Raw genomic sequence first — 72,089 nt, 5'->3', positions numbered from 1 at the left:
GTTTTGGTGTAATAATCTATATTGTCCAGAAGATGTCGCAGTTACAGAGTCGCGGTAGTGACAGGAATTGTCCTGAGCCACTTTAGTTTCTGAGTGGTACTGGTTAAATACTGAGAAATATGCTTTACTTGACAAATTAAAAGCTATTAAATCAAATCCACACACATGGAGTAAGAAAACCAGAGCTCACGGGCAGGGAACAGAAACCAGAAGCTGCACAAGTTACCACGCAGCAAGGAGCTGAGCCAGGGAAAGCACCGGTCATGTGTGTGCTTGGGCAATTTCCAAGTTGCCACACGCTCCGCTGTGACGGGGATTCTACAAAAACCGCTTAGGTAAAAGCAAACCAAGCAGGCAGGGTTGGGAGACTGTCTGGGCCATGGACCTGCTAGGTCATTAGGCCATCCACCTGGTAGGTGTGGAGTCCAATTGTGGAAGGATATTTAAAAGAAATCCCACGCTAGCTCAGAATTGAGAAGACTCAATTGAGAAGAATTAGGGGTAGACTCACAAATCAGAATCTTCTGTTTGAACAGAGATCAGAAAACGAATCCCACAACTGGAACAGAGAGGCTGGAAAAGAGATCGGAGGCATGCTCTACATCGGCATAGGCGTATATAGTTTAAGATGCCACGCCCCAGTGGGCGGGTAACCACTAGCTGTCAGACTTTCCACAGCAGGAGAATTTCTAGAAATTTCTGATCACATGGATTCCTTTACATCGATATGTTCTTATCGGCTCTTTTTACATTTACTTGTCAATCAGAACCTGGTTCTATCTTTTTTTTTTTTTTTTGAGGTTGCCCAGTCTCAGAAAGAACACGCACGCACGCACACATTCCCTCATATTTGCCTTCTTTGTGAAAGTACTGTAATAGTGACTCTGCCTGTACTGTCGGATATACTGACCATATTACACAGTCCTGTTTGTACCAACCTGAGTGCAGAGACTGTTTCATGTCTAATCTTTCCTTCTCATTGCACACAGTACATAGCAGATACTGAGAATGCTGTGTATATGAAAAAGATTTTCAATATCCCAGGGCTCTTTTGCCAGATGCAGAGCTATCCCAGGGCCATTTCATAAAGCTCACGTTCCTGAGCAGAGTAAGATCACAAGAATCAGATGTTAAAGGAGGGAGGGATTTTAGGGGAACACAGAGGGTGAAAGAGACTCTGGACTATGTCACCTTGAAAGGAAATGATAATCAGTGCCCTTTCTGACAAGGCAGTGAAGAAAAGGTACTACAGTTTCCTGTACCCTCACTTGTTTTCCTATATCTGGGAGATCACAGTGAACCAAGGTAATAAAAAGGACCTCAAAAAAAAAAAAAGTTGGTTATTTATTTAGGGGTAGACTCACAAATCAGAATCCTCTATTTGAATGAATATCAGAAACTGAAATCCACAACCAGAACAGAGAGACGGAAAAAGAGATATATGTATGCTAGGCAAGCACTCTACCACTGAAAGCATCCATAGTTCCTCACTTAATATTTCATGCCCTTTTCATTCTTAGAATAAAACAGTGATTAACTCATTTTGGCCGTACATAGTCACAGCTAATGCATACTAGGTAAACCTCTCACTCTAATCTCCCCCTCACAGTTTGCCCAGTACTCAAACTGTCTTATCTTAATGAATTGCATACCACCTTCCCCTAAGAAATAATACACATGCATTATTATTATGAGGTTTGTGTATGAGTTAGCTGTGATAACTCATTTAAACTTCACATCCTAGTCACGATCTGCTGTAGGATAATGATTGTGCACTGTGAAGATTTGTCACTCATATTCATTGAATAAAAAGCTGATTGGCCAGTGGACAAGCAAGAAATATAGGTGAGACAACCAGATGAGAAGAATTCTGGGAAGAGGAAAGGCAGAGACAAAGTCACCAGACAGATGCAGAGGAAGCAAGAGGAGAATACCTTACTGGGAGAAGGTACAAAGTCACATTGCTAAATGTGTATAAGAATTATGTGTGATTTAAGTTGTAGAGGTAGTTAGAAATAAGCCTGAACAATAGGCCAAACAGTTTATAATTAATATAAGTCTCTGTGTGTTTATTTGGTACTGAATGGTTGTGGAACAGGGCAGGACAGAAACGTCTGTCTACAACCATCTGTTATTATCTATATATTACATTTAATAAAAATCAAGGCACAGTATAATAGAAAACATTACTGGGGTATGGTGATATCTTGTTTGTACAAATAAAGGTTGCCTGAAGATCAGATGGTGGAGCTAGCCACTAGCTAACAAACAGTCAGGAAGTGATATAGATTGGCAGAGAGAGGAAGTGATAAAGAGGGAGGAGACAGGAACTCCATCTTTTTTTGGCTGGGAAGTTGAGAGGTAAAGGGACAGTCATTTGGCTCCCTCATCTCTCTGATCTATCAGCATTTTCCCCAATATCTGTCTCTGGACTTTTATTTTTAAGACTTATAAGAACTAACGCTACACTGGGGACTGAAGAGATGGCTCCATGGTTAAAAGAACATGCTGTTCTTCCATAGCACTAGAGTTTGGCTTCCAGAATCCACCTAATGTAGCTCACAATCACCTGCAGTATTTCTAGGGGAATAAATGCCCTTTTCTGGCTTCCTTTGCAGGCACCTGCACACACTTGACAGACACACTTACACAGATACACACACACACACACACATGTAAGTAAAAACAAAATAAACATTTTAAAAAATAATTTTACCATAGTTTTACTAAATGTAAGTGCTGGAATTAGTATTTAAATATAGACACTGAATTGTGATTCCAAATGGTCACCTTCAAACTCAGAAGGCAAGAGACAGAGACTTCATTCATTACTAGCTTCAGCAACACTTTCTGGAAAAGTGGCCACCGACAGGATTCCCGTGCTCCAGGGTTGGCCCACACCCATGTACACATAAGCATGCCACACCCATACAGATATAAGCAACACTAACTGGATTTACTGCGTTAACCAAAAGAAGAAAATGTGAAGCTGGAAAGTGAACAGGTTGAGGAGGGTGTGGAGAGACTTAGAGGACAAAAATGGGGGGGTGATATAATCATATTTCATTGTACACATGTATGAAATACCCAAGGATAAAGGAAAATATAGTGTAAAAGAATCATGGGGCTGGAAAGATAGCTATATGATTAAAATCACTTGCTTCTCAAGCATGAAGACCTGAGTTTCCATGGCAACATCAATGAAATATTAATAACTTAGCTACCCAAGCAAGGCCAACGTGGGTGAGGGAAATCTCACAGGGTCCCAACCCTAGATGAAAATCTTTAAGCAACTAATGGCATAAGAGAGAAAGAATCTATCCTCTTCATAAATGAATCCCCTAATTTATATACAGCCCCAAGTGGTCAGTCCTATATACATGTACACCTATATACATGTACACATGAGCAACACTGACAAACTCGACAACTTGCATTTATATATTTATTAGGACATATACCAAACAATACTAAATTTTAAAAGACCATGAGGGTAAGGCATGGAGAAACATGGAAGCAATTGTAGGGAGGACTTAATAATGCAAATCAAGTACAAAAATATAAAATTTTAAAAATAAGTTTAAAAATAATGGAGGCAAATTTCCAAGAGTTAACATTGAACAAGACTACAGTATTTTAATTTCCAAAAACCCAGGCATAACTTCATGTAACCCTGCAATCCTGACACAGCAGTGGGACAGTTGTGGGAAGAGGGGAGTTGAGAGGTTTACTGGCTACCAGCCAATCTCCAGACACAGTGAGAGAGCCCTTCTCAAAGAGAATGGCAGAGTAGCATGTCCATGGTCCTCTTCTGGTCATTTCACATGCACAAGGCAAGTACACCCACACATGAGCAACGAGAGAGAGAGAGAGAGAGAGAGAGAGAGAGAGAGAGAGAGAGAGAGAGAGAAGTTCTACTGTAACCTTGAAAGCATTTCCACCTAGGTAATATATAGAACATTTAAGTTTATTTGGCATTTGATTCTCTGAAGGATGATCTAATCTACAAGTTTACTAAAGGGGCAATGCTGCACTATTTGATGTCTTTTCCACATACTCTAATTCTTTTAGTTATTTAGACAGCTTTGTAAAATAATTTATTTTATGTAATTTCATAAATCTAATCCTTAAATGGTGGACTTTTTTGTTCTGTCATCAAATGTACCCCCAAAATCTTTCAATTGCATAAACTTTGACAAATAATTTTACATATTCCATGTTTTTTGCTATACATAAATATTATTAATTCTATGTATACTTACATACAACTTAAATTATAATATAAAATTTAGCTAAATTTAAGCATTACCAACATTTCTTCTAACAAAATTTACAAAGAAGTTAATTTACCTCATTTAAAGGGCCAAATAGACACCATGTGCTATGCAAAATAGACATTTCTGTGCATAGATATTGGGTAGGTGGGTGGGAAGGTGAAAGAGATTTTTTACTCATGTCACTTGACTATAATCTTTGGTAGAAAAATCTAATCACCATTGCAATAATGTTTCCATATTTGAGAGAAATCAAGAGTTATGTAGGACTTCTAATAAAGAAAATGGGGACATATTGTGATATAATGAGAAACTAATTATAAGAACATATTTTTTAATTTAAAAGAAGGAAATGGAATGCCTATGTTTTTGCTAAATAATGAATTGTCTGTGTTACCATTGGAAAGACTATGGTTTAAATCCTAAGTACTATCTATCTGTCATCCAATAAATGATAACAGGAATCATGGTGGTAAGTCAGGAGATCAAATGGTCTTCAAAACACAAGCTGGTAGAGTTAAGGTAAACATCCTCTAAACATTAACATTGCAACATTCTTCTCAAAACTTGGTTCCCAGGAGGATTTTGGAAAACCTTCTACGAATCTCCTTGGTTTTGATGGAATAGATGACAGGATTAAGCATTGGAGGAACAAAGAGATAGATAAGTGACAGGAGTGTGTGTACATAATGTGGCACATGCCTCCCATAACGAGCAAACATAGACACACCTACCTTAGGCACGTAGAATATTAGCACAGCACACAGGTGTGACACACACGTGTTTAGGGTCTTCAGCCTTTCTTCATGGGAGGCAATAGCCAGTACAGAGCGAAGTATGAGCACATAAGAGAGGAGAATGAGAGCAGAATCAAGTCCAAATGTAGAGATGACAATGGACAGACCAAATATGTTATTAATAGAGGTGTCACCACAGGGCAGGCGAATCAGATCTGGATGAAGGCAGTAGGCATGGGAGAGCACATTAGCCTTGCAGAAGGGCAACCTCTTCAGGAGGAAAGGTAATGGGAAAATCATGCAACAACTTCGAAGGAAAACACACATGCCCATCCACACCACCCGGGCATCAGTGAGCACTGTGGAGTAGCGCAGTGGGTTACAGATGGCTACATAACGATCAAAGCTCATGGCCAGCAGGATCCCAGACTCCATGAAAGAGAAGAGATGAATAAAGAACATTTGGGACATGCAAGAGTTAAAACTGATTTCTCTTAAGTGGAAGCAAAACACAGCCAGGACTGTGGGCAGTGTGGAAAAAGACACACCCAGGTCGTTGCCTGACAGCAGAGACAGGAAGTAGTACATGGGCTGGTGCAGACTCTGTTCTTCTTTGATGATGAAAAGTATCAGGGCATTGCCCACTATGGAGATGGTGTAGAGGACGCCCAGGAGCAGAAACAACCAATGCTGAGAGGTCTCCAGCCCTGGCAGTCCTGTCAAGATGAAGGGAGGCAACCCAGAGCTGTTGTGTTCTTCACGTCTCATCCTGGGACCATTTAGATGCTTCGTCCTCTATTCTGTAAAGACAGCAAATACACAATATTATGCTTGACCTGTGGAAAGTAAACTTTTTTCCCTCATAAGCCATTCAACCCCTTATTTTAATTCATTAATCTACTTTTATAATCATCACTCATTCTTATCTCTTACTAAAACAAAGTTCTTGAAGTCTCTAAGCAGCCTTCATGAAGTCATCTGAAACAACCAGTCTCTGCACTCTTCTATACCCATGCCTATTAGTTTTTCCTCCAAAGGATTAACTATTTCCTTTTCAATGTATGAATATAGGGTTGCTTTTCAAGAACTGAGATAAAACTCCTTTGTTCTCTACTTCTTCAGTTATGCTCTCTTCTGAGGCAAGACACATTCATTAGACCACAATCATTTCCCCTCTTTCTATACTTCCGTGCCACTCAGCCTTTAATGTTCTGTTATGATTTTCAATTCCACACCACAACACAGCCTCTTAGGTCTTCCAGTCAATATACACACAAGTAACACTCTGCAGGCTGAGCATGTTGTATTTGTGCACTTAAGGATATTTATATGCACATGCATACACATATATACATGTAACACATGTAATACATACACATATATAACATGAAAAGTAAGGTCATAAATTTGAATGAGAGTAAAGAGGGGTATAAGGGAGAGTTTTGAGGAAATGGGGATATAATATAATTGTATGATAATCTCAAAAAATAAAACTAAAAGAAAAGTTTAATTAAAAACAATCAGGAAAACAGTAAATTACCAGAAAGACATCCATCCAAGCTCGAATCAATCATACCTGTGTTGGCACCTGAGAGCCTGAGGCAGGAGGATTGTGACTTCCAGTCAGCTTTGAATAGGAAACCAAAACTTTTATCAATTAACAAACAAAAATCCTATGGAGATAGACTTTCAGACACTCATCAGACGCCCTGCTCATTCCCTCCTGCCACCTTCTTATTCTTCTGTCCCTTCATCACAGTGCATTGCTTTTCATCCTGAAGAACTTGACTTATGTGACTTCATAAAAATTATTTCAGGATTACATGTACTTGGCTCCTGAAATCAAGGAAATTACTAGTAACTTCTGTAAACTACGGCATTGCTTTCACGTGTGTTCTGTCTTTGAATGACCTCATCATTATGCCTACGGTTATGACTCTACCCCAAATAGTGCCCAGGCATCTCCTTTGCCCTGTAAATTAACCAGTTAACAGCAAATGAAGCTACTGACTTCATTTGCCAAAGTGCTTCTGCGAGTGCCTCCCTCTACCACGTTCAACCTGTAGCCCTTGCTTCCAGGCCCAGGATACCACATCAGTAGTCCACTATAACAGTCTTCTAAACGTCACCTCCCTCTCTAATTTATCAATAATCTAACAGAAGATATTTTAAAAGGCACACGTGAAAAGACACTTTTCTCACTATAAAACTTAAATATTCCCTTATTGAATGACCATATTCAACTTCTTAGCCTAGAACTCAAGACCTCTATAATCAGTTCTTCATGTTTCCAGCATTTTTTCTCAAAAACATCTTTCTTTCCTTTGTCTCCAGTGCATTCTCTCTGTTTTCATTCCAATATTTGCTTTTATCTTTCCAGTTTCTAATGGTTTTTATGACTATATAACTGTAGTCATTCAAATCAGGTTTCAGAGTAAAACATGAAAATAGAAAGATTATATGTTTTTCTGTACATAGAATGACAATCTTTAAAAACCAAGAACTAGCTGAAAGAATAGACTATTATGGAAAAGAAAAGGCAACAAAAAAAGGAACAGGTGATTTAATAAAAGTATACTGAAAACAACATCATACGTGTATGTCAGGAAATGACATAGATTAACCCACCAATCTATAAATCAATATCAATTAACGAAAGTGAAAATTAAGAAAAACCTCATTTTTCAGGGCTGTAACTCATGGTGCCATCTTCCATGAATTCTTGGCATATAATTAATATAAGCAGTAGTAGTTCCCCTCTTACATTTATCATGTTGAGCTAGTGCCTCCTTTTGTAAGTCCGTCTCTCCATGTACTTCTTACCATGAATGGAGCTCTCTGGCCAGCAACAAGGACCCAACCTTGACTCCTTTACAGTTAAGTTCCAGTTGTGTTGTTCTTAACACAAAGTTTTGGCTGGAAGAGGTATGTCACATAATGTTCCTGGATTTTGATTTACGTGTTTTAGCACAGAAATGTTAATAAACTAACCTAATAGGAGAGTTGAAAGTCAAAACTGAACAGATGTGTACATTCTTTATACCAAAGGTTTTGTGAGTATGAATTCCAAGCTTGTTGTATAGCCTACTCTCTCCCCCTCATCCACCCTCACTCCTCTATCTATGCCCAGGACTCCTCACCTTTCTCTTTGGGATGCTTTTTGTCATAAATCCTTTATCAAACCCCCTTTGTTTTTCTTATATGCAAGCTTTTCATACTCATTTTATTTCTCCCTTCATACTATAAAGTCACTCATAAACTGTAATCTTTTAATATTAAGTAGGATTCAAATGAGTGGTTCTAAAAGAGTCAAGGTCTTTGATGAATTTGCTGACTACTAGTTTTTTCTGAGAAAAATATTGAAGGGTGGCATGTCTCTGACCAAAAACAACAGACAGAAAGTGTAGAAACAGGAAGGCAAGAAGAGTCTGCAGGAAAGGCAAAGGCAAGAAAGAATTGGGTTCTTTAGAAGGTAGTATTTAGTGCTGGAATTACTAAGCTGACAAGCAAGTCCTAAGATTTGAATTTGGAGTTTCAAATACTTTAGCTCTCTTGTCTGAAAATCACATGTATGGTCTGTATAAAAAAAGAAAGAGCAGTTCTAGGGAACCTGTATCCCTCTCCTTGATCCCCTGCTGCTTCTTTCAACTCTGCACTGAGAGATATATGATTGTATCTGGAGAGTCCCTTAGGTTATGACCAGCTCAGGTGCTCATGGACTTCTGAGAATACAGAACACCCACAGCAGTCATGCTTCCTGGATTCAGCATCTCATCTCTCATGGGGATATGCCAGAGCATAAACAATCAGAATTGGAGAAGACCTGCAAGAAGACTGGGTCTTATCCCTCATTCACAGAAATGAGTGAAAATGATGCCCTAATTTTTTGTAGCTTGATAATAATGTATTCTTTAAATCGAAATCTTCCATTCAGTTCAGTTTATGGTCAATCCACCAGTCTGTGTTCACACAAGCACACTTAGAGTTAGTATCTACCAAAAATGCTGAATCCTATAAACAGAACTCAAATCCCGCATAAGCTTCAGCATTTAACTTGATCAGGACACATGAAAATCATACCAGATCATGAAAGAAGCTGTTCTGAACCCTGGGGGAAACTCTAGTGCACATGGCTGGTCGGGCACAGAGTATGGATACACATCACATCACAGAAGATGTTTTCTTAGTAAGGTGTTGAGATGCTTCACTGTGTTCTTTTCTTCCCAGACATCTTTGGAATAACTGCTATTGGACAAACATTAGGGTAATAGGGATTCGTAGACAAAATAAAGATGAAGAAATTAGATGGCTTGAACTTTAGTTTATAGTCTACCTTCTGCTCAAGAAAATATCCAACCTCTCCCTGCATAGCTTCATTTTTCATCTATATATAGATAATCATATATCATAGAATTACTGGAATGATTTAAAAAAAGAATATGAGAAAGAATTGAGCCTACTGACTGCCATGTAGCCTCAGTGAGGTTAGTCATGGTGTATATGTTTCTGACATTAAGTTCTAATAGAAAATGAATGCTGACTGAAGAGTACAGGATGACTTAAATGCTCCCCTTTGCAAACACACCTGCAGGTACATATTGAAGGAATAATGTCAAATAACAAAAGGTTCACATTTTATTATTTGTGTAAATATCAATGCAGTATTAACACTTCTTTCAGGATGCACAGAATCCATTCTTGAGGAGCCTGGGAATTAGTTATATATTTAGTATGCTTGATTCTCCAAGAAAAAAAATTATTGATGTCAACATAATAGGCAAAATATCTCTCAAAAGATGTCCCCATTTTTAACCCATGAGCATGCAGTTTTCTGTCAAAAAATAATTTTACATGTGCAACTAAGATTATGGATACTAAGATAATTTTTTTCTTCTGTTACTTTTGGATAGAATTAGTGATATAAAACTAAGTGCATGGGTTCTTAAACTCATCAAATGTTTTTAGAGGAAAGGAAAGTTACAGTAGATGAGTAGGGCTGGAGTACAGGGGGCACTCACTCCATCCTTATCTACAGGAGACAAATGAAAGGCATGGGCATTACTGAAGGCAGCTTTGAGGGAAAAGAGCTGATGCCTAAACATGTAGCCAGATAACAGACACCCCAGTCTAATAGCCAAGAGGAAATGAAACATACCAGCCACCTTTAAATAAGGTTATTCCCCAGAATTCTGACCTATAAAACATAAGAGAGTCTTGTTTTAAGCTACTGAGTGTAGACACATTTCTTCTGGCTGCAACAGAAAACTAACAGAGTGAGCTTTCGGCAAAAGGAAGAGGACAGACAAAGAATAAAGAAGGAATATTTCCAGGAGATCTGAATATAAATATAGTGGAGAGAATGATGAAGTGGGGAAAGGGTGATACAAGGGAGGCTGTGCCCGAATCTGTGAAACCCGACTCTCCGATGCGGGCACGCGCTTCCCATATCGAACCATGAGTCTGGATCAATATCTTAGGAGTTAAACAGACACACACACACACACACACACAGACCAGGATCATTTGCCCAAAGGGTAAATGTCGACTTTATTCAGCACATGTTGGGTTTATATACTTGGGGGCAAAAGGATGAGAGCCCCCTCCCACTTGGGAATGAGAACATAGTGTTGACCACTTGGTGCCAAGTGGCACAGCAGCCAAGCAGGGGGTATCGAGCTGGTGGCAGTGTCAGCTGGAGCAGGTGCGGGAACCTTTGCTTGCAGGTGAAATTACCATATCAAAAGAGGACAATGCTCTCTCTAAGCTAATTCCCCTAGCAGCGAGCAGAGGAGAAGGCAGGAAGCTAGGCTGGTAGGAGATACAGCCCTGCATAGCACCTCGAAGAACCAGGAAAAGACCTGGGTACCAACAGATGAAAGAGCAGGGAATTCATTCACATTAACTTATATGGGCCGTGGATGGTGGCGACAGTGAGGCCAAGCAATTTAGAGACTGGAGACACCCCTGCTATAAATGGAGAAAAGAAGATACATGCAAACTTATTATTAGGAAATTGAGAGTATCTCTCAGCAATATTCTTCTAACACAAAATATAAAATCACAAGCTAAAAGTGAATTTGAGATTAGTAGTTGTGGTGGTTTAAGAAGCAAACCCATAATGAAATAGGTTTCAGGATAAAACTAAGTGGAAGAAGACTTGCCTGAGTTTAATACCTCCAATAGCTATGAAAGAGGGAGTCTGGAAATGTTCAAATCTGGGATCATTATAATACTGAGTTTATCACTTCCTTTAATCTGACTACACACTTCATCAGATGACTCTTCAATCAAAGGCTGTTTTAATTTCTTGACAGTCACCTATAGTCAGATTTTTCTTTGGGAAGCCAGCTCCCTAATGACAACACAGAAACTCATTATTATGAAAGCTCAGACACCTCTACCACTATCTCTTATAACTTAAATTAACCTATTTATTTTAATCTGTGTTCTGCCACATGTCTTGTTACCTCATCTCTCAGTTCCGCTCATGTTGCTTCCTCCACATCTGACCGGTGACTCTGTCTACTTTTTTCCAGAGTTCTTTCTCTGCCCTAAAGTCCCACCTATACTCCTACCTAGCTATTGATCCTTCAGCTTGTTATTATACCAATCTCAGTGATACATTTTCAGTCAGTATACAAATATCCCCTAACAACCACCCCCTGAAGCCCCCTTTTCTCTTTCATGCCTGTTATAGAACTGTCATCAAGGGGGTTGCCTTGATGCTCTCCAACACTCAAATCCTGTGTTCTGGATTATATTTGTTCCTTTCTTGTGTGTTCATACTTAATTGCTGAAGTCATTTCTTCTTCATGCATTTTTGAAAATAAGTAAAGTAAAATCCAATGTGCTGATGCAAATATACAGAGAAATATATAGTATAAATATCAAATCAAAAGAATTAGCATATATTCACCTTTAATAATTGTTTTCTTGTGGTAGAACATTGAAACTCTTTTAACTCCTTTGAAATGTGTGGTGATACCTAGTTTGTACTCTACAAATAAAGCTTGCCTGAAGACCCGAGGGCAGAGCTAGCCACTAGTTAACCATGGAGATCTGGAGGTCTGTATAGACAGACCTCAAGTGATAAAGTTGGGTGGAGAGAGGAATCTAAGGCAGGAGGAGTCAGGAAGTTAGCCCTTTTTCAATTAAGGAAGAGTAAGGTAAGAGTTAGCTATGGCTTGCTCCTTTCTCTCTCTGAGCTCTCAGCATTTGCACCATGTCTGGCTCCAGGTTTTTATTATTGAGACCAATTAGAACTTGTTCAACAATTGATGCCTAACTTTACTGCACCAATTCACAAGAGTCTCTTGTCTGTCGCTTGCAGCCACTGACACAAACTGGAGCTACACACAGGAAGGGGAAACAGACAAGATCTCCTGAGAAAATTGAAAGTGGAGGGGGGAAAAAGGAACGGTGGGAGGGAAGGAAGAAAGGAAAAGGGGAGGGAGGAGGAGAACATGAGAGGGCAGGATGCTCAAGAAGGGGGAAGGACAGTGAGGGAGAGAAAGGAAAGAGATATCTTGATTGAGGGAGCCATTAAAGGGCTAGTGAGAAACATGGCATTAGGAAAGTTCCCAGGAATCCACAAGGATGACACCAGCTAAGACTCTAAGCAAAAGTGGAGAGGACACCTAAACTGGTCTTCTCCTGTAATCAGATTGATGACTGCTTTAATTGTCATCATAGAATTTTCAGCCAGCAACTGATGGAAGCAGATACAGAGACCTACAGCGAAGCACTGGGTCGAGCTACCGGAAGCCAGCCCGTGAGCAAATGGATCAAGACCATGATGGTGATACCCACAGAAACAGCTGACCTAAGCTAGTGAGAGCTCACTGACTCTGGACTGATAGTGGGGTAACCTACACAGGACCAAACTAGGCCTACTGAGGGACAGCTGTGAGGCTTGGGCAGTCTGTGGGGTCACTGACAGTGGAACTAGGATTTATCCCTAGTGCTTGAATTGGAGTCTAGGAACACATTCTCTTTGGAGGGATACCTTGCTCAGAATAGATCTAGGTGGGAAGGCCTTGGTCACATCTCAAAGTGAAGCGTCAGACTTTGTTGACTCCCAATGAGAAACCTTACCCTTTCTGAGGAGTGGATGGGAGTTGGGTGAGGGGAATGGTGGGGCAGAAGAGAGGGGGGAGTGGAAACAGGGACAGCTATATAAAAGGAGAAAAGATTGTATTAAAAATTCTTAATAAAAAAAGGAGAAAAAAAAGAACAGAGCAAGTGGGCAAAACAAAGTATCTGGGTTATTTGGTTTTTTCCCATTGCTCTGAAGTCTTAACCTAATCTTGAGTCATTTTGGTAATCATGGGAGGAATTTTTAGTCGAACAATAGGAAGGGTTCTATTAAGGACGTGTGAGGATCTGTTTGGTGGCACCTTCCGCTGGAATGAAGTGGGAGAGCTCCATCACCCACCCTCCAACTGCACACTTAGAAGGTGTGTTCTGTAGAGCCTGTAACAGCAATGCACAGGAGGAAGACGTGGACGCAAACCGCTGCTTCGCTGAGACTCCTTGGGTGTGTACTCAGAATGACAAAAGGACTAGTAACCATTGACCCCCAAGTCATTTCCTAGCAACACTTCTTTCATCCAACACTCTTCTAATCTCATGAGCCCAGTAGGTTCTCCACACATTGTTTTGAGAAATGTCTTCCTCTGCTGCTCTATAGACTAAATATGTCGACATTCTTCCGGTGTCCCAAGCAGGCACACAGACTGCATAGTCCTGAGGCTTATTTTTCATATCATATACCAAATTGTACCCTCTCTTGCTCAACAAAGTGAGGAGCATTTGTTATCTGTTTATAAGAATGAACCATGAAACTAATCACTCTTTGAACAGGGAAGACTAAGTCTTGAGAAGAAGTTAAAGCCAATACCTCAGCATACACCTGTGACACTGGTACCCACAGCCCTGCGATGGTGTGAATTTTGTTGCAAATATAGTTCTTATCAGTGCACTAGAGAATTGGCCTTCAATATGTCTTTGGATAAGCCAGTGACAGACCCAGACAGAACCATGGCCCATCTGCTTACTGGTCTGAGAAGAACAGGATTGTTCTTCTCAGGAAATATCCATGAGTCTCTCCCAGATGCAGAAGACTTTGAAGAGTAAGGGGTGGATTCTTAGTGACCTTATCAACTGTGCTGTGGAGAAATCAACTTTTTCTTAGTGTTTCCAAAAGCATTTTTCAAACACAGTGAAGACCCAAAGTTTTGCATCAGAGTCTTTTAGAGCTGTGGTAACAAGGCAAAGCAGTGTGGTGGCATTTGTGACAGCACTAAGTCATTACATCACATTTATGATAGAGTCAAAATCACTAAACAGCCAAATCAATTTTAAAAGATTTATTTAACCCTCACCCTACCACCTCCAGCTAGAGAAGGAGCTGACCTCCCCTTTATCAGTTGCAACACTTGGGAAAGTGGGCCTTGCCCCTCATCTGGGCAGCACAGTAGAGCTGAACCTACTGATGGGGTACAGGTGAACTGCCACAAGAAGTCGAGTGTGAGAAATCTGACCCCACCCTTCATCTGCTATATAGTGGTGTGCACAGGGGAGAGATACCCTCCTCACCCCTCACCACCTGTGGCAGGTGAGAGAACTGGCCTTGAGGTTGTAAGAGTGGGAGAGCTGTCCCTGCCCCTCATCAGCAGTACTAGGGAGAGTGGTCACTGCACCTCACCTGGGCAACACAAAAGAATTGGCCCTGAGGGTGTAGGTGTGGGAGAAACAACCCCGAGGACTGAAAGCAGTCATTGATGCTGGAGAACTCACCCTGGTAGTAAGGACAAGGGAGAGGTTGTGGACTGATCGACCCTGACTACCCAGGCCCAGAACCAGGGCTATGAGTTGGCCCACCCCAACATCTGCCCCATCTGTGACCTGCTAGAGCCTGTGAAAGGACCGGTCCTGCAGACCCAAAGCTGCAGGATCTCACAGCACAGGGCAGCAGCAAGATAACCAGGAGGAGCCCTAGCGAGGTTCCAGCATCAATAGTATAATAGAAACCAGAGGCCTCAAATCAGACCAATGACCCATCGCCCTGACACTTACAAGTAAAGATAGACGGATAAACGCCTTCTGTATGACCTGTGTCACACTACAGCTTCCATGATGACATTAATTTTTTTCTTTTTCTTTTATTTTTCTCTTAAATTTTATTTTATTTTGGGTGAGGTTGCAAGGGCAGAAGGCGGATATGAAGGAACAGGGAAATGAATGGGACAGAGACGCACGATGAGAGGGACACAAAGAATAAATAAAAAGAAAGTTTAAAAAAGATTTACTTAAGCACATTTGACTCTGTTAATTGCTATTATTATAAACCATAGTTCATATTCTAAATAAGTATATAAAGTACAGTTATAAAAATATTTAAAAATAAAGTTTACTTTTATTCAGTTGTAATGCAAATAGTATTTACACTATGATAAAACTCAATATAAAATTAATCTTTAGTAAAAGCACGATGAATTTCAGAGTAAGGTGATTGGATGTGATAATTCAGCCAGAACGGTTATTGATGCACAGCTAGAGAACACAACTATTCGTTCCCTTGCTCCTCACTGTGCCTCTCTCCCATGCATTGCAGTCCCCTTGATGGGGGCGAAAGAGAAGAACAACGAACAAAGCATAGGTGGAAAGGACAAATTAACTCTATACTGAGGCGGTTAAAATCTAGTCCCTGAGGGCAGTGTGAACAGGATGCAGGTAGCAAGCAGTTAGTTCCACTTGGGATAAGATTCGGGAACGTTCAAACAAAGCATTCCTTTAGACATTGACTCACACATACCATATTTTAAGAGATTTTTTTAACACTAAATTTTCTTTATACTTGGGACAGGTGCGTACACGTCACAGGGTCATTGAGCTGTCAGAAGGAACAATTTGCAGGAGTCAGTCTGTTCCTTTCACTATGTATACCCCCAAATCAAACTTGGGGAGTCATGTTTAGTGACCCATTCATTCCTTTACCCACTGGACCAAGTTACTTGCCTGCATGTTGTATTTTAAAACTCAGTATAGAATCTTGTGTTTGTTACCATTAAATAGAAAATAATATGCGTATATAAGGTATGCTTGTTTTTACATAAATGATAACTCAAATTATTTTGTTTCTATTTCAAAACAAGCCAACTAGATAGATGAAAGATTGACACTTCATTTTACATGTGAAAAAAATTAAGACTCTAAAATCTCAAATTTCATTTACACTTTCTTCTATTGGGACAGTGAGAAACTCAGAGAGCTAATAAACATTTTCCAATATGAAACTCTAATTTGTTAGAAGGCAGCAATGATTTGTAGGTTTGTTGATTTGTTCAAATTTTATTTTCTTCACTTCATTACTCAATTATTATCCCTTATTCAACCATGCTTCACTTATCCCTTCATTATTAGTCTCACAGATCCTGTCTTAATGGAACGATCATGGCAAGTGTAAGGTGGATGGGCAGAATGTCACAAAATTATTGCCACAGAATGGTTCTACTCTTTGAGGAGAAACGTATCTACGAAGAGTGACAGAATAGTCACCGCAGTTATAACCAAAGGATTGGAAACTTCCATGAGCAGAAACTAAATGCTGATGTACCTCTGGTCTCCCATGTGGGGAAAACACCCAAGGAATCCTAAAGTCAAATAGATCTTTGCAACCTTTCAGACCCCAGGTATCACACCACTATCACTTTAACTTTCATGGTTTGGACTACACAGCCCAATGCATAGGGACCCCTATCTGTGTTTATCTTTTTCATGCACATTCCTGGAAGCCTCACAGAGCCATCAAGTACTTTGATATAGTCTTTGATTTCTCTGGAAAAATAGCAATTCATTGTTGTGATGGCAAAAGTGCCGCTGCTTTTCTTGGAAACAAGATTGCTTTCTGTCTCCAGAGAAAAGTTAACAAAGTTAAGTTCTAGGTATGACTCCAAATGGTGTTGACCGGTACTAGCTTAATAATGTGGATGAAACTTCTTAGCAGTGATCCTAGGACTTTAAGCACACACCTCACATCCCTAAGTTAATCTCGCCCTGTTCTGGTGCATGGCTATCCATACTTCCAACACTAGATCACATACCATTTCTGCCTTTGCTAGAATTACAGCTTGACCCTGAAAAGCATCTTGAGAAGTCTCCTACGAATCTCCTTTGTCTTAATGGAGTAGATGACAGGATTTAGCACGGGAGGCACAAAGAGATAGAGGATAGACATGAGGATATGGACCGCATGAGGTAAGCCAGCCCCAAAACGATGCACAATGGACACACTGACCATGGGCACATAAAAGATGAGCACAGCCAAGATGTGGGACACACACGTGTTGAGCGTCTTCAGGCGCTCCTCCCGAGATGCAATGGCCAGCACAGATCGAAGGATAAGCACATAAGAGATGAGGATGAGTGCCGAGTCCAGGCCAAAGGTGAGTAGCACAATGGCCAACCCATAGTGGCTGTTGAGGGAAACATCAGTACATGCCAGCTTAATCATATCCACATGTAGGCAGTAAGCGTGGGAGAGGATGTTCTGAGGACGGCAGAAGGGAAGTCTGTGCAAAAGTACTGGGAAGACCACAATGAGAACAAAACTGCGGAGGACTGTTCCCAAGCCCATTGCCACAATTCGGGCATTGGTGAGCACTGTAGCATAGCGCAGTGGATTGCATATGGCTACATAGCGATCAAAGCTCATGGCTAGAAGAATGCCAGACTCTGTCCAAGAAAAAAGATGTATAAAAAACATCTGGACCAAGCATGCATTAAAGGTGATCACTCGGGCATGGAAACAAAGGGCAGCCAGAACAGTTGGCAGAGTGGAAAGAGACACACCTAAGTCATTCACAGACAGCAGGGACAGGAAGTAGTACATGGGCTGGTGCAAGCTCTGCTCCTCCTTGACAATGAGGAGGATCAAGGAATTGCCTACAATGGAGATGGCATAGAATAAAATGAAAGGGAGGGACAGCCAGACCTCCATGGCTTCCATTCCTGGAAAGCCTGTCAGAATAAAAATGGGAGCCTCAGAGGCATTGATCCTGAAGTTGGCCATGAGAGGACAGGGTAGTTTGTTACCAGTCAGATCGGTGTTTCATACAAGCTACAGCATGTGTCCAGTCCTGCCACAATCCCTGCGGAGGAAAAGGCAGCACGCCGGGATTTTCATGACTGCACATGCATTTGACCTCTGAAGCCAACTGAGCTGAAGTCGGGAAGCTCTAGCTGTGAGAAGAGGCTTCTTCTCAGGCTCCTTCAGGAGAAGGAACTGGCAGTCTTTCCAAGGGAGCTGACCATCTCATTCAGCCTCTTAGTAGCTCCCTGAATATGGTCTTTATGGCCATTCAGTCAGCTCCTTCCATATGCTTCCCACTTCATAACCACGACCTAAGATGATCTACTGGAAATTAAATTTCCATCCTGAAAAATAAGGAAATAAGTGTACAAGTAAAGAAAATAAATGATCCCAGGGTTCTTGCTAAGGAAGCTACATGGCTATAACTTCAATTCTAACCCACTACAATACCCAGTATTTTCCTATCATTGATAAAATAATCACATGCTTTCATATTCATAACACCATTGCTGTTCCTCTATTAGAACATCAGATTTCCTTAGGTATAGAAGCTAATGAATGCTACCCTACACCAGCCCAGTGAGATCATGAGAGTGACAAGCCTTTCATTTTACACTCTTCGCCTTTGTTTTCTTACATATGCTTTATAACCATCCATTTGAGAAAGAAACACACTCAATATTTTGTAACATTTCTATGGCAAATCTACAAACCTTTGGGGGTCTGACCAGTTTCTGTGTCTCGCAGATAATCATTAACACACACACACACACACACACATCTATCATTGAACATAGAGTTTCTATAGTTATTATTCTATACAACCCTCAGGAAAGATACTTTTCTGTGACAGAAGTTTTGTATCAGGGAATATTAATACTAAGTATCAGGAGAAAATTGCCTGTTGGAGGACAAGGATTTTGAAAAGAGTCCCAAGGATCCATGCATGAAGGGCAAGTTTTCTGGGAAACAGCATTAGTTTTGACGAGACAGGAAAGACAGACCAGAAACACTCAGAGAGAAACCTTTAGAGTGTGATGAACCCCTGACAGCACCATACAGAGAAAGAACACTGCTGGTTTTAGGGGAGACTGTCCCAAGGTGAACAGACTTCTTGAACACCCTAGTCTCATTCCACCATGAAATACGTTCCACGGTAAGGAAATCTAAAATTGTCTTAATAGAAGCCTGCTTCTGCAGAGAAAGAATAGCATTCGTATCTGATCCTGTTGTAACCAGAGAGTATGCAAAGGCCTCAGTAGCCCTGCTGATGCCAGTGTCACTTCTGCTTCTTGGTAATTTTCCACGTATTTACACCAAGGAACAAAATAAGAAGAGTGAAGAAAGAAGTGACAAAGAGTTAGAAGGACAAAAATATAAAAAGAGGAGAGGCTGAAATCAAATGGTTTTGTTTGTTTGCTCAGTGGTGCTGTTCGTTTTTTCAAGGCAGGATTTCTCTGTGTAGCCCTGACTGTCCTGGAACTCTCTCTGTAGACCAGGTTGTCTTCAAACTCACAGAGATCCATATGCCTTTGCCTACAAAGTACGGGGCTTAAAGGAGTCTGCCACCACCACCCAGAAAAAAAAAAATGTTTTCTGTTTTTGTTTAAAGAGGAAATAATACGAAATGATAAGGGTCAAATGAGGAAATGCAAGATGAGAGACAAAACATTAGGAAGACAACAACAGTAACACTAAAAATAAGGATTACGAGAAAGACAAATAAAACCACACACAGCTACAAGGAGCTCCCTCAGCCTGCCTCATGCTCTTGGCGACCTGTGATGGGGCCTGGTGAAGGATAGAGAGGAACCCATATTCATGCTGAATCTCTCAGGAGCCACTTCTCAACTTCTGAGCAATGGAGGGTCTACAACAAGACCTAATCGTCTTCAGCCAAACACTGCTGGGAATAGGTTCTTCATCATAAGATTCTGGTGTTTATTACTGTCTATTCCCATGGGTGCTTCAAATTTCTGCGCAGAGAACATCACAAAAGTCCCTCTGCTCCCAGCCAAACAGAGCTTGCATGCACCTATTGTTTGTCCTCGTGCCTGCTGAAGTCCTGAAAACAATGTGTCAAGTCAGAGTCCGAGTACCAAGGAGCCCAACTCTAGTAAATGATAATATACAAGTATAACTCATTCTTCCTTACCTCCAGATAGACAGAGCCCTTCCCCGCAAGCCTAGTTTCCACTTTAAGAGCTCTTTCCAGGTAAGGAGCAGAAACTCTACTGTAATCTCATAGACAATAGAAACAAATGCTTCTAAATGATGCCCTGAGTTTCCAGGGTCCTCTGAACCCCATCAAAGGTTAAGGGCATTGCCTTATTTAATCTTTACAACCAAATTCACAGACAAGGAATCCTCCCACTTCACACATGAGAAAACTGGAGGCTCAGAAAGTCAAAGCACAATCAAGATTATTAGTATCAAGTGACAAGGCTGCTTTCAAACACAGACCATTGGATTATTCACTTACAATTATTACAGCACATACCAGACAGACATGATAATTCAAGTCTGTAATCATGGCATGGGGAAACTAAGCCAAAAGGATCATAAACTGGAGACTACTCTGGTTGAGTCTAAGGCCTTGGCTAGCATGGGAGAAATATAGCTACACTCTGCCCCCATAAATAACTAACCAGCACTATTTCATTTTGTGTCTTCTAGTTTGCTGCAAGTAACCAGAATTTATCCTCTTCCAAAGCTGAATAAGCACACTATTGTACATGTATGGTAAATATTTTATTTTTCATTTAGCAGCTTTTGGGGACCTGGGCTGATTTCACCCCTTAATTGCTATAAAGAGTGCTGAAACATGTGTGAGACTGCGTGTATCTCCTCGTTACTCAGACATCTTTCTTTTGGAAATATACAAAGATAGAAATCATAGAGTGGATTTATTTTTAGAAACTTACGACTATGTGAGTACCTGTAATAGACCTGCTAGTTCATATTCCTGTCAGGAGTTATGAGTCCCTCCCTCTCCCTAAACTCATCAGTATCTATTGTAGGATTTTAATTCTTTGGGGGTTTCATGGGGAGGCCCAAAAATGTGAGCCTATTTCTACCTTGTCTGATGGTCAGAGAGTTTGGAGGTTCCTCAAAATTGATGACAGCAGTCAGGGTTGCACATTATGACTCAGGATGTGGTTACTTGGTTCTTTTGATATTAAGATGGCTGATACAGGTAGATCCACACCACCCTGACAGATGGTCAGGATATGCAAGCATACTTCTCTTTCTTTTGTAATAGGAGGTTACCTGGGGAGTGGCAGATTTCAGGATACTTGATCTAGGGTGGGTTCATTGCCTAAACAACAGAGTGCTAATGACTTGATGTCTCAAAGTGTTAACGCAATTAACTGTTCCAGTAGTCCTTTGTATTGTGTTAAAGAAGTCTTTTGTTGCCTTCTCCCCCCCCCCCCCCCCGCCTCCTTTTGGTTTTGGGAGTATAAAATCATATGGAAAATTAAACACTGATGATTTTAGTATTCATTGGAACTCCTTCCCGGTAGTATTCCATGTTTCTGTTTCATTATTTTTACTCGTTTCATTATATTCTTTACTATATTTTGGGAGCCTCATGTCCGTACCCTGGCAAGCGGTGTTTTTGTCAAGGTTGGTCCCTGACAGTTTCACAGCAATGTGTTTTGATCATATTCAACTCTTTCCAGATCCACACTCCCTTCTGTACTGACCTAATTTTGTGTCCTTTTTAGTCTTGAATGTGTGGTCTTCACTGAAGAGTGGATGACTTAACAGGAGCTACACCTTAGAGAACATGTCTCCCTCTCCCAGCAGCTAGTGGATGTCAATAGCTCCATGACTAGGGGTAGGATTCTGTGTTCAACTTCTCTCTCCATACTGAGATTTGGTCTAATTGGGGCTTGTCCAGATTTTTTTTAGCTGTTGCAACTTGTGTGAGTTTATTTGTGCAGCCACCCTCCTGGATCTAGAAAGCAATCTTTAGTCATCCCCCACCTCAGTCTGCTACATTCTTTCCACACCTTTCCTACAGTAGATCTGAGTCGTGGGAGAGATGTGAGATAGATATGGTCCCTTCAGAGCAGACCATTCTGCTGGTTCAGATTCTCTGCTCTCTGGCTAGTTATGGGTCTCTATATTAATTGCTATCTATTTCTCTGATGAGGGTTGAGCAATGTATTGATCTTTGGCTATAATGATATCATTAAGAGTCTATTTAATAGCATGTTTATTTAAGTAGGGTAATAGTAGTAGATCTCCCTCTAGAACCTGTGACCTGTTCTAGTCACAGGTTCTTAGCCTGATAATGGTACCAGATATGAGTTTCATTTTGTGAATGGAATTTAAGTCCAATCAGAGAATGTTTGCTTACTCCCAAGATGTTTGTGATTCTAAAGCACCATGGACTTGTCTTTTCTTTTCTTTTGTTAAAAAACAAAATTCAACCTACCTCTTTGTATTGTCTTTATAAGAGAGATGAAGAGGACTCATAGCCTTTCAGGGTGCTGGGCAGACATTGAACATTGCTAAAACAAATTATTAAGTGATTTTGAAATTAACATCAATTTTAATAATAAGTTTTTATTGTAAGTGCTCTTCTTATGTTTAATTTTCTTTGACTAAGCAAAAAAAATATTCACAGCAATATGGGGAAATTTGGCTCCGTAAGTGACAGCTCTTGGACTCTTCCCTGGTGCACTGCTTCCACAAACAGACACCTATCAGTCAAATAGCCAGCCAGCTAATCAATATTCTGTGTGTGTGTGTGTGTGTGTGTGTGTGAGGGGTGTGAGGGCCGGGTGAGAGAGAGGGGGTGGAAAAAGACAGAGATGTTTTCTGGAATTTATCATTCTTATAAAACAGAAGGAGAATGAAAAACACATATCAAAAACTGTTTATAGTTGTTATTACATTCCAGTATTTCTGCCCTGTTCAGACATAAGTCACTGATTATGAAGCATCCATCACATAAATAAATTTTAAACACGTTGTTTTCCTTCTTAATCATATGTATTCAGATAGTTCGCTTGTTTGTTTATTTTTATAAGAATATGTGCATGCCTGGGTGAGTTTATGTACATCACGTAGTATCTGCAGAAAACAGAAAAGGAAGTATGATTTCCTGTACTGGAGATTACAGGAAGTTAGGAGCTACTGGAGGTGGGTCCTGGGAATTGAACCCAACTCTTTGGCAGGATTAGACAGGCTCTTTCTGAAAATATTAATAATTTTAAAGTATATTTTGTGAAATGAAGGCTAATGGACAGGCGCATACACACGTCCCTGATTATCCCTTTGAGAGGGCCTGTGTCCATGGCAACCATAACATACAGCACATAGGAAAAGAGACAAAAGAGGGAAAGAGAAGAGACAATGAGCATAAAAATTGCCAATCCTGCAGAAGATATGAAGGAAGGATTGTAGAACTCAGTGACTCCAAGGATACCACAAAGAAAACCCACAGAACTAACTAACATGGGCTCATAAGGGTTCACAGAGACTGAACCAACAACCAGGGATCCTGCATGGGACTGACCTAGGCCCTCTGCATATACTACAGTTGTGTAGCTTGGTCTTAGTGTTGATCTCCTAGCTGTGGGAGCCATGGATGGCTCTGAATCTGTTGCCTGATTTGGGAACCCATTCCTCCTGCCTGATTGCCTCATCCAACTTTAGTGAAGGAGAAGGCACCTGGCCTCACTGCATCTTGATCCACCATGTCTGGTTGATATCCATGGAATCTGTATCTAAAGAGCAACAGTAGAGGAAGAGTGGATAAAGACGGGGGTGGAAGGACTGAGTTTTAGATTTGAGTATATCCCAATCTATACGCAACCACATCCTTTGAACAAAAAAGGATGGAATTCCAAGCTATACCAAACACAATCCCTGAGCTTACAAACCTGAGGCTGGATAGACAGTTATATCTAGAATGCACACTCATCTTTCATTCTTTGAAACAAACCATCATAAGCAGCTACACATGGCCTGTACACATGACTGTTAAACTGCTCATACTTCACAGACTCAAATTCACAGGACAACCCACCACAGCTAAAGCCTACGCATGTCAACCTATGATGGGTAGGCCCTTAATATTAGAGTCAAGAAAAAAAAAACAGTTGTTCAAAGAAAGAAGTCAGGGTACAATGCTAAGATCTAAAAGGAATCAAGGGACTCATAGCAAGGCTTCATGGAACACCTAGCAGAGGCATGCCCCATTCAGAGCGTGCTGCTTCTGCAACACAGCATTTGCCCTGGAACACAGATTTGTCTGTACGCCATTTTTCCAGAGTCTGCTTCCGTTTTCATTCATGGAAGAGCATGCTCTTTACAATTACCATTTGAAGTATTCTCTTGGGGACAACAATAAGGTAAAAAGAAAACACAGCAGAAAGTTTAGGTTTCTGATTTCCACTGTCCAAGTGTTTTTCCCCCGAGGAACTATGGTTATCAGAGAAAATCTTCTGACATATAAGCTCCCTCCCTCTCCCCACCCATTCCCCTTCTTTTATCTGTCTCTTTAAAACCGTGAGTGATTTCAGAAGTAGGTGTAGCAGAGGACGATGGGAGAAAAGCACTGGGATCTGAGTGCTGACCATCTAAACTGACAGCTAAATGAAGTGAGATGCTGATGTCTGAATCATGAGACGTGAGAGCAGTTGCAGTTCTGATAGTGCTACGGTCTACACCTCTTCACCTCACTTCTGTGAGCTAAGACCCGGTGACGAGATCAAGGTAAGATTAATGATGAAACTCTACCACTCTGGTTGCTGGTCTGCGCAAGGAGCTTATGAGATAGGCAAGGTGATGCTTCTACCAATACATTTATTTTGAGTTTGAGGACAATTTTATTTGAGCTTAAGAGAAAAACAGCAGGTTAGACAAGCTGTTGATATAAGTATCTGCCAGAAGGGAGATGGAGGAGAGATAAAGGGAAATGGTGAATATCAGTGAACTACCGTGGGGCAAAATGGAGGGTGACTTCAGAGAAAGAATGAAAAGCCCAAGCTGCCAAGAAAAGTATGTTTAGTTTTTGGACAGTACAGAGAGAGAGAATAAAAAGAGGAGGAGGAGGAGAAAGAAGAAAAAGAAGGAAGAGGAGTAGGAGGAAGGAGGAGGAGGGGGAGTAGGAAGAGAAAGAAGAAGAGGAGGAGGAAGAGGAAAAGGAAGAGAGGAAGAGGAGGAGGAAGGAAGAAGAGGAGGAAGAGGAATAAGAGGAGGAAAAAGAGGAAGAAGAAAAGGATAAGGAAGAGGAGGGGGAAGAGGAAGAGGAAGAAGAAAAGGAGGAGGAGGAAGGAGGAGAAGGAGGAGGAGAAGGAGGAGAAGGAGGAGGAGAGAAGAAGAAGAAGAAGAAGAAGAAGAAGAAGAAGAAGAAGAAGAAGAAGAAGAAGAAGAAGAAGAAGAAGAAGAAGAAGAAGAAGAAGAAGAAAAGTGCTGCCTGACTGAGGTGCTGCAAGCATTGGCCTGGGGTTAGAACTTTTAATCCCATTATTCAACTCTTTTCTTCAATTCTAAAAGCTGTGTGAGTTAGGCAAATTAAGTGTTGCCACTCTCGATTCAGAAAGAATTAAAAACCTCAGCAAGGTTGTAGGGTTTATCTGATGTCTAAAATCAAAGGGATAGATGAACTGAAGCTGGAATTCCATTACTGCATATGTCAAGATGACTCAGAGATTTGAAATTAGCCATACAAAATTCATATGTCTGAATTAAGGTTCAAATTTCTTGATACCCAACAAAAAGGTATCTGTGGTTATATGATGTATCAGTGAATAATGATACATGCAATACATACTATCCTTCTGCAACAAAAACATCTCATTCTTTAGGATATCTTTGTCGCTGGCCACACCAGGCTTATCCACTACCTCTCTACTATTAGCGTTTGATGTGCTACCTGGTCATCCCATCTAGCAATTGCCCTGGTGAGTTTGCAGGGCTGTGCACAAGGGCATTTACCACCCCTGACTGCTAGAACTCTATTGACACAAATCTTTCAGCCTGAACACAGAATTCTGGTGAACCTCAGTAACTGGGCCCTCAAGAAAACTCAGAATGAAAAAAAAAATAACGGACGCAATGAAAGAAGACCAGAGGAAGACCAGGACAGAGAATAAAGAACAGTCAAGGAGTTAATTTCCACTTCCCTTCAAAAGTTACTGCAATTTTTTTCCTCACTCAATTCTTTCCTCATTTATCAACTTCTCATTTTCTTTCTCCCTCAAGAGGTACACAGCAGATCCCCTCAGAGGAGGACACCAAGTCTTTACTCCTGAGCATTGCAGAATGAATCAATAAATAACCTCACTTAATGAGCCATGTGACCAAAGCAGAGTAGAATACAGGCTGAGCAGAAGACATTCAGAGAATTCAGAAAACTTTAAAAGGGGCAGACAATTCAACAAGAATAATGCTGAGTCTCCTCACTCTCTCAAGTCACACCCATCTGAATTTGCAAGGACACCCACCTTCCACTCCAGCAAAACTTCAAACACAGATAGACACCTGCTCAAACCACTGTAGCTCTTTTTTCTCTCCCAGCAACTCTGCATTTATGTAATACATCTTCGAGCGGCTGTGAGCCCACACCAGGACTCCTCTGCAGGGATCGACGCTCCACCAAAATGGATGCCTCCTGCACAGGTATGTTTCTATCAGATTCCAAAATAAAACTGTGTTTTCTTTAAAGAAAGAAAGAAAAGCCTCTCAGGGTTACAGCACTGGTGGTATCTGAGTTTGACTAAACTGTGTTTGTCTAAGCAAGATCTCCAAAGCTCAGTCACCAGAGTGATTCCAAAACAGCTGGGGCACATTTGGAAGAGGCCGTAGCTGTGAGATCACGTGAGACGCTGAGGCCGTAGCTGTGAGATCACGTGAGACGCTAGCTCACTATGCTTTCACGCTGCCTCCTGAAGGAAGGAAAACAAGCTGTGCTTGTACTCTGCCCCATCCTCTGCTACTCTGTCAGCAGGTTTTTCACAACATAGTTGTAAATCCTGCACAGGTATAACACTGGACCAAAAAGAGGGGGAGGGAGTGTGTAGTGGTTCCAGCTTGCCAGATTCTATCGCTATAGACCAGTACTAGGGTGAGCCAAAACCACCCAGTGTTATCCCTGGAAATCTCAATGCAAGTAGGAAGAGGGTCCAAAGTTCAGACACTGAGTAAAGCTATAACATTAGGAAGCGACAAGGAATAAAATGGTTTCTTAGGAAGTGATAGAAAATTAAATATTGACATTGGGTGAAAATTCCCAACAGAATCTGGATATATAAAACCAAGTTTAAGTCCTACAAGTAACATTGAATCCACATCAAATAGGAAGAGTTTAAAGACGGCTAAGCAGCATAATAGTGACAGAAGTACCCTGGAATGTTAACTGAAATAAGGAAAAATATATAGAAGGGGAAATAAAGAAAACTGCAAATGATGTGGGTGGGGATATGGGTGAGAAAAAGTAAGAAAAATCTATCCAAGGGAACAGGCTTAAAGCCTCTAGGTAATACACAAGGCTTTTCACAACATGAGTCAGGAAGTATTCACTTAGAAACATAAACATCTACCTTGTGTTGAATATAAGAGTAGCATTGATGAATAATAGAGAAAATATCAGAGGCTTCAAGGGATTCTTGAGCAAGTGACAGACCATTTTCTCAGCCTATGAATATGTGAATGAGCCTGATACATAATATTACAGGGCAGGCATGCCGTCACCCCTTGGACAGAGCCCTTCATGTGCCAAGACGGATGTCAGCCTCCAACGTAAGTGACAGCCTCCCAGTCACTTTCTTCCTGACTGGGATCCCAGGGCTGGAGTTTGCCCACCCCTGGATTGCCATCCCTTTCTGTGTCATGTATCTGATAGCACTGCTTGGTAATGCTGCCCTCATCCTTGTCATTGGGACAGAGAGTGCACTTCATGCACCCATGTACCTCTTCCTCTGCCTTCTCTCACTCACTGACCTGGCTCTCAGCTCTACCACTGTACCTAAAATGCTGGCCATTCTGTGGCTCCATGCCAATGAGATTTCCTTTGGTGGATGCCTAGCCCAGATGTTTTGTGTCCACGCCATCTATGCTCTAGAGTCCTCAGTTCTCCTTGCCATGTCCTTTGATCGATATGTGGCTATCTGCAACCCACTAAGATATACAACCATTCTCAGTCATACTGTCATAGGCCAAATTGTCTTTGCTGGGATAGTCCGCAGTATAGTTATTGTGTCCCCCTTCATCTTTTTGCTGAAGCGACTGCCCTACTGTGGTCACCATGTCATGGCTCACACATACTGTGAACATATGGGTGTTGCTAGGCTTGCCTGTGCCAACATCACTGTCAACATTGTCTACGGGCTGACTGTGGCTCTGCTGGCCATGGGCCTGGACTCAGTTCTCATTGCCGTCTCCTACGGCTTCATCCTCCGGGCTGTCTTTCGTCTTCCATCCATTGATGCTCAACGCAAGGCTCTGAGTACCTGTGGCTCTCACTTTGGTGTCATTCTGGTTTTCTATATACCTGCCTTCTTCTCCTTCCTCACCCACCGCTTTGGTCACAACCGGGTTCCCAAGCATGTACACATCTTCTTGGCTAACCTCTATGTGCTGGTGCCTCCTGTGCTCAATCCTATTATCTACGGAGCAAGAACCAAGGAGATTAGAAACCGATTTGTAAGACTGCTTCGCTTGGGAAAGGACTTGGTATGAAGTTCTGGATATTACATCATCAGATCTCTGGAAGGAAGAGGATTGACCAGATGAAGTGGAAATTTAATGCTTTTATTAAACAGATAATTTTTTTCACTGGGGTTTTGAAGGAATTCTGAATTGTCCAGAAGAATGATATTTTCACTCTTCTCTCAAAAGTAATGTCCTGGTTAGCTTTATGTCAACTTGACACAAGTTTTACCAAAGGAAGGAACCTTAGTAAAGGAAATGCCACCATAAAATCCAGCTTTTCCTAATCTGTGACTGATGGGGGAGGGACCAGACCATCATGGGTGGTGCCATTCCTGGGCTGATGGTCCTGGGTTAGCAAGCTACTGGGATCAAGCCAGTATGTGCACCCCTTCCCTTCAGTCTCTCCATCAGTTCCTGCCCTGCCAGAGTTCCTGCCCTCACTGCTGTTGATTATGGACTGTTATATGGAACTGTGGGTGAAACAAACCCTTTCCTCCCTGAGTGGCTTTGGTTTGGTGTTTCATCGCAGAAATAGTAACCCTAACTAAGAAAAGTGACCACTGCCTACTAAGGAAGGCAGCTACCAGCCTGATGAAAAGACTGGGTTTTGTGAAAGGGACACTCTCCTGTGAGTTCAAGTGGAAAATAAAAATGAGTTTAGAATGAATTTGAATCTGAGCTCTGCCACTTCAGCCCTTCAGAGAGCAATTGCAGTCCAAAGTGTCCAATCAGAGTGCCTGAACTTAAACTTTTCTACCTGCTTATTGTGTAGCTGTGGACACGACGCTCAGTGCCTATGTACCTTAGTTTGACCAGTTACTAAATGGAGGTATTGGCATCTAACTCATATTAGGGTATGAAATGTATATGTCAATAAGTGTAGGAAGTTTTTTAGGGTATTGCTTGTAAAGGTTCAATAAACAGATAAAATTAAAAAGTTTTACCGCTTCTCTAAACATTAATAGGAACTTCTTTACCTCCTTTTTATCATTATTGTATTCCATGGAGTTATAGTGGTAACTACATTACAGAACAAATATGTAATATATAAATGGTGTTTAAAGTGTAATTGAAGCCTAATGAAACTGAATATCCTCCATCGTTCCTTCAGTCTTCTGGTTTGAGATCTAGTTCATTTCGGTCCTAAAGTTGCCCCTTATTAACTTTCCAGGGAGCTGAGTCAGACTCAATCAGTAATCTCAATTCTAAAACTTACAGGTTCACCTACACTGTTCAAACAAGACGACAGTTAATATTTACATTTCAAAATAAGATGACGTAATTCAGAAAAACACCAAAGGTTACACAATGACGTAGACAGTATCCTGTTTATTATCTAGTCTTTTGCGATAAAAAATAATGTAAGCTCTGGAAACTGGTGACCGGAAGCTTAAATCTGAGCTGCTTGATTCAGGACATCCCATTTAACCAGCCCCACCTCAGTAAATGCTTGTTGTGGTATCTGAAGCAAAGCAAGCTGTAGATTCAGACTGGTAATAGTTGATGGTATTCAGTTAGCATTGCTTAAGTTAGTGAAGATCTACATGTTTCCAATCTCCCACCCTAAACAGAAGTCATCTCCAATTGGCATCTGCTTTCAAAGGAAGCACTAGTTTTCTTCACTGGGAGGTTACTGGCGACATAAACCACACTTAGGAGTAGGCCACGTGCTCAGCAGTGCATGGCAACATAGAGAAAACTCAGTGGTGGTTTTGTAAATGTTTTCATATCATAATGTTTGTTTGTGCATTTTTTAATCTGCCTAATCTTTTACTTGAGTATTATGTTTCTGATTTTGTGTTTATGGGTTACGGTCTTGGATGTCTATGTGTGTTATGTTTTTTTCCATTTTTTAAAATTCTGGTTTGTTTGTTCTGCTTGTTTATTTTCTAAAAAAAAGAGAGAGAGAGAGGAAGAAGGTGTGGGGCTGGGTAAAAGAAGAGGTGGGGAGGATGAACTGTGGCCAAAATTTATTGCATGAATTTTCAATTAATTTTTTGAAGATCTTTTTTTTAAAAGATCTGTGTGTTTCACAGATTTATATGACATTCCAAAATAATATAATGGCTATTTCTTTGATGCTTTGTTATTATTCGAAATTGTATCACAGCAGGAGTTTAATCTGTGCTTGATACAGAATCAATAATATGCTAATACTGTGGCAGAATTGTTACAATGTGCTGTGTGCATAATAATCTTTGCTAACTCAATAAATAAATGGTATGTTCAATATGTTACTGTGATGAGCAATTTAAAAGCATGCCTAGCACATAGACTGGTACTGAGACACTACTTGTTTCTATTCCACTGAGCCTGCTTATCCACACACTTAAGACAGAGATAAAGAGGAACTGTTTTTAGCTAGCAAGGCAATTGAGGGATAGTTCTCACAATGTTCACAAGTGAAACTCGAAGACAAGTGTCAGCTCTCACCATAAAGTTAATACCATGCCAAGCTGTAAATACAAGTCCACACACCAGGAGCCACCAGGAGCCACAGCTTCATGTCTTGGTACAGGAAGCTCAAAGGAGAAGATCAAAATGTGGAGAAGAGATAGTAAGAGAAAAGGGCAGAGCAGAAAAGAGACACAGAGGACCGGTGAAAAGGCTTAGTGAAACGGAAATGTGGAATGTCTAGGATGCCTCAAAAGTAAGGCGTAGATCAGAGATTCCAACATAAACGTCCTTGATGGCTGAACAAACCTGAGCTACAGCAGGGATGGAGCTGGAGCGATCCTAGTCAGCTGTGACATAAGTCAGAGTGGACTTACTCACCAGAGACCACAACACTGTTCACAACAACCTTCCTCAAAACTATGTTCCTATGGGTGAATAAATCCAAATACTGAAGCTAGACAAAGTTCTCTATTCCCAGAGCACAAGCAACTGCTTCAGCCTGCTGAGTAAGTCAGGCCATGCTAGAGCCTTAGACACCTTGAGAAGTCCCTACTCTTTCAATGATGTTGTTTTGCCATAAACCTAAACTGGGACCCTATATTACTGAATATGCTTATTTCTTTAAGTCTCGCTATTTTAGTTTGCACAGATGGGGCCCTTTTAGAATCAGTTCTCAGTGATCCAGCCCTCTTAAGAAACAAAAATTCTTCTGCAATTTGTACCAATGCCATAGTCCATCTATTTTTTACTTTCTTTTTATTAACTCTTTGTGTCTTTCACACATGCATCTCCGTTCCATCTCCCAATCCCTTCGTAACCATTGTCTGCCCTTGCAACCTCCCCCAACCCAAATAAAATAAGGTAAAACTTAAGAGAAAAAAAAAAAGAAAAAGAGAGAGAAAACAAAGGAAAACTCGATCTCATCATGGAAGCTGTAGTGTGACACAGTGAGTTTGCCATTTGCAAGTTTTCATTACAGAGTCATTAGTCTTGTTCGAGACCTCTAGTTTTTGCTACGCTGTTGATGCTGGGCCCTCATTCAAACTCCTCTTGGTTATTCTGTTGTTGCCGTGTATTGTGGAGATCCTGCAGCTTTGGGTCCTCAGGACCAGTCCCTTCATGTGCTCCAGTAGATCACAGATGGAGTGGATGTTGGGGTAGGCCAATACATAACTGCTGTTCTGAGTCTGGATGGTTGCAGGTTTGGTCAGCCCATCAGGTCTTCCTTTTTCTCACCTGGGTAAGCTCCCCTGCATTGCCCTGGTTAACTCACTCTGCAGTGATGAACCGAGGGTGGGGCCAGTTCATCTGCTTTCCTGTTCTCAAGGTCGGCTCTCCTACTCTACACCTTTAGACCAGTTCTACTGTGCTGTCTAGGCGAGGCATAGAGGCCACTCTCTGCAGTGTTGCAGCTGAAAAGGGGCAGGGACAGCTCTCCCACTCTTGGAATCTCAGGGCCAGCTCTCCCTTTGATGGGGTGATCTCTCCCCCACCCATGCTGCCACATGATAGATGTGATAGGGACAGCTCTCCTATGCTCACACACCCACCAAGGGTTCTGGCTCACCATAGTCCATCTTTAAGCCTGCAACCCCAAGTCTATCTTTCTCTCATACACCCTCACCCCCTAGACACAGACACACATAGACACCTACACACACACACAGTTTAGTATGTATATGCAAAATTTGAAAAAAAAAAAAACCCAGTCCTTCTCTTAGGTATAAGGCTTGGAAATAGACCTTTCATAATCAGTACCTGATAAAACCAAGAAGTAAAACTGTCTGGCTCTGATTATTGATCAAAGCAAAGAGATTCATATCTTTGACCCTGGGGGGAGACTCAATTCTAAGCTACTCAGAAGATCCTTAGACAATGTCTGCCCATTGGCTTTCTGAACAAAGAACAAAGATATGCCAATGTTCCCAACCTTAGGAGTTAAGCCCAGTGGCCCCATCACCTGGACAGAGGAACTGTCTGCCCTGGGGACTATGACGCAAAGACGAGACACAGAATTCTTAACTTTGGGCTGCTCCATACGCTCTTGTGCTCTTCCCGCTCTCGGCGTTGAGAGCACCCCCGTTCTTAATAAGCTGCACCTATTCTCTATGATGCACTTTGGATGTCTTCTCTAGATTCTTTCCATAGAGACTGTGATGATCACAAAGCAGAGCAAGATCTCAGTACCATTTCCCACTCACCCCAAGGAAACATCTTTATGGCCCACCTCCTTGTTCTTCCTAAAGACAGTTGGTTTTATTTGTGTTGATACAACCAAAATTTACAAAAGCAACTACATCACCCATTACAGTGTTCTGCTATTATCTATTAAAATAGTTTCTTTTGAGGAACTACCCTGTTATTTAATTTCACAGAAGTTAATTTGGACAGCACAGCATCAATGAGACTGATATTTTTTTTAAAATTGGTCAGATTCAAAGTCTATTTTTGAAGCACTCTTAGAATCATTAGCAGATTAATGAGAGCAAGGAAGAGGATAGGTAGGAAGGAGGTTTTGGTGGGGCATAAAGCAGGGAGAAGGAAGGTAGGAAGGAGACTGTGGTGGGGGCACCAAGGCCACCTGTAATACTGTAAGGTATTTGGTTAGAAAAGATGGATTTGCTATTTTCCTTTTTTGATTCTTTGTTCTTTATTACCTCCTCTTCCTCTTCCTCCTCCTCCTCCATCCTTTCTTTACCTTCCTTGATTCTTTTCTGGAAAATGGGGGAAAAACTGGAAAAGGGACAGGTATTCAGAAGCTCACTGATGGCTTCGTTATTTGAAACACATCACTGTGAAAGCTCTCACAGTTTGGCTATCTTACTTTGAGATCCAGAAAAGAATCTAGACTGTCTTTATTCATCTGTCACATGACAGCATGGGTAGGAAAGAGACGCCCTCCCACTCCCATCAAGGCCTGAGGCAGGTGGGAGGGCTGGCCTTGAGGTCATAAGAGCGGGAGAGCTGACTTTGTCCCCCACCAGTTGCAACACTGGGAAGAACAGGCCCCCACACCCCTTCATTACTGTTGGTGGTGTAGGTGAGCCAGCTCCAAAGTTTGAGCATGAGAGAGCTGTCTTCATTATTCATCTTTCAAGTGGCAGCATGTGCTGTGGGAGCACATTCTGCCTCCTTCAGCCAATAACCTTTAAGATAGCTGCCCACGTGGGCTTGGTCTCCTATACTGCACAGCAGTAACCGTGCGCCCACTCTCGTGCATCCAGTTCCCATTTCCAGCTGCTAGATTCTGTTCCTGTTCACGTGTAGAACTGCTGTCTAGGACAGTGATCTGTAAGTTTTCGCTTAAATAAATAACCCTTTTATTGTTCATAATTCTGAACTGGTGTGGGATTGTTTTGTGACTTCCGTCGTCATCTGGCGCCCAAATGTTTGGTTTTAGAACCCCCAGGCTCTACTGCCCACTGCCCAGCTTGGAGTGTGCCCGGCTAGGCAAGAGCCCTCCCTCAGCTGGCTGCAGCCTCTGCACGGAGCCAGCAGTTCATTTGGATATAAAATTCTTGTGAAGCAGCGGCTTTTCTTGCTGCAGATCAGCATGGTTCTTTAAATTATCTCATTACTCACCTCAGAGCGGCTTCCAGTCCCCGTGTGCTAGCCCCACTGTCTGTGTGCCACCACACGCACACTGCATGGAAATTCAGATTGGATACAGGCTTTCCTGGGTACCTGCTATTATCATGCTATCCCTGTGCTCCTGCGGCTGCTGACTGATCAGGGCCTCCGTGGTACACACAGTTTGTGATTTATATTAATAACTATTTTTTTATCTAAGCATATCTTTCAGCATTTCACACTAAAATCAGATTCATACCAGTCACATGACTCCAAGTACGTCACTGGGCGCAGCTGGGTTAGTTTTGTAGGTAGCCTGTGACACCTACTAGCAGTAACGGTTATTGCACCTAATCCAGCTAATTAAACCACAGGTAAGATTTAATAGCCTAAATATAGATCATAAGTTTAAAAGGGCAATATGTCAGACACCTAACCGTCCAAGGTTTCAATAGCCTCTTTACTTACACCATGTGTAAGGTTTTACAAGACTTATATGATGTCCCTCTACATCACTATTTTTAATTCTGGGGATTTGTCTTGTCCTCAATATTTTTTTCTTAAAAATATGGGCTGGCAATAGGGCTAAGAATGAGGCATTTTTAGGAATGGTACAGTCTTTACAGACTGATACCACACTTCTAAAGAAAGAGCTTGAAAATCTGAAGAAGAATAATACCACTTTAACGAACAAAACTCAGTTTTTTTAAGCCTATAAGAGAAAAAAATTAACATAAAAATTTAAGGTTCCATGGTGCCAAAGTGCTAACTAAGATGTGACTGCTGAATTCTCAGCCCTCAATGAGGCATCTACATCTCATGCTCCAAGACTCAGTAACATCACAGAAGGGAAGCAGGGGCCAGAGGACAGTGAGGAGCACTATTAAATGCTGTCTTCTGTATATGACTTGTCTGTAACAGTTATGAACACACAACAGCTATGGCTGCCTACTTTAAACAAGTATGCAAAAAGATAAAATAAATGGGCACAGTATTGAGAATAGTTAAAAAGAACAGACCTGCCCCCACCCATTGTAGCCCCATTAGCCACTCATCAGACAAGGCTCCTGCAGACAGACCACTCCACTACCACTGGCCATCAAAACTTGTAATCTACAAATCCCACTCTGCCTCACAAACCCACCCATCCCCCAGGACCTCAGCCCATTCTCAACACAGATGGGATCTGTACCAGTTGGACCAAGAAGTGAGTGACTAGTCTCATAGCTGGGCAACCCAGTTTCTAGGTTCTAGGTCCCAGGACAAAGCAAACAAATCAAAACAAAAACCCCACAAAGCGCAAGTTTTTAAGGTTGCTATACAGAGTTACACTTCTATGTGGAATGACAGAATTAGAACACAGGTACTCTGAACACAGTCTTAAATGGTTACCATTAGAGATATTTCCTTATTATGTTTTGATGAAGCACAGCATTATAGTTAAACTGATGTACAATTAAAGGCTCATTCCTAGGCTGGAGACTCCGACATATATTTTTCTCCAAGCTGGAGAAGAACTTTCTGTCATCTTCTGTCAGTGACAGAGGAATGGGGTTGTGGGGTTGTGGAGACTTGGCAGAGCTGAGACAAGTGGCTCAGGGGCAGAGCACCTCCTCAGCATGCACAAGGCCTTGGCTTCCATCTGTGGCACCACAAAACAGGAAGTGCGGGTTAGCAGAGGTCTTACCTCACCTCGTGAGGAGTCATTGTCTTTGGAAATATGGGAAGACATGAATTGCTATTGTCTTGTAAACAGACAAGTAACTGGATCAAGGAAAAGAACCCATACTGGTTTGTATTTAGAAGTGTAGAATATTAAAATAGAAAGACCACATGTAAGCGCCAATGCTCACTTACCAGGCCAAGGTTACCTGATATGGCCATAAGGAATGAAACAAGGCCTAGACTGGAGGGGCCCTGTGGCAAGACAGAGGCTATGACAATTTTGTTGAGAACAATCAAACTTTTTATGCAGAATATAATCATAATTGCCAGGATCAATACAGTTGTAGTTGCTGGGAAAAATGAAGTTTGGAAGCTATACAGGGTATGCAAAATTAATGTCTAAGACCTACAGTCCTGTCAAGCTTCCATGTGTCCTTGACTACTAAGGAAACATACAGAGAAACACGAAGTAGTTTGAATGCTTCACTATTTGGGGGAGTGCATCAGTAGCTCAGGAACTGAAAGGCACAATGTATTGCAGGAGCCATGGACTCTAATCTAAAAAACCTATAATAAATGCTTCTCAGGGCAGCTAGGACAAGGTAACTCCATGGTTTCCTACAACCAAAGACAGAAAAAAAACTGTAAATGATACTACGGACTTCAGGCATTTGAGCTACATCAGTCATGGGGCACTGTGCAGATATGGGTGAGGCGTTAGGAGGGGGGCCCACAGACTGTCATTGGCTTTGAACACTTCATAGGGTTAAAATATGGATAAACTGCATCAGGAAAAGAACAGTCACAGAATCTATAGATGAGAGCAACATGTTTGAAAACATCATAAAATGAGAGAGTGCAAGCTTCTCGGTCTAGGAAAACTCCAATACGAATGGGAGAGTGACACAGAAGAGGAAATGAGACAGTGACAGCTCGAGGGACAAAGCATATCGTAAAGCCATTATATACAAACCTGAGTGTAATTCCTATAACCCAGTAGCCATATTTGGGTTGATATTGTATATCCTGCTTAACAATAGAATTTTTTATGACTTTGAAGTCCTTTTCATTCACTGCAGGAAGCTGGGGTCGAGCACATCTTCCATCATTTATTCCCAGGAGCCAGGCATCACATCCAGACACGTCTACTTCCCAGTAATGTTTCCCTGAGTGGATAGCTGGATACCCTAGGACACCCCAATCATAGGACTCAGAAACTTTAAAAATTCTTCTACAACCACTTCTATGTTGTATTTGTCTTTGGGCCACATTAATGACAATGTTTTCATTGTTGAGTTGAGGCAGGGTCACGTGAACTGCAGAAAAATGAGACATATAAATTAAGAGTCACATGAGAAACAAGGTACTGCCTTATTTGTGATTTAAGTAGCAGAGGCCTGAGAAAAAAGTGAAAGGGAATTTGGCAGAGCCATTTTTAAAGTCAAGGAAAGGCAGATTGTTGTGCATATTGGGAGCAGTAACATAAAACATAAGTATTAGTAGAGAAATAAACTATAAAAAATATTAAGACAAGAGAGGCTGATGGTGTTATTTCTCCTTACCCCAGTGGCGCTGGGCTTCCCGGAGCTCTGAAATGATGAAAATGCACAGCATTAAATGCAAGCAAGGGAATCAGAACATTAAGGTCAATGTGCTCTGCAGAGTGGGGGAAGGGCTGGAAACTGTGATATAGGACGGGATGAATGATGATGTCCATTAAATATGATGGCATCACTGGACACACTTTCTATTCTTCTCAGATTCTGTACCCATGATCAGAGACATCACTCTCTGTCCAGAGAGTGCAGCCCCAGCCACCCGTAGAGTCCCCCAGGTAACCACAGAACGTAGCTGCTCTCACCTTGAAACATTTGCAGCATGCCTTTCAGATCCGGAGCTCGGAAGATCCTCCTCTGACTTCTCAAGATGATTTCGGGCTGTTTCAGTCTTAAGTTCTGACTCCTAGGGACAAAAAATTGACCTCCACATCTCAGACAGTGTGACCTCTGACCACCATGGACTCCCTATCACTCCCTATCATTGTAACCAAAGAGGTCCTGGATCTCTCCTGAGAATTCTGAGCAGGGAAAGAGAGGGTAGATACTAACTCTGCAGACGTGAGAGACAGACTCATGACCCCTCCCACTTACTTGCTATGTGATGTTGGGAAAGTCTTACTTATCTGGAACAGAGCTCCTCACTTGTACAGTCAAAAACTTTCTTCCCCACTCTCACATCTTCCCTCCTGGAACTCTTAAGAAATGATGAATTAGCCAATCTTAAAACAAATCAAACTAAGGTACCTAAAATGCGTAGGCCAGGCAGGGGCCAAAAGCCTTTAATCCCTGCCAAACCAAATCCAAGAACACATCAAAAAAAAAAATCATTCACCAAGTTCAAGTTGGTTTCAGTCCAGGGATACAGGGCTGATTCAACATATGAAAACCTGTCAATGTAATCCACCACATAATTAAACTGAAAGAAAAAAACATGTGATCATCGCATTCAATGCTGAAAAATCCTTCAACAAATTCTAACACCCCTTCATGATAAAGGTCTTAGATAGATCATGGATACAAGAAATTTGTCTAAATATAATGAAAGCAATATATAGCAAACCAATAGACAACGTCAAACTAAATGGAGAGAAAGTCAAAGGGATCCCACAAAAATCTGAAACAAGACAAGGGTGTCTACTCTCGCCATATCTATTCAACATAGTGCTCGAAGTTCTAACTAGAGCAATAAGACAACAAAAGAAGATCCGGGGATAAAACTGGAAAGGAAGAAGTCAAACTTTCACTATTTGAAGATGATATGATAATTTACATAAGTGACCCAAAAAATTCTACCAGGGGACTTCAACTGATAAATACCTTCAGTAATGTGGAAGGATACAAGATCAACTCAGAAAAATTAGTAGCCCTCCTAATTAAAGATGATAAACAGGCTGAGAAAGAAATCAGAAAAACACCACCCTTCACAATAACCACAAAAAAAATGAAATTATTGTTCTTTAAAAAGATAATAGGTTGGGATGCCTCAAGCAGCCTGTGAGCCAGGCAAAGGCTGCCAGATCAGTGCAGGTTCCCCGGGCAAGCAGCAGAGTCAGGCGGCTGGATGCAGTGGACAGCAGAGTAAATGGACATAAGGCTATACATAAAGCTAAACATTTATTACTTAAAGAAGAGGGAGACATTTATTACTTAAAAAGAGGGAGACAGAGAGACATGGAGACAGACATAGAGAGAGACACAGAGACACATGTACACACACCAAGAGACAAAAACAAGAGAGAGGGGAAGATGGCGACGAGGGAGGACAGAAGTGGCTGGGGAGTGGGCGTGGTTAGCTCTTAAAGGGACCACAAAGGAATAACAGAAATATCTTGGGATAACACTAACCAAAGAAGTGAAAGACCTGTATGAGAAAAACATTAAGTCAATGAAGAAATAAATTGAAGAAGATATCAGAAAATGGAAAGATCTCCCATGCTCTTAGAAAGGTAGGATCAACAAAATAAAATGGCCATCTTACCAAAAGCAATCTACAGATTCAATGCAATCCCCATCAAAATCCCAACACAATTCTTTACAGACCTGGAAAAAAGCAAAACTCAACATCATATGGAAAAAAAAAAAACAAACCAGGATAGCCTAAGCAACCCTGTAAAATAAAGAAACTTCCAGACATCAAGATCTACTTTAGAACTATAGTAATGAAAACAGCTTGGTATTGGCATAAAATCAGACAGATTGACCAATAAATCAAATCAAAGACCTGGATATTAATCCACACACCTATGAACACCTGATTTTTGACAAAGAATCTAAAATTATACAATAGAAAAAAACTTCAACAACTGGATGTTGACGTGTAGAAGAATTAAGAATTCAAATAGATCCATATCTACCATCATACACAAAACTCAAGTCCAAATGGATCAAAGACTTCAACATATAGCCAGCAACACTGAACCAACTTCATAGAAAAGAAAGTGGGAAGTAGTCTTGAACACATGGGCACAGGAGACCACCTCCTAAATACAGTACCAGCAGCACAGACACTGAGATCAATAATCAATAAATTGGACCTCTTGATACTGAAACGCTTCTGTAAGACAAAGGACACAGTCAGTAAGACAAAATTGCAGCCTGCAGAACAAGAAAAAAATATTCACCAATCCCACATCAGACAGAGGACTGATTTCTAAAATATATAAAGGACTCAAAGAACTAGAATCAAAATACCAAATAATCCAATTAAAAGTAGGGTACAGATCTAAACAAAGAATTCTCAACAAAAGAATCTCAAATGGATAAAGGACATTTAAGGAATTGCTTAACATCCTTAGTCATCAGATAACTGCAAATCAAAACGACTCTGAAATACCATATTATACCTGTCAGAATGGCTAAGATAAAAAACACCAAAGATAGCTTATGCTGGAGAGGATGCTTATGCTGGTGGCAAATGTGATCATCTGCTGTGGAAATCAGTATGGTGATTTCTCAGGAAATTGGGAATCAATGTAGCTTAAGACACGGGAATACCATTTTTGGGCATTTACCCAATGGAAGAACACTCATATCACAAGGACATTTGCTCAACTGTGTTCATAACATTATTAGTAATAGCCAAAACCCATAAACAACCTAGATGCCTCATCTAAAGAATGGATTTTTTTTAAAAAAAAAATGTGGTTCATTTACACAATGGAGTACCAGCCAGGGAGAAAAAACAATGACATCTTGAAATTTTCAGGCAAATGGATGGAACTAGAGAAAAACCAACCTGACTGAGGTAATCCAGACCCAGAAAGACAAACACGGTATGTACTCATTCATATGTGGACACTAGATATAAAGCAAAGGATAACAAACCTATAGTCCAGGACCCCAGAGAAGCTAGATAACAAGGAGAACCCCTATGAGAGACAAACAAGGATCTCCATTGGAAGGGGAAATAGATGGGATCTCCTGAGAGAATTGGGAGTGGAAGGGGAGAAAAGGGGAGCAGAAGGTGAAGGGGTTAAAAAAGGGGGAGGGGAAGAGAACATGAGGGAATGGGATGGTCGAGATGGAGGAAAGACAGAGAGGGAGAACAAGGAAACAGATATTTTCATTGAGCAAGCCATTATGGTGCTAGCAAGAAACCTGGCACTAGGAAAATTCCCTAAGAAATAGTGGAGAGGGTGCCTAAACTGGGCCTTCCCCTGTAATCAGACTGATGACTACCTTAGTTGTCATCATAGAACCTTCATCCAGCAACTGATGAAAGCAAATGTGGAAATCTATAGTTAAGGACAGGGCCAAGCTCCAGAGTCCAGTTGAAGAAAGGGAGGAGTGATAATATGAAATAGGTGATCTGAGCTAATGGGAGCTCACTGACTCTGGACTGACAGTGGGGTAACCTGCATAGAATCAAACTAGGCCCTCTGAATGTGGTGACAGTTCTGTGACATAGGCAGTCTGTAAGGTCACTAGCAGTGAGACCAGGATGTATCCCTACTGCATGAACTGGATTTTTGAAGCCCATTCTCTTTGGAGGGATACCTTGTTCAATCTAGGTATAGGGGAAATGGGCTTGGTCCTGCCTCAAAGTGATATGCCAAACATTGTTGACTCCCCAATAAAAGTCTCTGAGGAGTGGTTGGGGGTTGGGGTTGGAGAAGGTGGGCAGAACAGGAGAACGGAGAAGGGGAGGGAGTAGAAATTTATATGTAAGATGAGAAAAGATTGTTTATAAAAGTAAATAAATAAAAACAAAAACAAAAGAAAAATGTAAGTACAACCACAAAGGACCTCCGGATCTCTTCTAGCCCCATGAGAAATACACAGATCCACAGGAATTTTTCCCATTATACAATTCTGTGAGCACTGCAGACAAGGAAGACATACCCTATCTAGGATGAATCTGTGAATCAAGTACCTGTGAGCTGCAGACAGAGTCAGATACAAGGACAGAGCACGGACAGAATGATGGAAACACAAGGAGTCTGAAAGCTCCTGTGGCTCCATTTGCCTCTTCCCACTGCTGAGCCTAACTCTGTGACTCCCCTTACCCAGACCCCTAAAAGAATCAAATCTGTCCCCAGTAGTTACAAAACAGTCAGAGCCTGTCTTTCCCTGCGTCTTCCTCCTTCTTACTGGAACTTCGGAATAAAACTTTGTCTATATTCCCCCCATTTATTCTAGTTGAATACTAAATAATTCTCACCACACAATAGGGCTATTATTCCATGTCAGCACAAACATACCTCATTAGGACACAATTCACACCCTAGAGAGAATGGAGAAAACACAGTCAAATAACATATTCTGCATGTTCTTGCAAATCCTGGTCACACTCTCACTGATTGTAGAAACATATTCAGAGAATCAAATCTGTCACCCACGGTTCTCTAAGACATGATATAAATAGGATTCGTGACTCTTTACTTGACTTACATGTAAGCTAAGACTATTTTCTGTCCCATACTACAAGGCTTTGGAAAGCAAAGGTGAATAAATGGTAGTTTACAAGCTTACATAGGTTTTGCTGTATGTACAACTAAACACGCAAACACATGGCTCTATCCATGCTCCATGTCAGTTCTCCATCACCTTACTTACAACTGATAATGTGAGAAGCTGATTCCTAAATTATTTGAGTCATTTAGACACAATTCAATATGTTAGTAATGAAGAAGCCACAAGGACTAGAACCATAGATTGTCAGATACTTAAAACCAACTAACCATATCTCTCTTTCTCTTTTTCCTTTCTCTGTAATTGTTCTGGCAGGAAAAGAAGTTAATCTAAAGAGACATATGCATCAAGTTGAAAAACTGTTGAAACAATGATCATCCCCCAAAATGGGAATTTCTCCAGGATTCTCACACTGGAGAAGAAAAACAGTTCAGAGTGAGAACTGGTCACCAAAAGAGATTTCAAGCACTTTTAATTACTTACCAGACCAGATTAAAGTATGAATCTGTAACCCAGATAATGTTGGGAGAAAGACCACACTTTGACAAGGAAAGCTCATTTTTGTATATCCTTGGCTCTCTATTTAAATTTTGATATTACTTTGAGAAAATGAAGATGGACAAAGGGGTTTTTTTTAAAAAAACTTTTGTCCATCTATCAAATGCAGTTACACTAATAAATATCGTTTTCATCTTTCCAACACAATTTTTGCTCTTTTACACGAACAGATATCAAGACCTGACCTACCAGGTCCACTTTGATATGTTAAGTTGTCACCTCAGTTAGTCATATAACATGGGTTTGAGACCTAATATTATGCAAATATTCTCTCATGTTTGGATTTCAAATAATATTGGTAGATTTAAGTAAAGTTACAATCTTTGAGAAATGTGACCATTCATCTAACAACTAGCAATTACCAAGGGCCCCTTGCCTGTAGTTGAAGTTCCTGTGAAAGTCCATAGTGGAACTTGGTGTGGTTTAGGCTTGCACAGGTCTTAGGTTTGGTGTCATAACCAATCCTAGTTCATATGTGTTGCTGCTAAGCTGTGCCCAGAAGACACTGTTTTCCTGGTAGACCTTCATCATATCTGCCTCCTACATTCCTTCTGCCCCTTCTTCTGCAGTGACTCCTGGATCTTTGAATTAGAGGCGGGATATATATATATATATATATATATATATATATATATATATATATATTCCATTTAAAGCTGGAAAATCTGTAGTCTCTTCCTCTTTCCACATTGGCCAGTTATGGGTTTCACAATGTAACCCTGATGCCTGAAACTCACTATATAGTCCAGGCTGGCCTTGAATCCATGAAGCTTCATTTGTTTCTGCATTCTAACTGCTGGGATTAAAGGTGTGAGCCAGCATACCTGGATGTAGGTTGGGAAGTTTTTATTTCATTTTCATTGATGTGTACTCCTCATGTTTTGTTTCTGTGTATGAGAAACCCTCAAGTCCTGGGATCCCAGGCAGTAGATGCTTGGCTGCACATGGATTTATTTTGTATAACATAAACCGAAAAAGAAGATTTCATAGAAAAAAGAATTCTGGGGAGAACTTATCATTCTAGTTATAGATAAATTCTGATACTAAAACCTGTTCTCATAGAGACATGTGTATGTTCATGTCAACTGAGTCATTATCATGGGAGATAAAATAGAGTTAACTGGAGAGCTAATCAACAGATACATGGATTAAAATGATATAATAAGCATATATGTTAAAATATTAGGTCTTCAAAGCAAGAAGTATTGTCATTTGTTATAACTTTATAAACTCAGAAAACTTATGTTATACTAAATCATCTGGGCACAGGAGAAAACAACACTAAGTGAAATTATTATACATATCATGTACAAAAATTAACAGGAACTTTAAAGTTCCAGCCTTTAAGACTTCCTTTCAGGTTTCAATTAAAAATGACATGATCAGCTAATGGTGGGCTAAAATTCTGAGGGTTAAGAAAAACCTACTCACAAGTACCGTCTAGCCATGTTTCTTCTTCTCTCAATCCTTATTCTTCCTTGTTCTGTCTTGCTCTACCTTGTTCTTTCATGTTCTGTCTTGTTCTCCCCATTGCAAGTATTTTCAGTCATATTTATCCTTAAAACCAGCAATTCCCCAGCCATAGAAGGTTCCACACACACGTGCACGTGCACGCACACGAGCCTGTCAGCACAAAGGTGGATAGTGCACACTGGTGAACTTTTTAATGGAGAAAGTTAGTTAAGAAAGGAATTAAATAATCAGGGAATTCTGGAGGGGAAGGTCAGTGTGCTACACTATGTTGTTAGATGATCAGTAAAAAGCTAAAATGTTTATTTTCAGTGCTCTGCTTTTTTCCTCTCCCAGCATGTATAGAATCAGGTGACCAAGCAGCAATGTAAACAGTAAGAAAGAAGTCATGGCTCTTGATCAGATAGCACATACACCAGAAGCTGTGGTTTCCATGGGTTTCGGCCTGAATTCTGCTCTAGGCAGTAAAAACAAAGAGACCCAGGCCTCTATTTCATCAGTTCCTGAGTATGCTGTTATTAGCTGTTCTAGTCATGGGGTAAAACCAGACCAGAAGCTTGGGTAAGTAGTAACTCTATGTCCTTGGATATCTGTGAATACCTTAAATAGAATGGTCTTTCCTTGGACATTAAGCACTGACCAACAGCCTTCTGATAAAGATAATTGCAGAAAAACAGATCTTTGCATTTGCCTAGGGGAGAGGAACAAGGCCTGATAGTAAGAAACTGTTTTCACATATAGCTCAAAGGCATAGAAAACAGTTCTGAACTGTGAAAATTAATTCCCAATATGCAACAGAAAGGGAGTTACCTATGGGAAAAGTCTATAGCAAAGGGAAGCCACTTTATTTACAGAGCAATAATGCCAAAATTTCCGTGATTCTTAGTTTAGCCTTTATCAAAGCCCTTGGTTCTGATAAGTCGCTTGTGAAAACATGGCTGCATAATTACCATATAATGCTGTGGTTTGTAGTAAAAAAAAATAATCTCACAAAAGTAAAGATTATAATTTGGGTTATGAGAGGCTGGAGGCAGAGAAAAGTGGGCAGATTCTTTGGTCAAGTGATACAATTTCAGGCTTGTAGAGTGTGGTGTCTGTAGTTGGTATCTATGTGAACTAACTTAGTTTAGTCATATATACATAATTCCATCTAATATAGGTGATAAATGAGTGTCCTCAATAATAATTAAACCAATGCAATGGAAACCAGTAAACTAAAGGAGTATGATAACTTCCTAGAACTACTAAGGTCTATAAGATTGGCAATTGAGGTGAAAGAACCAAATTCCTACAGAGATATTCATCACCAGACAAAGACTTTGGCTTAAAGTATTTTAAAAAAAATGATAGAGATAAAATGCAATACAAATTTTGTACGTGTACAGATAGAGAAGACACCTTTTATCTCAGCAACTCGAAGACAGAGGAGGGAAACTCTCTGAGATCTTAGTTGGCATCTCCCCTCCCACTGACCATACCTCTGAATCAGAGGCAGTGGGGGTAAAACTCTCCAAACTAATATTAAATTCAGGTGAAATGACTGTTGAATATGCTTCACACATGCTCACATTGCAGTAGGATAGTAACTACCCATGATGGAACAGATCTTTCCAACGTTCTGCTACTATACTTTTCTTGATAAACTAAGACAAGCAATTTCCCCTGGCCATCCAGGCATGTGATGATTTCCCCAGCTTCTGAAACTGGTTTAGGAAAGAGTTCAGAGAGAGCCCAGAGAGCCCTACTGTCCTCACCAGGGAGGTCACAGCAGCACAGAGGGAGGGAAAGTACTTCCAGGTGTCCTGACTCTCAGATGCCAACCTCCTGCAGTCTTACCTGCAGCATCTCTACGGTTGAGCACTGCAACCCATGCTCCAGATCTGAGATGAGGTCTCTCACTGACTCCCTCTGCTTCTCCAGTTCATTTTCATATTCTTCCAGTCTTTTGACAATGTTTTCCTTTTTTTGCATCAGCTTCTGCAGCATATTCTCCTTCAAATACAGGGATATTTTCATTTCTCTAAACCCCTTGTGGACATTTTCTACATCCGTCTGTATTTTTTCCTTCAGGGATAAAAATAATAGAGAGTTATTCAGACTGTCCTAATGGGACTGAGAGACAGAAATCCACTGTTCTGGTGGGGAGTTCTCACAGGAACTGAGCTTGGGAAGGGAAGGCAGTAATAAAGAAGCATCTGTCTCCTTTCAGAGTCTGTTCATACATTCCAAAACAAAGATCTTAGGACACCTTTACCAAGGCTACCTGAGGCAAAGTGAGTACCTGGGTGTGGCTCAGTTTTCACACAGCTACTTGCAATACTCCTCATTCTACCTCTGAATCCCTGAAAGAAGCTAACCCCAAGAATAGAGCTGTGACTGTTCCCAAGCTTTTTCCCAATGGTCACAGTTCCAGAAAGCATCACAGGAGGAGCCCCAGGATGCAGTGCCATTCTCACCAGGCCCCTGCCATGGTGTCAGCTCCTCACGCAGCCAGGCTCAGCTGTGATGCCCTCTCTGTGCAGCCCCAGCTCCAAGGGAACAGGCAGAGAGGACTAATCAAGGTCTCTTGTCCCCATCAGCCTCCAGGGAATGAAGAGCCAGGGAGCTTCTTGTCCAGGTCCCTCCCAGTCATCAGGCTAACTCCCTTAGAAGGTAGGGTCCCCACTTGCCTCCCAGGAAGTTCTCTTCTTTTGAAGGTCATATTTCCACAGGTCACAACTTTTCTCATTAGCCATCTGTATCACCAGGGCATCCTGGAGCATCTCCTGTGGGAGAGGAAGTATAGCAGAGTCAAGGTGTGAGCTTAGTAGGATGGCTGCTCCTAGCCAAAGGCCAAGAAACCCTTCTGAGAAAACAGTGAACCTTATGCACATGTGTGTAATATTCAGTTTCCAGCTCAATCCACTCTTGCATTTACACACACACACAGCCCCATACAGACAGATACCGAAATCTCTCTTAGTCAGTCATCCCACCAAGACACCTGTCACTTTGATTCTGGCATCAGAAAACTGGGGTAATTTTGTTAGCTCTCCTGGTCTTTCACATAAATATATACATATACACATGCCCTGCAATTGACACACCTGCATATTCCTTTTCTTTTTAAAAAACAAAACGAAACAAAACAAACAACAACAACAACAACAACAAAGACCTGGATCTTACTATCTTACTATATAGCCCTGGCTGGCCTGGAATTTCTGTCTACACCACTATATCCTCAAACTCATCTGTTGGCAGACTCCTGGTATTGAGCCATGCCCCACCATACTTGTCACATGCACATTCTTTTGTCATTTTCCCCCTTTTTTTGCATTTTTTTCTTATGTTGTCACAGGCTGCCCTACATTGGGCTGCCATATGTTGGGAGCCACATTTTTGAGGTGACTTTTGCTGGGTTTCTAGCCATAACCAGTTCCTACGTTCCAGGGTTTGAGCATGAGGATTAGAAATGTTAGACAGGAGGAACAGAGATAAGAAAGAATCACAGAGACACAGGATAATAATGGGAGGGCAACTCAGCCTCCTGCATACTGAGTTGGGAGTTCTGAGTTCTCTGAGTTTCCCCCCAGTTTAACTTTCCATACGTATTTGTGTCCCAATACAACAGGGGGAGAAGGGAAAAGACTGCTTTAACATGATAAAAATGACAACTAGAACAGTTGCTTGCATCAATACTTTGAGACATCAAGTCATTAATTACGAAGAAAGCATTCTGTTGTTTAGGCAGTGAACCCACCTTATCCAAGTATAATAAAGGCAACCTCTCCCTAGGTCAAACCTCCTAATTCAAAAGAAGGAGCAAAAGTATGCTTGAATTCTCTGACCTTTGGTCAGGGTGGAATGCATCTCCCTGTATGGGCCATCTTAATGTCCAAAACCCCAAGTAACCACACCCTAGGTCAGGGTGGGCAGCCACAGTTGTCAACAGCTTTGAATAAACTCAAACTCTCTGACCTTCAGATGAGGTGGAATAGGTTCACATTTTTGGACCTCTACATGTTTTTCTTCATTGAAAATAGATTTTTTTAATGCAATACATTGTGATTACAGATTCCCCTGCCCCTACTCCTCCCACTTCCTCTTCACCTCCCCTCCCATTCAGATCCACACCCTTTATGTCTCCTGTTACAAAACAAAAAAGTTGTTTCTCAACCTCTACAGATTAACCCAAACATAACAAATGTTATGAAACATTTCACTCAAATTCACACACAAGGCTTTACTTTACATACCAATACAGCCCAGACTTATCATTATGAGAGAAAGAACCCTCAAATGTGGGTGTAGTTCATTTTGTGTGGTCATCCATCTCCTACTGGGCATGGGACCTTTCCTTAAGAATGGTTTATTTCCCCAGTGAGACTCCCTTGGAGAAAAGTAAGTTTACAGTAGCTATCAACTGGAGATTGCTTCTGGGTTAGGGGTGGGTCATGTGCCCACTTCTCCCAGCTCTAGAATCCCATCTGGTACAGATGCTTGCAGGCTCTGTGCATGTTGTAACAGTCTCCATGAGTTTACATGCGCGCTCAAAAACAAACAACAGAAAACAAAGTCCCAACACGGAACTTGCCTCTGTGCATCTCACTAGGGAATTCTTTCCCCTTTTCCCAGATGTTTCAGCTGCCACACGCACATTCTTATCACTGCTGCACATCATTCATCAACTAGCCCCATGGTTGGAAGTCACGGGACTGGATTTTAGATAGTAGAAATGAATCTGGCATAAACAACATAAGAAGGTAAGTATGAAATGAATTAGCAGTTCTGCGCTTGGCGTTCCTTGGTCATCAACTCAACTTTACAGGAACAGTTCCAAATTTATTTTTCTATCCTAGTATTGTAGTCCAGGCAGATGCTCATGCAAGTAAGTGGAATAAACCATCATGTCCTTCAAGGACTCTAAAGGTAGGAAAGGATGGAATGATGCAACAGCCCCAGAGTCTATGATGTCCAGGTAATTGACCTGTCACACCAAGTGGAGACTTCCCATCTGTTACTGTCTGCTGCTCTGTGTCCCACATCCTCCTACTTCCTACCTTGTACTTATTGGCCACCTCTTCAATGAGAGCTGTTTGGTGACCACGGTGCTCCTGAGATCTCTCACAAAGCCAGCAGATGGCCACCATATCCTTCTCACAGAAGAGCTGGAGTTTCTCTCCATGTTCTGCACAGACATCCACCTTCTGCTCCTCCTCTGAGCTGGTCTTGAACTCCTTGAGCCTCTCCACGATGTTAGCCATATGCCAATTAGGCCTCAGATTCCCAAACACGTAACTATCTCGGCAGACAGGGCAGATGCTCTCCCTTTTTTCGGCTTTGCTGGACTCATAGTTCAGTGTGATGCAGGCTCTGCAGAAGCTGTGACCACAATCTGCACTCACAGGCTCCACCATGAGGTCCAGACAGATAGGACAGGTCACCTCCTCCTTGATCATCCCCAGGACTGATGAGGTCATTGTTGCTGTGATGCTGAGTCTGTCTGGCTGTACTCCTGACACTTCTGCTCAGGTACCTGAGTGACTGGGATAATGAGAAATGGGACAAGTGAGAAAGGGAAACTCAGCACTGAACCGTGAAGAGATCAATGAATGTCCTGGATGATAAGGGAAGAGAACAAAAGAGAGAAATACAGAGAGAAGTACAGAGACATGGAAAAGGAGCATGTTGTCATACTTTCAAGTCCTCTGCTATATTTCATCCCAAATGACAAATTTCAGATGCAGGATTGTTATTTCCTTTCTCTGAAGACCAGGAAGATCATGTTTCCTTCCATCAGCCTTGGGTAACCAAACTTCTGTCCTTCCCTTTCTTTCCTAGGACAAAATCACATCTTCAGTGTTACATGCATCAAACTACTCTTGTCTCCTCCGCTGTACTTTCCTCATTCATCAGCACCAAACAGTGTGACCCTCTGATCCTCTCCTTACCAGTCTCTTACCAGAGAGCCTGGTGCCAACCTGGAGTGTACACAGTCCTGATACACATAGGGGATGATTTCTCTTATTGTTATTTAATAAATTTAATAAATGACAATATCTGTGTTTGTAACATGATTAAGAGAAGCCCTGCACTAGATGTATAGTGATGGCCACTTACAAGGTTCATTTTCTTCAATACCCAAAAAGGAGATGAATAGCAGCTCTTTAGATGCTATTTAGACCTCTTCCAGAGGTCCCTGTTCTACCCCATAGAGTTCACCAAAGGAAAAAGGTGATAGCCAGGACAGAATTGATAGCCAGAACATCGAGTATGTGGAATTATTCCTCCAAACACTGCAGATTCTAAGGAATCTTGTGTCTGTAAATTTTGAGAATTTATCCTGCTTGTTTTTCCTCAAATACGGTGGCTGCATCTTAAGCAACTGCTGTCATAATAGCACCTGCAACCCGGCAGCTACCAGCAGTCCAAAGGGCACAAGGGCTCAGGCTGTAGAAATCCAGTTCCTTAACAGGCTCTCTCAAGGCCAATAAGGTAAACTTCAACTATATCTCTACCCTCTATGACCTCTGGATTCAAAGGCTGAGGTGAATTCTGCTCGTTCAGAGAGTTTGAATAATTAATAGCTAGTGTAATGATCTGTTCTGTCTCTTTAAGAGACAAGCCACACTCACTCCCTCCCCTGTCCACTGTGTCAGGCTGATCTTTAGCTTCCAACCCCAGCTCCTTCCCTTTTCCCATCTCCCACTCAAAGAGGCAGCTCCTGCTTCTCCCCACTTCTCCCCTTCCCCCTTCTCTGTCTCCTCTGTCTCCTCTCTCTCTCTCTCTCTCTCTCTCTCTCTCTCTCTCTCTCTCTCTCTCCTCTTCTCCACTTCTCACTTCCCCCTCTATAAGCCACTGAATAAGTATCCAACCTTACTCTGCATGGCATGCCTATTCAGGTCTCTGTCTCTTGCCCCCCACCGCATGTCTCCCTGCCCTGGACCAGCCACCCCTCCGGAACCTGCAGCCATCCCTGCCTGGAACTGGCTGCTCTTAGGGCCCACTGACTGCTGCCACATGGCCCGCAGCCACTGTTTGGGGACCTGCATTGTTTCTGCTGCCTGCCACTGCCAAAGATCTGCAGCATTTTTATTAATACATTTCAGCTAACCCTTTCTTCTTGCTTGCTACTCACAAAAGCAGTGTGTCCTTCTGCTCCACCCACATTTTAGAGTCCTTGCTACATGAGGTCCCTCCCTACCACCTCCTGTCAGCAGTGTCTCAAACTCTTGATCTCAGGTTAATTTTATTTAATAAAAAGATGTAACAAGCCTTTACACTGCTAACAAAAGCAGTAGGGAAAAAAATCCAACACACTTTAAAGTAATATTCCACAACAGTATGGTCTAGAAATTTAACAAAGATGTTGGTGGGAGACTCCATATATGAAGGCCAGCAGGATATTGAGTTCAAAATCACATCAAAAATTATACTTCAAAGTAAACCAATTTCACCTGATAACATGTAGTATTAGTTCAGCAGGCAAAGTCAATGGATAACCCACAGTTCATCAGCAAATGAAAGATAAGGAACTCTTCCCATTCTTTGCTCGAATCTATATGATGACACACACCATTGTTTCAGGAATAAAAATCCTACAAATGTTTAGGTACAGACGTAAATTTCCTTATTTTAAAGCCATACATGAAAAGCACACTGCTAAGTAACAAATTTAGGACAATGGAAAGGAAACTTTTTTTTTAAAGTCATGCAGAAAACAATGGTGTTCATTGTTTTCATTTCTCGTAAACACAGAACAGGAGAAGTACCAGCAGTACTGGAAAAGAAATAAAACAAATACAAGACAGGGTTCCTTTGTGTACTATAGCCATTCAGGAACTTACTTTGTACACCAGGCTGGCCTAAAACTCTTAGAGATCCACCTCTCTGTCTCCTTAGTGTTTGGATTAGAGGCTTCTGCCACCACCACCCAGTCACGTTTGTTTTCCAGGTAAAAGAAAAGCCAGTGAATTCAGTAAAGATGCAGGATGTAATAGCCAGAATAGAAAAGTCACAAAGGGTGAAGAACCCAAAGGGAAATTAGCAATCTGAGCCTGTTGTGCTGACCTCTAAACCTAACTTCTTGGCAGGCGATGCCAGAGGATGGTAATCTCCACAGCTCAGCAGTGGTACACTTGCAGCACAGTAAAAGGGCTGGAGAGGTGGTTCAGTGGTTGAGCACCACCTGTTGTCACACAGACCCTGGGCTCCAGGCCCAGTGTAATAATTCTGAGAGAGAGAGAGAGAGAGAGAGAGAGAGAGAGAGAGAGAGAGAGAGAGACCTGCTTGCCTCTTCAGAAGAATAGAGGAAAGAAAATGGGAATGGGTGTAGCTTCTCTCTCTCTATTTCTTTCTCTCTCTTCCCAGCTTGTCTCTTAAAGTGACCTTCTGCAACTGCATACAGGCTACATAGTGATGTAACAGACATAGCACCCTGGACTGGCCAAGGTACTGCCTGAGTGTATCCTGTCAGGTGACTGGGGCCAGCATAATGCCTGAATCGTAACATCCAGACCTCACATGACTGCTCAATGCTACCTGTAACTCCAGTTCCAGTAGATCTTACACTCTCTTCTTGCCACTGACGGTGCTGCATCCAGATGCTGCAGAGATATACAGACAGGCAAAACACCCACAGATAAAAAATGAAAATAAATGAGTCAATAAACTTAATAAAAGAAAGACAGAGAACAATTATATTTATGAAACCATCAAAACTAAGGAAAAAATGAATGATTATGAAAATAATTACTGCAAGATGAAATACCTGCACACAAAAAGTATAGAAGTGCTGAAAGAAATCTAAGGTGATACAGTTACATACAAGAATGGATACCTGTATTCATGGATTTGAATATTGTTAAAATGTTTGTACTAGGGGCTAGACAGATGGTTCATGGGTTTTTAACACTGGTTGCTTTTCCAGAAACCTTGGTCCTATTCTCAGCACCTACAAGGTGAGTCACAACTGTTTGTAACTCCAGTTTCAAGGTATCTGACGCCATCTTCTGGCACCTGTGGGCACCAGACATTCAAGTAGTGCACAGACCTATAACCAGGTCAGACACCCATACACATAAAATGACATTAAAACAAAAAAATAAGTGAATCAATAAAATGTCATACAACCTAGGGCTGGAGAAAAGGCACTCATTGCACCTTGCAGAAGATCCTAGTTCAGTTCCTGGCACCCACATGAAGCAGCTCATAGGTGCCTGTAACTCCAGCTTCAAGGAACCCACCACCAGTTCTGATCACCTCAACCATCCTTTCAAACGCACATATACACAGGCAGACCCACAAATACATAACCCAAAACAAAATGAAACTTTGTTAGCTTATTGTTGTGGGGTTGTTGTTGTTGTTGTTGTTTCCAATAGTGTTTGATTTTTACCCTAGGTCTCTGGGTTGCCTAGCCTCTGGCTCTTGGTCACCCATGCAGTGTCAAATATGGGTTCCTTCCCCTGGTGTGGGCCTTAAGTCAAATCTGGTATTGGTTGGCTACTGCCACAAGTTCTGTTGCACCATTGCCCTAGCATATTTTACAGGTAGGACAGACTGTAGGTAAAGGCTTTGTGACTTGGTTGGTGTTTATATTTTTTTTTTGTAACCTGCAGAGGACCTTCCCACACCAGAGAGACAAGAATTGAGGGGTAAAGGCTCCATGTAGGCACCAGTTCAACTTCTTCAATGTTCAATTAATTCTGTGGTTGTTGTCCTAAGCAATGAGGTTCCACTGCCAGTTTCTAGAGGGCAACCCTTTGTATGAACAACAGCCTGGGTTGTTTGTGGATTTCCTTGTGAACCCAAGTTCCACTACTAGAAGCTTTGTTTGATAAGAGATTGCAAGTTGCAAGTTCATAATCACCATTAATAGACCTCATAAAGATTGCCTTAAGATACTTTAGGAAGCTTTTGTTGGAATCTTTAGCTCAGAGTGCCATTTCACACACTGATCTTACTTTTCCCATTCTAGAATACCCTCAGAGAGCCAAGCAGAGGCCCCTCCCTGGAACTACTGTCTTCAAACCTTGCCCCTTAGAAAGCCCAGCAAAGGTCAGCCCCTCCCCCAGGGTTGCTCAAGACCATGCCTATAGGCTACTTAAGACCTGGTCGACAGACCTACCCCATGTTGTTCCATCTGCCTCCCTGAGAGTCACCCAGCAGTTGCCTTTCCCTCTTTGTTAAACATGGACTTGTTAATTCAGCTTGATTAGCTTATTGCCTTGGTGGTAGAGAACACCCAATAACCAGGAATTCAATACTTAATAGTTTCCATTGACTAAGTTGCTATAACATCCTTCAAATGCTCCCCCATTCCAGAAAAATAAATCATTTTATTAAAGAGACACCAAGGAACAATAACTAGGTTTTCTATATTCAGACAATACAGCTACAGACAGGTTTCTTCTTTTGTGACTGGGGTATGTGATGGAGTGATGGATAAGGAAAACTCTATTTTGTGTAAACACCCTGTTATGGCTTTTGTGTCTTTAAGAGGCAAGCCACGCCCACTCCCAGTGGCCCCTCCCTGCCGACGTCATTTTAGATCACTTACTGTCCTCTCTTGGGGTGCGCACGCCCCCCCTTTCCCCTTCTTCTCTGTCTCTTTCTCCTCTCTCTCTCTCTCCCTCTCTCTGCCCCTCCCTTTTCCCCATTCTCCTCCATAACCCCCTGAATACATATTTAACCTCACTCTACATGTTGTGTCTATCCATTTCTCTGTCTTCTGTCCACCCACCATGTGTCTCCCTGCCTGGGACCCGCCACGATGTGCCACAAGCCAAGCCACTCTGGGGTGGGGAGGAGCGCCACAAGTTGTACTGCGAATCTAAAATCAATCATAAAATTGGTGCTTTGTGCGACTCGAATAGGTGCTCCTGCCCCAAACTCATCCCAGGGTCAGGACGCTGAACTGGGTTCTTTTTCCACTCCCACCACTGGCTTCAGTCGGTGAGTCACCCCCGTTCTGCTATGGTTGCTTTTGCTTCCCTTTACCAGAATCGTGTTTGGACTGACCCAGGGTCAGCCAGCCCGTGTTTTAGCACTGTACACGCCACATGCAGTGCATTCGACTGGAGGCCCAGGGTCTCCCAATTTCTTCATTTCTTTTTTCATTTCTTCTCTTTTCTATTTCTCCTCTCGTCATATATAACCGCCTCACCGATTTGCATCCCGCCTATATTTCTCTGGAAGATGTTCCGATACAGGCCTTGGGTGCCGCTGTTCTGCGGGTTTTCACAATTCTGGCTCTGAAAAACAATCACCCATGGCGGCTCCCCAGCTTTTAAAATTCAAGCCGTGGCATGGTGCAGTTTTGTTTTGTTTTGTTTTGTTTTGTTTTTTTGGTTCCAGCCTTTTGCCCCACTCTGCAGCTTCTGGTATGGCATGGTGGCTCAGCAACAGGGCAGATCACACCTTTAAGTCCCTCTCATTACACTTAAAATCCTTACAGCTCAAAAATTGTGACTTTTTTCATACAACATGTGGCTGCCGCCATTTTAACTGGGGTCAGGTGACTTTATGGCCATCTTGACTGAGGGCCAGGTTAGGTGACCAAATTCTGCCATCTTTACTGAGGTATAACCTGCCCAGTTCCCCACTGTTAACTTTATTACATGGGTGACCTTACTGCCATCTTGGCTGAGAGCCAGGTCAGGTGACCAAGCTCTCCCACTTTTACTTAAGTATACCCTGTCTTGTCACCCGGTTTTCACTAAAATCCCTTGCTAACTCTGTTACATGTGTTTTGCACAATGGCATGCCTTTGATAGGGTCCATCAAAAGCATCTGCCTTGCCCAATTCCTGTTCACTCTTTCTGTGTATAATAATTGTTCATTACATCTCATTTCAGACTACAAAATCATAAGTCTCATATTTTAAACTGGTATGTACTTTTAAGTCTCTTAAAAATATATTAAGCTATTCTCCACTATTGTCAGTTCTGTCATTAACCTTATATTACAAGCAGCTGTTTTCTTCCTTCTGCCTTTTTATGAGTGTAAATCTTACCTGTTAAGAGCCAGTACAGTCAAGCTCAGACCCAATCATCCAGACAGATTTTATACTGTAGTTATATGTGATAAACAGCCCTCAACTGATCAGAAATCTGGGGAATATGATATTTAACTATTTAATTATAAAAAGAAAAAAAAACTTTTCATAAAAAAAGAGACAGGTTGGCACCCAGAAGCAGCACTGTTTCCTCCAAGAAGACAGAAGACAAATGGACTCAGACTAATGTCCATCTGCAGTTCGCTTTGACTGCTGAGCACTGACCATAGGGCAAAACTGCCTTTCACCTAAACTAAAGACCTCCAGACGCGGACAGAATCACTGGAATCAACAGCCTAGCTGTCTTCCTACAGATTTCTTAGCCCACAGGGTCTTCTGGAGCCTGGCTGGCCTGGCTCTAAATAGCAAAGGTCAAGTGCAACCATCAGCGGCCACGGAGAACCCAAAAGAGTAGCTCTGGGAGCCAACCAAGTAAGTTCTCTGTCATTTTTCAATCAGTAACTCAAATAAAATCTTATCCTTCTCAACAATCTCTGACAGTTTGATAGCTGAGAGGTTTTTCCAGGTAACCTCACCAAACAAATTTCAAATCAAATTTCTCTCTTATGCTGCCTTCCATAGTCTTAAAAATACTTTTCATTGTACAAAAATATGCCACAGTCATTATGTGTCTAAATTTTCTGTTTTCACAAACCCAAGGAGTTCTTTTGAGTTCCAGGGAGCCAAATTTAAAAATCCACCTTAAACAGGTCAGATACCTCCCCCTCAATTCCCTGGTCCAAAAAAAATTTTTTTTCCTTAATTTAACTTTGTTCTTTGTTCTGCCAATACCTTAAACAGGATAAGAGACCTCAAACATTTCTGTGCCACAGACACCGGTTGAGAGCAAAGAGACCAGCTATGCCAGGATGTGGCCAGCACCCAGCCTTCTCAAGGTTCCCCCCCCAAAAAGCGACGCCCACAAATAAGCTGGAAGCAGTCTTGAGAATTCGCCGCCCCAATTCAGTCAAACTGTGGTGTCTAATCTCTTGCTTTTTATTATAATAAAGAGTGGGGAATGTTATGATTTTTGTCTCTTTTAGAGGCAAGCCACTCCCGGCGGCCCCTCCCTGCCACCGCCATCTTAGATCACTTACTGTCTTCTCTCGGTGTGCGCGAGAATCTAAAATCAATCATAAAACATCCATTCTATATCCCTAAAAGAGAAGCTCCTGGCTACTCCCACTCCTTGCTACCCTGCCCCAAATGGTAAAAGTCTATGAGATAAGTAACTGCTTCCTCTGGCTTCGGGAACCCACTTGCTGCCGTGTGAGAGAGCTCCTCACAGCTGAGCAGCACCAGCAGTTTCTCACTCAGCTCCACACTCCACACACATGAGATGATTGGCTGCTCACCTTGAAACACCCCTCCTCCAGCCTCGGGTGTGACAAGACTTTGATTTGTCCTGTAGGCTGTTGCTGGCCTTCTACCAGTAATTAATAAATTAATTTAATTAAATTTGAAGTAGAGTCTGTGGTCTTTTGTTGAAAAGTTTTCTTTGTCAAGGCCACACTTCCTTTTGGCTTCCCCTCATCCCCACAGCACTCAGCAAGGAGCCAGCAGATCCTCTTTCCTGGCTCTTCTCAGTTTCAAATTAAACTCACCAGAACAGAGTGTTTTCTTCCAAATTCTGTCCTCTAGATTGGCTCTCAGGCCTTCAGACACCAACCAAGAGATCCTGAATCTGTGGAGAGGAGCGAATGAAGGCCACGGTGTCCTGAGGACTTGGTCCCTAAGTCTGATGTCTGCTGAGCCAGAAGAGAAATGAAAGTTTAAGACTTTAAGGGCCAAAACTGAGAAAGAGAAACTGAATAACTACCAGTCAATGGGATGCTAGCACATTGTTTTCTTGTTCTACCATCAGAGGAAGTCAGTTCCCCTACGTCAGCTCTGCCTTCCACAAACTTAGGACACAGTGCCACAGGAAATTGTCAGGTTACTTGTTCAGGCTCCTGTTACAATCATCTAAAAATGTCTTGATCCTCTGGAAAGTTGCCCCTGATGGAAAGAAAACCTTCCCCATGGGCTCCTCTTGCACCTGAGCTCCTGGCTGGGTTTCTCCTTGCAGGGCAGGTGAGGCCCTAAGGGCAGGAAAGACAAGGTGAGGAAAGAGAACTGCAGTGTCTCTGGGGCTGGACTTGGGCACTTACAGGATGAGAGTAGGAGGAAGCTGCAGTTCAGGGCAGCTGCTCACAATCAAGATTCCCACCCAGCAGGACAGGATGGGAGGAGCCTCCTGCAGAGCCCTGCAGAGACACTTCCCACACTCACAGCAGTGAAACTAGCAAGCTGCAGGGGCTCTCCAGCTGCCCAGGGGTGTCCTGCAGATTAGGTGTTCTGTTGCTGTCCAGAGCAGGGCCTCTTTCCAGTGCTGATCTGATACATTGTATCCCTTCCAGGAATCCCTCTGCAAAATGTCTCAGCAGGTCCTCATTTGAGTTAGGATTTATAATACATTCCTCTGCTATTGCCTCAGCATCCCCTGAATTAGAAGCTGAACATGTGTAGAGCTGGGGATGTGGTTGAGCTGGCACAGTGCTGATCTATACATTCATTGGGTCCTTTCTAGGAATCTCTCCCCAGAATGGCTCTATAGGCTTCATATGAGATAACATCTCTATTACAGACTTCTGATATTGACTCAGCATCCCCTGAATTAGAAGGTGAAATTTTGCAGGGCTCAGAATGTGATGAGTTGGTACCCTGCATGCCCAGCAATCCTGGAACCTTGGCATGGATTCTGAGTGGCAGAAAACCAGATGTGGTGGTATATAGGTATGTAGTCTGTCTTAGTTCGTTTTCTATTGCTGTGAAGAGATACTATGATCATGCACATGATGATGACACATAAAGGAGAACATTTAATTAGGTCTGTTAAAAATGCTACAAGATTCGCGGTGGCAGTATGCAGGCAGGCTCACAGAGCAGCCAGTCCCAGGCAGAGACAGCTGTGGTTCCTACACATGGCAGGCGGGCTGGTCAGTCCCAGCAAGCCCGAGGGTGTGAGCAGGCAGCAAGCAGCTCGCGATGGGTCCCGGTGCCTGGTCCAGAGCAGCAGATCTCTGACCAGGATAGGCGCCAGCCATGCAGTGCTGGGCTGGTCCCTGCTCCCAGGGAGTCCCTGGAAGGTACAGTTCCAAGCAGCAAGCAGCTGGGCAGGCAGCGGGTAGAAGGCACATAGACAAACACATCCACATCGTACAGAATAGAATTGCACATTTATTTCTTAGAGGAGAGAGAAGGAAAGAAAGAGAAGAAGAGGAGAGAGACAGAGAAAGGGCCCGAGAGAGCACAGGAGGACCAAGAGAGAACAGTGAGAGTCAAGATGACAAGGGGGAGGGGCAGGGGCCGCCGGGAGTGGGTGTGGCTTGTCTCTTAAAGAGACGAAAACCATAACAAGGTCTTTCTTACATTTCAGAGGTTTTGTTCAGTAGTATTTATCACAATTGGAAGCATCGCAGCTCAAAGGCAGACATGTTGCAGAGACAGCTGTGCCCTTGCATGAGCAGGCAGCAGGAAAGGAGTGAGCTACTGGGCCTGTGATGTGGGATTCCCCTCTATATGCTGTGAATGAAGAAGCTTCTTCAGCCTATAGCAGAGCCGAATATAGCCAGGCTGGAAGAGATCTAGAGAGAAAGTAGGCAGAGTCAGAGAGATGCCATGTAGCTGCTGAAGGAGACAGACGCTGGAAGGAGCCTTACTGGTACACCACAACCTTGTGGCAATACAAAATAACAGAAATGGGTAAATTTAAGATGCAAGAGTTAGTTAATAAGAAGCCTGAGCTAACAGACCAAGCAGTGGTGTAATTAATATTGTTACTGTGTGATTATTTTGTGTCTAGGTGGCTGAGAATTAAAGAGCAGTCTCTGCCTACAGGCTTGGCAAGAGCTACTGAAACCCCAAAGCTCTTGCTCAGGACACACTTCTTTCTACAATGCCAAACCTTCTCAAACAAAGTTCCACCTACTGACAGTGTCGCTTACTGCCCATGAGCCAACTGAGCCATTTACATCCTGACCATCACACTGTGATAATCACCATTTCTGGAGCTCTGTGTGAGGACAGTGTTTGATTTGGGGCTTACAGCTTCAAAGGGTTAAGGATCATGACCACCACAGTGGGGAACATGGCAGCAGGCAGAGAGGCACAGTGACTGTGATGGCTATTCTTCGTTGTCAACCAGAGTCCATCTGGAATTAACTAAAACACAATGACTAGACACCTGTGAGAGATTTTTTCCTTAATTAAATCATTTGAAGTGGGAAGACCCACTTCTAATCCAGATCTTTGAGGCAGGAAATACTCCCTTAATTCAGATCTTCCCTGACTGGAAGGCACATCATTAATCTGCACCACATCTTCTGTTGGCAGCCTGTATAAAGGCCATAAATTAAGGAAAGGTGCCCTTTCTTTCTGTGCTTTCTCTTGCTCTCACTAGCAAGTCCATTTCTTCATTGGCGTTAGAGCCTATTTCTTTAGGATTCTGACATATGCTGAAGATCACTTAAGATAACAGCTCGTGGACTGAGCAACTACTGGATTCTTGGACCGTCCATCGGTAGACAGCCTTTTTTGGGTTAGTTGGCCTGTAAGTCATTCTGATATCTCCCCCTCATATAGATGCAATCTGTAAGTTCTATTCCTTTAAAGCAGTGGAGTTCTAAACCCAAGGTTTGTGCCCCATTTGGCAAGCCTCCAACTCCAAAATATTTGCATTATGTTTCATAATAGAAGCAAAATTACAGTTATTCAGCAACAACAAAAATAATTTTATGGTTGGGGCCACAAAAACACAAGGACCGGTATTAAAGGGTCACAGCATTAAGAAGGTGAGAACCACTGCTCTAGAGAATCCTGACTAATACAGTGCTGAATCAGGGGGTGAGAGGTCACAACTCGAGACACAAACATGAAGCAGAGGGTGGAGAGCTTTGGTAATGGCCACATCTATTGAAACTTCAAAGCCTGCTCCAATGACACACCTCCTTCAATAACGCAACTCATTTGTTCCTTATCCTCTCTGACCTACTGAAAAGTGACATAAGGAGTGGCAGATAAACAGATATGTCACCACAATTTGAATTTTACTTAACATATGTGTTTTTCTTCCTACTTCTCCTCTTCTTTTAAATATGGTCTCAGTAGACCCTAGTCTGACCTCTGAGCTCCTGCTCCCTCAACCTCCCCAGCACTGAAACCATGAGCTTCTGCTGATACTGTTTTAGTTTGATCTTTGCCCTTCTAGGGATTGAACCCAGGGCCTTGTGAATGCTGGGCTAGTGCTCCATTGCTGAGCTAAATCCCTTCCTGAAGCTTCACATCTTGATGATGTCATAAACCTGTACTGTTATTCTTCCTAAGGACACAATTGATGTTACACAATGTTACAATGTACCTATCCTTCTGAATTGTGAATAATGAGGTAGAAACCTTTTACCATTTTTGTTTTGTTTTGTTATTGAGGTTGAATTCTGCTCTGGATCCCAGCCTGGGATGGAACTCACTATGTGCTTATGATGCTCTCTCCAAGTCCTACCAATATCCTTCCCTATCTTAAACTCCTGAGTACAGGGATTACAGGTTCGAGGAACTAGGTCTTCATGTCTACCAAATTTTAACCAATGTGTTCTCTGCTTTCTCCTAAAGCTTTCTTGTGTTAGTGATGAGTCTGTCCCTAGCACTATGCTCTTCCTACATTAACTGTGTTAGTGAAGAGTCTGTCCCTAGCACTATGCTCTTCCTACATTAACTGTGTTAGTGATGAGTCTGTCCCTACCACTATGCTCTACCTACATTAACTATGTTAGTGATGAGTCTGTCCCTAGCACTATGCTCTTCCTACATTAACTGTGTTAGTGATGAGTCTGTCCGTACCACTATGCTCTACCTACATTAACTGTGTTAGTGATGAGTCTGTCCCTAGCACTATGCTCTTCCTACATTAACTGTGTTAGTGATGAGTCTGTCCCTACCACTATGCTCTACCTACATTAACTGTGTTAGTGATGAGTCTGTCCCTACCACTATGCTCTACCTACATTAACTGTGTTAGTGATGAGTCTGTCCCTACCACTATGCTCTACCTACATTAACTGTGTTTTTGATGAGTCTGTCCCTACCAGTATGCTCTTCCTACATTAACTGTGTTAGTGAAGAGTCTGTCCCTAGCACTATGCTCTTCCTACATTAACTGTGTTAGTGATGAGTCTGTCCCTAGCACTATGCTCTTCCTACATTAACTGTGTTAGTGATGAGTCTGTCCCTACCAGTATGCTCTTCCTACATTAACTGTGTTAGTGATGAGTCTGTCCCTAGCACTATGCTCTTCCTACATTAACTGTGTTAGTGATGAGTCTGTCCCTACCACTATGCTCTACCTACATTAACTGTGTTAGTGATGAGTCTGTCCCTAGCACTATGCTCTTCCTACATTAACTGTGTTAGTGATGAGTCTGTCCCTACCACTATGCTCTACCTACATTAACTGTGTTAGTGATGAGTCTGTCCCTACCACTATGCTCTACCTACATTAACTGTGTTAGTGATGAGTCTGTCCCTACCACTATGCTCTACCTACATTAACTGTGTTAGTGATGAGTCTGTCCCTAGCACTATGCTCTTCCTACATTAACTGTGTTAGTGATGAGTCTGTCCCTACCACTATGCTCTTCCTACATTAACTGTGTTAGTGATGAGTCTGTCCCTACCACTATGCTCTACCTACATTAACTGTGTTTTTGATGAGTCTGTCCCTACCAGTATGCTCTACCTACATTAACTGTGTTAGTGATGAGTCTGTCCCTACCACTATGCTCTACCTACATTAACTGTGTTAGTGATGAGTCTGTCCCTACCACTATGCTCTACCTACATCAACTACTTTGCCAAACAGTTTCCTCACAACGAAGGAATCTGCACTGATCTTCAAGCAAACTATGGAAAGTCTGTGAAAGAATCATGAAGCTTTCAAGAACATTTTATATATTGATACAACTTTTAGGATATATTTTCATATTGCATTATTACTCCTACCTCTGATCAAGATACTTATAGATTGTTTACATTTTGAGGTCATTTTCCTCATTTGTTGCACATCTGTTTACAAGATCATTTAATATTTTGACTTGAAGTCTTAGATTTTAAGTTATACAGGTACGAATATACAGGCCAATAGTTGTTCATGTTTGTTATACATATAGTCAGATCAATTAGGTTCTTTAGATACATAGAGATTGTATTCTGTCTAGATAGGTAATCTTCAACCACTTGTGAAACATGGCATTTAAATAATTTAGGGTTCTGTTGACATGAGACATGATTGCTTCTGACAGGACCAATCTGTTCCTGAGAGAATGTTGAACACTGAAGACACTCCACTTGGAGGTTGTTTTCTTCTTGGCAAAACTGGCCTCTGGGCGAGGAACTGGCAATGCCTCAACCACTGACAAGTTGCATGATATCTGGAAATGGATAAGCAGGACTGTCAAATCTTGCCAAGACAAGGTAAGATCCTTTTGAAAATTTTTCCTGCCTCTAAAAATAGTCTGTCAGTTACACTAGGCCTTAGCCAAAGTTGGTTGATTCAACATTGCAAATGAGACTTTGGGTGATTGCTTAGGTAGCTAACTGTCTCCATCATATATTGCTCGCTTTGGAAGCTACTTGATTGAACTTCCTGCCTGCACAAGTAATATTATCTCCCTTCTCAGGCCTTCGATGGGGTTGAAGATTAGATAGTCATAAGTACTGTACTCTTATGATCTAGCCAAGCAATTTCCTATGAATAGAATGTTTATTAAAGCATTTAGCATATGTTCCTTGCTTAATATTGTTTATACTGGTTGTAATTCTAATTATACTTGATATTTGTTCCTAGTGTATATAGTTTTGTATTGGGTTTGGAACTCTCTTATTTAAGCAAAAAGGGAAAGTGCTGTGGGAGCACATTCTACTCTTTCAGCCAATAGCCTTTAAGATAGCAGCCCACTTGGGCATGGTCTCTTATACTGTAAAAGCATCAATAACAATGTACTCACTCTCTTCATCTGGTTCCTAGTTCTAGCTGCTAGACTCTGCTCCTGTTCATGCAGAGGACTGTTGTCTAGGACAGTGATTTATAAGTTTTCCCTTTTACCCTTAAATAAATAACCCTTTTATTATTCATAATTTTGAACTGGTGTGCAATCGTTTTGTGACTTATATCATCAAGCATGGGCATTAGAGAAATCCCACTGCACTGCCCATGAATGCCTAAAGCAGGTGGGAGAACTGACCACAAAGTCCTAAGAGTGGGAGAGCTGTCACTGCCCTGATCAGCAGCAGAACTGGGGAGAGGGACCCCTATGCCATGCCTGGACAACATTGTAGAGCTGACCTGAAGGTGTAGATGTGGAAGAACTGACCCTGGGGACAAGAAAGCAGAAGAACTGGCCCTGCCCATTATTCACCACTGCAGGGGTGAACTAGCCAGGGCAATGCTGGAGAGTTCACTGTGATGGTGAGGACAAGGGAGAGCTGGCAGACTGACCAACCCTGCAATTACCGAGTCCTAGAACCAGAGTTATAAGTTGGTCCAGTCCAACATCCGCACCACCTGTGATCTGCTGGAACATGTGAAGGAACCAGTCTTGCAAACTACAGGATAGCCTATCCAAAGCTACAGGATCTCCATGATACAAGGCAACAACAGGATAGCCAAGAGGGGTTCTAGCAAGGGTCCAGCATTGATAATGTAGCAGAAACCAGAAGACTTGAGTAAGACCAATGACTTTTTGCAATAAACATCTGCAAGTAAAGGTATATGGACAAAGGGGATGGGGGGAATGAATCTAACCTTTGAAATGTGAACTTGCAAGTTATTATGATGCTTAAAGTCATGTAACCAGATGCAAACACCATGGAAATGAGAGCCAAAAGAAAAATGACTTCAAAATTAAGGGATTATAGAAGTGTAGTCAGTTTATTTTTAAGCCTTTACGAGAAAAAAAATTACTTAAAAATTTAAAGTTCCATGGTGCCAAAGTGCTAACTAAGATGTGACTGCTGAATTCTCAGCTGTCAATGAGTCATCGACATCTCATGCTCCAAGACTCAGTAACACCACAGAAGGGAAGTAGGGGCCAGAGTACAGTGAGGAGCACTATTAAATGCTGTCTTCTGTATATGACTTGTCTGTAACAGTTATGAACACACAACAGCTATGGCTGCCTACTTTAAACAAGTATGCAAAAAGATAAAATAAATGGGCACAGTATTGAGAATAGTTAAAAAGAACAGACCTGCCCCCACCCATTGTAGCCCCATTAGCCACTCATCAGACAAGGCTCCTGCAGACAGACCACTCCACTACCACTGGCCATCAAAACTTGTAATCTACAAATCCCACTCTGCCTCACAAACCCACCCATCCCCCAGGACCTCAGCCCCTTCTCAACACAGATGGGATCTGTACTAGTTGGACCAAGAAGTGAGTGACTAGTCTCACAGCTGGGCAACCCAGTTTCTAGGTTCTAGGTCCCAGGACACACCCCATGCCCACCCCCACCCATCACAGCCCCACTAGCCAGTCCACAAGTAGGCAGTTCCACCACTACCCCCCAGTGGACCCTGTAATCTACAAACTGCACTCCACCCCACAACCCAACCATCCACCTATGTGTCAGGAGTCCCTGTAGGCACAGATACACCCTGCACTAATCTCATTAAGAGTGCCCCTAGGAGGCACAGGATCTTGGCTAGGGATCAACATAATAAAAATGGTCATCTTACCAAAAGTAATCAGATTGATGGCTATCCTATTTGTCATCAGAGAACCTTCATCCAGTAGGTTGATGGAAGCAGATGCAGAGATCCACAGCTAAGCACTGGACCAAGCAACTGGAGTCGAGTTGGAGAGGGAGAAGGGATTATATGAGCAAGGGGGGACAAGATTGTGATTGGGAAACCCACAGAGGCAGCTGACCCAAGCTAGAGGGAGTTCATGGACTCTGGATTGATAGCTGAGGAATCTGCATGGGACCAAACTAGGCCCTCTGAATGTGAGGGACAGTTGTATGGCTTGGTGTGTTTGTGGGGCCCCTGGCAGTGGGACCAGGACTTATCCCTAGTGCCTTAATTGTCTTTGGGGAGCTCATTCCCTATGGGAGGATACCTTGATCAGGCTTGAAGAATGGACGGAAGGCTTGGTCCAACCTCAATTTGATGTGCCAAACTTCGTTGACTCTCTATGGGAGACCTTACTATCTTTGAGGAATGGTTGGAGGGTAGGGACTAGGTTGGGGGAGGAGCAGGAGGATGGGAGCAAGGGAGACCTGTAGTTGCTATGTAAAATGAAAATAAAATAAAATAAAGAAGCTGCAGAAAGATTGGGACTTCTAATCCCAGAGACAGAAGCAAAGGGAAATAAACCATAGAATCATGGGTAAATACACTAGTACACAGAAGACCTTAAACTGATTTCAAACACATCTGGCTTTACGGCTTGCAGGGGTGGTGAGGAGTGGATGAACAGCAGTGTCTGTCTTGCAACATCAGATTCTTGGTGCAGCTCAAAATTAAACATTAGTAATGAAGAGAGTGAATTCCATCTGGAGAAATACCTGGACCCCTCTGGACCTTCAGATTTCTCTTCTCCGAGTCCATACCTCCATCAGACTCCTCGTGAGTTTAATCTGAAACTGAGAAGGGGTAGGGAAACGAGGGACTGCTGGCTTCCTGCTGTGTGTTCTAAGGGTGAGGAGCTGTCCACATGGTGGGCATCATTCTTTTGTCTGAGGTTTTTGTTCCCTCAGTTGTTAAGTCCCGCCCCCCCAAAAATTACACATTGGTCTATATTAGTTATAAACTGATTGGCCCATTAGCTCAGGCTTCTTATTAACTCTTATAACTTAGTGCATTATTCTTGTCTATGTTAGCCATGTGGTTCGGTACCTTTTTCAGCAAGGCAGTCACATCTTACTTGTTCTATGTCTGGGTTACGACTGCATTTTAATTAACATAATTTTAAACTGTTTCAATTAATATAGTTTCTGTGTGGTTATTTTGGGCCTAAGCTAGCTAGGTGACTGGGATGAACAAGCAGCCCTCCCCTTACAACAGGAAAAAAAAAAGACTGCCAAACCTTGCCAAGACAGGGTAAGACAGTTTTGAAAATTTTTCCTGCCTCTGAAAATGGTCTGTCAGTTACTCTAGGCCTTAGCCAAATTTGCTTGCTCCCGCATTGCAAATGAGACTTTGGGTGATTGCCCAGGTAGCCAGTTGTCTCTGTCACTTATTACACATTTTGAAATTTGCTTGATTGTACTTCCTGTTTACTCAAGTAATATTATTTGTCTTTTCAGGACTTTGATGGGGTTGAAGACTAGATAGTCATAGTTACGTCCCTCTCATGACTTAGCCAAGCCATTTATAATACAAGATTTAGAATCCTCAGGATAGGTAACTATTAAAACATTTAGCATATGTTTCTTGCTTGATGTTGTTTATGCTGGTTATAATTCTAATTTTTATGTTTGATATTGTATTAGGCTTAAAACTCTTTATTTAGACAAAAGAGGGAGGAGTTGTGGGAACTCCTTTTGTCAATAGCCTTTAAGATACCTGCCCACATTGGGCATGGGCAAATATATACAGATGTAAAAATGTGCATGGCTTCTTGGCTGCTGGATTCGGTTCCTGTTAACCACTCATGCAGAGGACTGCTGATCTGTGAGTCTACCCCTAAATAAAAAAAAAAAGAACCTTTATTATATTCCATTCTGAGTTCATGTGGGACTACTTATTATAATCACAACTGTAACCAATCTGACGACAGGGGAAAGCCAGTTGAGGCATCCTTTCCACTATTGCTAGGAGTCTTAGCTGGGGTCATCCTTGTGGATTCTTGGGAATTTTTCTAGCACCAGGTTTCTCCTTGACCCGATAATGGCTCCCTCTATCAAGATATCTCTTTCCTTGCTCTCCATTTCTGTCCCTCCCCCAACTCGACCATCTGGTTTCCTTATGTTGCAGCTCCTGGAGTTGAGTAGAAGAGAGGAAAGTGGGATTATATGAGTAAGGAGAGTTAAGATCATGATGGAGAACCCCACAGAGACAGCTGACCCAAGTTAGCGGGAACTCTGGGCTGATCTGGACTGACGGCTAGGGATCCTAAATAGGAATGAACTAGGCCCTCTGAATGGGCGGACAGTTGTGTGGCTGGGTCTGTTTGTGAGGATCCTGATCCCTGGTTCATGAACTGACATCTTAGAGCCCATTTCCTATGGTGGGATACCTTGTGTAGCCTTAATGCAGAGGGAGAGCTTGGTCCTACCTCAACTTGATATGCCAGGTTTGGTTGACTCCCCATGAAAGGCTCTCTGTGAGTAGGGGGAGTTCTAGTTGGTATGTAAAATGAGAAAAAGATTAACAAAAGGAATTTGTTATGTCACTTTTCAGGCTTATGTCATAATCACTCTAAAATATCCTGACCCTCTGGAAAGCTGCCCCGATGGAAAGAAAGCCTTCCCCATGGGCTCCTCTTGCACCTGAGCTTCTGGCTGGGTTTCTCTTTGCAGGGCAGGTGTGGCCCTAAGGGCAGGAAAGACAAGGTGAGGACAGGGAACTGCAGTGTCCTCTGGGGCTGGACTTGGGCACTCACAGGATGAGAACAGGGAGGAAGCTGCAGTTCAGGGCAGCTGCTCACAATCAAGATTCCCACCCAGCAGGGACAGGATGGGAGGAGCCCCATGCAGAGCCCTGCAGAGACACTTCCCACACTCACAGCAGTGAAACTAGCAAGCTGCAGGGGCTCTCCAGCTGTCCAGGGGTGTCCTGCAGATTAGGTGTTCTGTTGGTGCCCAGAGCAGGGACTCTTCCCGGTGCTGACCTGATACATTGTATCCCTTCCAGGAATCCTCCCCAGAATGTCTCAGCAGGTCCCCATTTGAGTAAGGGTTTCTATTACAAGACAGTTGCTATTGCTTCAGGGTCTCCTGAATTAGAAGCTGAACATGTGTAGAGCTGGGGACGCTGTTGAGTTGTGGAGTCCTGGGGTGAATCCTGAGCACTGTGCACACCCAGGTGTGCTGACACTTGCATGTGTCTGTCTTAGTCACTCTTCTGTTTCTGTGACAAAGGCCACGACTGAGGCACCTTATAAGGACAGTCCTTGATTTAGAGCTTACAGTTTCAAAGGGTCATGACCACCACAGTGGGGAGCATGGCAGCAGGCAGGGAGGCATGGTGCTGGGGCAGGAGGTGAGAGGTCACACTCTGAGCCAGAGATAGAGAGACACTGGGAATGCCCAGAATGTCTTGAACTCTCACACCCGTGTCACATGTACTCCAATAATTCCACACCTCCTAATCTTTCCCAAACAGTCCCACTAACTGGGAACTAAGTATGGAGGCCATTTTTATTCAAACCACCACAGGATCCCACTGCTTTGGAGCTGGCAGAAGGAAGATCAGAAGCTCAGAAGCCATTCTTAGTAATAGGGGACTCTGATGCCAAGACAGCCTGAGATACATGAGAATCTTTCTGAGAAAAGGCAGTTGTGTAAGGGAAACAATGGGGAAGGCTGAGCCGTCCCCATTTCCAGTCTCACCCCCACTCCTGCACACCTGTCTCGTTTGTTCCTTATATTCTCGGTTCTACTAAACCATGACATACGGAGTGACAGCTGAGTTTTGTTTAACGTACCTGTCGCCTCCTCCTCTTTCTATTCTTATTTTTAGAGACGGGCTCTCACAAGGAACCCCAACCTGACCACTATCTGAGATCTGATTCCTTCAGCCTCCCCAGTGCTGAGACCATGGGCTTTTGCTGTTGTTTACTTCGGTCTTTGTACTTCAGGGATTGAACCCATGACCTTGTAAATGCTGGGCCAGTGTTCCATCGCTGAGCTAACCCCCTAGCCCAAACTCCACGTCTTGATAAGGACAAGAGACTGAACTGTTGTTCTTGCTGTGGACACAATGACTGTCAATCAATATTATGATTTTTCTGCATTGTTAATAATTATGCAAAATTTTTTTGCAACTTTTGTTTGGTTTTGTTTTCAAAGCAGGGTTATAATTAACATCCCAGACTGGGTTGGAACTGGCTAGTGTTCAGAATGGTCTCTAACTCCTGGCAGTATTCCAACCTCAAACTGGTGAATACAGGTAGAATCATTATTGAATTAATCTTTATCAATAAAAAAATCAAGGATAGGAATCTAAAAGATCAGAGAATAGGGAGCAGCCAACAGTTGCTTCCTATCTCTTCCATTCCTCTGTCCAAAAAGGACCAGATCCTCTCTTGCCTCGCTACTTCCTGTCTCCTGTCTCCAGTCCTCTAAACCTCTATGGTCACCTAGTGGCTGGCTCTGCCCTCTGACTCCAAACAAGCTTTATTTGTCATAACACAGTCAAAATACCACACAGCAGATGTTAGAGGAATGAGCTACCATGTCTTTGTCTACTACAGATTTAAACCAATGCCTCCTCTGTTTCTTCCTACAGCCTTCTTGGGAATTAAAACCATAAAATGTTCAGACAGTCATTTAGCTCTTCAAGAACTTTCTCTGCAGACAGAATTCCACTCCTGACTCCATACAAAGATTTGACTCTGTGGTCAAATCAGTCTGCCATCAGTCCTTAAATGCAGTGAAGAGAATGAAGGCGGCCAGGAGAGCACAGCACTGGCCACACTGCTGAGCAGTGCCGCAATGTGTGTGAGTAACTGTGCACAGTACACCTTGACATTTATTTCAGAGGGAAAGCTTTCCCATGAAACACAATTACAGAAGAAATATTACACAAAAAGGACACCGGAGAGATAAGAAGTTAGGTTTTTTCTTTAATGAATTTATAATTTGATTAAAGTAAAAATCATCTATTATTTTATACTACAGGTATTCTGATTCTTCAAATAAAGCATGGTGATGTTTTGAGTGGGCTGATGCATACTCTGCCAGCATGTCGTGCTAGAACCTCCAATCTACACGCTGCCCTGTAACTGCCTCTCCTGTCACAGACAGAGACACGATGGAGCTCTACTCAAAATGAGTCCCCAGCAGATCCCTTGCTGGTGTCACACCAACCTAAGTGAGTTTTCATGAAAGGGTATCCTGTTTGTGTCACATGACTGCCCTGCCTCCTGTCTGGCTGCAGGCTCCT

General features: G+C 42.1%; 4 protein-coding genes across 9 annotated transcripts; 1 reads left to right on the top strand and 3 right to left on the bottom strand.

Moving 5' to 3' along the window:
* Nucleotides 1-4,834: 4,834 nt before the first annotated feature.
* Nucleotides 4,835-5,779, bottom strand: LOC148121556 (olfactory receptor 51I2-like). Its single transcript, XM_087907699.1, has one exon. It carries the CDS (start codon nt 5,777-5,779, stop codon nt 4,835-4,837), a length of 945 nt encoding a protein of 314 aa, XP_087763825.1.
* Nucleotides 5,780-17,135: 11,356 nt separating this feature from the next.
* Nucleotides 17,136-20,065, bottom strand: LOC125397290 (olfactory receptor 51I2-like). The gene is made up of 2 exons (XM_048429569.3): nt 20,026-20,065; nt 17,136-18,043 (listed from the first exon to the last, which is right to left on the bottom strand). Exons 1-2 carry the CDS (start codon nt 20,063-20,065, stop codon nt 17,136-17,138), a joined length of 948 nt encoding a protein of 315 aa, XP_048285526.3.
* A 6,660-nt stretch (nt 20,066-26,725) lies between these two features.
* Nucleotides 26,726-28,915, top strand: Or52d1 (olfactory receptor family 52 subfamily D member 1). The gene is made up of 2 exons (XM_048429528.3): nt 26,726-26,744; nt 27,799-28,915. The coding sequence occupies exons 1-2, from the start codon at nt 26,726-26,728 to the stop codon at nt 28,800-28,802; spliced, it is 1,023 nt and encodes a 340-aa protein (XP_048285485.3). The 3' UTR covers nt 28,803-28,915.
* A 2,996-nt stretch (nt 28,916-31,911) lies between these two features.
* LOC125397218 (tripartite motif-containing protein 30A-like) lies at nt 31,912-59,077 on the bottom strand. 6 transcript variants are annotated; one of them, XM_087908628.1, is made up of 10 exons: nt 58,550-59,077; nt 53,429-53,493; nt 50,585-50,724; nt 49,948-50,431; nt 47,575-47,670; nt 46,742-46,969; nt 42,667-42,689; nt 38,269-38,369; nt 37,970-37,996; nt 31,912-37,723 (listed from the first exon to the last, which is right to left on the bottom strand). In XM_087908628.1, the coding sequence occupies exons 4-10, from the start codon at nt 50,365-50,367 to the stop codon at nt 37,125-37,127; spliced, it is 1,494 nt and encodes a 497-aa protein (XP_087764754.1). In that variant the 5' UTR covers nt 50,368-50,431; nt 50,585-50,724; nt 53,429-53,493; nt 58,550-59,077; the 3' UTR covers nt 31,912-37,124. The 6 variants fall into 6 exon arrangements, with proteins under 6 accessions (XP_087764754.1, XP_087764757.1, XP_087764753.1 ...); XM_087908631.1 differs by lacking the exon at nt 53,429-53,493 and having other exon boundaries at nt 31,912-37,025; nt 37,381-37,723; XM_087908627.1 differs by lacking the exon at nt 53,429-53,493.
* Between the last annotated feature and the right edge of the window lie 13,012 nt (nt 59,078-72,089).

Source organism: Myodes glareolus, chromosome 7, assembly GCF_982192425.1.
Source record: "Myodes glareolus chromosome 7, mMyoGla1.1, whole genome shotgun sequence".
Lineage (NCBI taxonomy): Eukaryota > Metazoa > Chordata > Mammalia > Rodentia > Cricetidae > Myodes > Myodes glareolus.
This window is presented reverse-complemented; position numbering and strand designations above follow the sequence as displayed.

Bases quoted from the DNA above. Each gene is read 5' to 3' on its own strand.
- LOC125397290 (XM_048429569.3), bottom strand. From the start codon at position 20,065: ATGGGAATAGACAGTAATAAACACCAGAATCTTATGATGA. The intron at 18,044-20,025 runs AGAACCTATTCC...AGGCTCCCATTT, and splicing joins ACACCAGAATCTTATGATGA to TTATTCTGACAGGCTTTCCA.
- LOC148121556 (XM_087907699.1), bottom strand. From the start codon at position 5,779: ATGAGACGTGAAGAACACAACAGCTCTGGGTTGCCTCCCTTCATCTTG.
- LOC125397218 (XM_087908628.1), bottom strand. From the start codon at position 50,367: ATGACCTCATCAGTCCTGGGGATGATCAAGGAGGAGGTGACCTGTCCT. The intron at 42,690-46,741 runs GTAAGACTGCAG...CATTCTCTCTAG, and splicing joins CAACCGTAGAGATGCTGCAG to GGTGTGAATTGTGTCCTAAT. The intron at 37,997-38,268 runs GTGAGAGCAGCT...TCATCATTTCAG, and splicing joins CATGCTGCAAATGTTTCAAG to AGCTCCGGGAAGCCCAGCGC.